The 59,524-nt window shown below is 43.0% G+C and overlaps 2 protein-coding genes and 1 non-coding gene across 4 annotated transcripts; all 3 read left to right on the top strand.

Moving 5' to 3' along the window:
• The first annotated feature begins 11,003 nt into the window (after nt 1-11,003).
• On the top strand, nt 11,004-38,350 carry UTP6 (UTP6 small subunit processome component). Its single transcript, XM_025281040.3, has 19 exons — nt 11,004-11,186; nt 12,531-12,615; nt 17,600-17,641; nt 17,865-17,957; nt 19,083-19,130; nt 19,581-19,644; nt 21,178-21,296; nt 21,903-21,980; nt 23,154-23,235; nt 23,677-23,758; nt 24,731-24,915; nt 27,724-27,803; nt 28,356-28,433; nt 30,827-31,006; nt 31,885-31,968; nt 32,151-32,260; nt 33,243-33,309; nt 35,475-35,547; nt 36,640-38,350. The coding sequence occupies exons 1-19, from the start codon at nt 11,095-11,097 to the stop codon at nt 36,795-36,797; spliced, it is 1,800 nt and encodes a 599-aa protein (XP_025136825.1). The 5' UTR covers nt 11,004-11,094; the 3' UTR covers nt 36,798-38,350.
• On the top strand, nt 22,059-22,181 carry LOC112584130. Its single transcript, XR_003108476.1, has one exon. It is a non-coding gene; the product is annotated as a small nucleolar RNA SNORA54 (small nucleolar RNA).
• A 6,512-nt stretch (nt 38,351-44,862) lies between the features above and the next one.
• On the top strand, nt 44,863-49,431 carry COPRS (coordinator of PRMT5 and differentiation stimulator). Of its 2 annotated transcripts, none has more exons than XM_006059392.4 (4): nt 44,863-45,025; nt 47,623-47,689; nt 48,072-48,293; nt 49,005-49,431. In XM_006059392.4, the coding sequence occupies exons 1-4, from the start codon at nt 44,927-44,929 to the stop codon at nt 49,172-49,174; spliced, it is 558 nt and encodes a 185-aa protein (XP_006059454.1). In that variant the 5' UTR covers nt 44,863-44,926; the 3' UTR covers nt 49,175-49,431. The 2 variants fall into 2 exon arrangements, with proteins under 2 accessions (XP_006059454.1, XP_025136824.2); XM_025281039.3 differs by lacking the exon at nt 44,863-45,025 and adding an exon at nt 45,271-45,348.
• The last annotated feature ends 10,093 nt before the right edge of the window (nt 49,432-59,524 follow it).

The raw sequence follows: 59,524 nt of genomic DNA, 5'->3' as shown, positions 1-59,524 counted from the left end.
CTTGTGGTTATGAACTATTGAAGAATATGGCCTTTGAATTTCTGGCAGTTTGTGACTTTTTGGATAAAATAAATAAATAAAAGATTGTTAAAAGTGACCACATAAGGACTTCCCTGGTGGTCCAGTGACTAAGACTTCGAGCTTCCAATGAGGCGGCCTGGGTTCTATCCCTGCTGGGGGAACTAGATCCCACATGCTGCAACTAAGAACTGACAAAGCCTAATACATAAATAAATATATTTTTAAAAAGACACATAATAATCTATTGCTGTATATCCAGAGTTTCAAATCTGTTTAAAGCAAGGTACATTCACATTGTGAGTGGATTCTAGCTGCCGTAGGAGTGTGGCGTTAAGGAAAACCAAATGGCTCTGAAGAGAACTTTCATCCCTGTTCTTCCCAATAAACATTCGAAGCTCAAAGGGCTAATTGCTTAAAGCTTTGAAGAACACCTCAAGTGTACCATTTGGTAAAAAATATGAAAACATAATACCCTCAGTCTTTGACAGGTGACAGCAACTGTATGAACCAAGAATGGTATTTTGGTTAGGTTGGGCGTTGTCAGTTACAGAGACAATCTCTTAAGGCACCTCAAGCAAATGGACATTCTTATAAGTGACACAGAGAGCAAGAAAGGGCACAGAGATTCAGAGCAGCATAAAGTGGGACTTCAGTTGCAGGAGTCTATGGTCCTCACTCCAGGGCACTCTTATTCATGTGATTCAGTGACTCCATGCTCTCTTAGGCACTTAGGCACATGTTCCTTCCCCCATCCACTTTTACCCTGCATAATTTTCTATATTTCATAATTTCTACTTACCTAGTTTCTGCTTCCTGACAACTTTTTGCCTTTCTACACTTCAAGCTCTTATCTCTAATCCATGGGGTCTCTTTGGTTTTTAACTCATATGTTCCCATCATGTACTTCTCTTTTTACTTCTTAATCCAGAGTCCAAAAAGGGAGGGTTAAGTTAGTTCAGTTCATCTTTTCATGCCAGGGATCATTATAGGTTTTTGGCCAGCCAGCGGATGGGTTGTCTTTGAGTCAGGAGCTTACCTGTGGTCTGATCAGTAGTAGCAAGTCACCCAGGGTCAGGTGGAAAGAAAAAAAGTAGCCGTGAGTAGATCAGTTTCCTTCAGGAAGGGTTTTGGGTATATTAAACTCTGTGAGTAACTCATGACAGTGTGTGTAATGTAGAGCTGTTACTTTTCAGTAATGTTTATTTAGTACCTAATGTTTTCCAGTATTAGGTTTTATGAACTTCAAAGATAAATAAAATATTTGTTCTCTCTGTCACAGAAGTCACAGTATTATAAAGGATAGACGTAGATTAAAGAAGAAAGTTATAGTACAAGCTAAGTAGTGTGTGCATGTGTGCTCAGTCGCTTCAGTCGTGTCCAGTTCTTTGTAACCCTATGGACTGCAGCCTGCCAGGCTCCTCAGTCCAAGGGATTCTCCTGGCAAGAATACTGGAATGGGTTGCTATGCCCTCCTTGATGGGATCTTCCGGACCCAGGGACTGAACTTGCATCTCCTGTGTCTCCTGTACTGCAAGCAGATTCTTTATCCACTGAGCCACCTGGGAAGCCCAAGCTAAGTGGGGCAACTACACAGATATCCATTCCTTTATTCAAGAAACAGGTAATGAGCACTTATCATGTGCCTAACTGCAGATTGAGCAGCGATCGATGTCAGCTCCAAGGAACTTCTGTTTCAGCATAAGCTTGAGGAGAGAGACAAATAATAGACACTCCTGTAATATGTTGAATGGTGGTGATATGGAAGGGAAAAAAGCAAGAATGCAGAATAAGGATTGTTGAGGGTAGGAGGTGTCATTTTAAACAGGAAAAATCTCTTTGAGAGAGGAAGTGAGGGAATGAGCTAAGAACTTATTCAGGAAAGACAATTTGAGGCAGAGAAAACAGCCTGTGAAAAGGCCCTGCATTGCTGTAGGGAGGGATACGGAGGAGGCTGTGTTTCTGGAGTGTAGAAAACTAGTCAGGGGTGGGAAATAAGGGCAGAGTAGAAAGGGAGGGCCAGGGCAGCAGACCCAAGGAGATTTGTAGGCATGTGAAAACGGCTTTAGTTTTCACTCTGTCCAGAAGCCACTGCAGGGCTTTGAGCATAGGAATGATGTGGTCTGACATGTTTTAACAAAATGCCATTGGCTGCCTTTTATTTATTAATTTTTTTTTTTTTTTGCCACCCTGCATGGCATGCAGAATCTTAGTTCCCAGACCAGGGATCAAACCCATGTCCCCTTTATTGTAAGAGCAGAGCCTTAACCACTAGACCACCAAGCAAGTCCAACATTGGTTGCTCTTAAGAATAGACTTCTGTTAAGAACAGACTCAAGAGGGCCAAAGACAAAGCAAGGAGAGGAGTTGGAAGCTTCAGCAATAATCCAGGTGAGGACTGTGGGCTAGGATGCTTGCACTAGCAATGATGGGCTAGATCATATTCTGGCTATATTTTGTAGAACAGAAAGGATGGCTGACAAATTAGATTTGGAATCAGGGACAAGGTTCTTAGCCTGAGAAATTAGAAGAGTGGAATTGCCATTCAACCAAGATGGAGAAGATTATGGCAAGAGCAGATTTGGGGCGAGAATATCAGCAGCATCGGTTTGGATATACTAATTTTGAAATACTTATAAGATCTCCAAGTGGAGATATAGAGTAGGCACTTGGGTATACCGGCATGAGTCTGGACTTCAGGGAAGGCATCAGTTATGCATCGGTACTATAAATATGATGTCACCTAGATCTACATTGTCCAACATGACAGCCAGTAGCTACATGTGACAATTTAAATTTCGATTAATTCAATGACATTAGGAATTCACTTTTGTAATTGCTCTAGCCACATTTCAAGTACCCAATAGCCACATGAGACTTGTGGCTGTTGTAGTGGACAGCACAGATACAGAACATTTCCATCATCACTGAAGTGTTATTGGACAGTACTAATAGAAGGCACTCAATGTTACAGGCCTGAATGATTTTCTTCTTTCATGGGCCTAGAGAAGTAGTGAGAAGGGAATAAAAGAGATTCAAAAACTGAGCCCTTTAGGGGAATTCCGTGGAGGTCCAGTAGTGACGATTTGACACTTTCACTGCCAGCACCCCGGTTCCATCCCTGATCAGGGAACTAAGATCCTGTAAGCCACATGGTACGGCCAAGGCTGAGCTCTTTGTATAAATGTATGTAAGTAAGTACACAAATTGCTGTTGATGGTGGGATGGTGGGGCATTAAGGGCTGGCTTCCTTTTTTACCCACCATGATCAATGTTTGCCAAGTAAATAAGGGGACAAAAGACATGCCAGGCACATGGAACAGGAGCGTCGACAGAAGTACAAAATAGCATGGTGTGGTTGGGGAGCTGTAAGAAAGCTGGCATTTTTGGAGCAAGGCCATATTATTTTAATATAGTTAAAACACACACACACATAACACAACTCTAAGCTTCTTCCTTGCTTAAACAATATGGGACTGAGCACGTGATGCTGAAGCTAATCAGTCCAGGTCTAATTGGAGGGCAGAACGAGAAGGGGAAAAAGAATTTCCCTTGTTATTTGTAAACTGGGAGTGAATGTAAGAATTCAATTTAGAGAAATGGATACTACCTTACAATCGATACTACCTGTTTCAGCAATAAAAATCAAATGATCACAGTAATTTCCCACTTTTTGAAGATTTGTTCCATAAAGACCTGAAAGTTACTTAGCAGGGCATGGGTTTCTATCTGGATTGAAATGAAGTTGATGTAGCTAATTAGCTATGGCTTTGATGAAAAGTATTCATACACAAACAATTGCACCCCATCCTGGAAGCCAGTCGTTTCAGAACATGTTTTTTCAAGATGTCAGTTTGTTTTAATAGTAGGTTGTTATCTCCGAGCTACTATATTCTTGGTTTTCTTTCTTTCTTTCTTTCTTTTTTCCCTGAATTTGCAAAAAGCAATAACATAAAAAAACACAAAAGTACTTTTCACCAATTAAAAGAAACTCTTTCCATTTATGTGGGTTTTGAACTAGAATAACCTAAAAAATTTTAAAAAGATTTCATTGGAATAAAAAAAACTTTGAAAAGTGTAATCTATTGGAACCTCACGTTGTCATTCCATGCTCCTACAGTTAAAGACCATGTCATTATTTCCATTATACTTACCTCCTAATTTTCAGGGCTTATTAGCCTAGCTGTAAAAACTTGCTCCAGTTGAAATTTGGCAAGCTGACAAGGCTGTGTGCCAGAAGTAATTTACTATCCAGTGTGGTTTGCAAAGTAAAAGAAGCTATATATAATAGAAAAAGAAATGAAAAGTTCTTGGTTCCAAATATTTTAATGTGTGTAATGCGTGTCACCTCAAACTTTTCAGCTTTTGTTGTTAGCAACGTGAAATAACATGAAAGGATTGAAAAGTACAGATGCTTTGCATCCGCATCAAACTGAGGGATCTGATGTTCTTAGGCATCAAAGACCAGACTGTGTCTATCACTTCTGCTGTGACTTTGAAGTCTACCAGGGCTCTCTGTGTGGGAGAAGCAGGCAAGGGACTTTGAACAAGATAGGGGGATGGGATTCCAGGTGTCTCTCCTCTCATTAGCACTGAAATTAGGTACATCTCTTTACCTAATAATAAAAATGGAAAAAAGAGAGGAGTGTTTCTTTTTCTGCTGGCATTTTTTGAACCAGGCCCCAGTAGTGAAAGTGTAAAAGTGTAGAGGCCTAACCAGTAGACTGCCAAGGAATTCCCTTTACTGTTGTTTTCAACCACTGAGCTATCTGTGAACTTAATCTTCAGATGTGACAATGAATATTCTAGGGAAAAGTTAAAGTTTACTTTGAAATTAACATTTAAGTACTTTGAAGGCCATAATAGAAATTTTAACTTGATTTGCAAACATCTGGGGCTTCCCAGGTGGTGCTAGTGGTAAAGAACCCACCTGCCAATGCAGGAGATGTGGGTTCGATCCCTGAGTTGGGAAGATCCCCTGCGGGAGGAAATGGCAACCCACTCCAGTATTCTTGCCTGGAAAGTCCCATGGACCAAGAAGCCTGGCGGGTTACAGTCCATGGAGTCACAAAATGTCGAACACATGCGCTCACACACTCAAACGTATAACTAATGTTCATCCATCAGACTTCTTGAAAGATTGTCTTGGGACCCCAAGTGAGACCCATCTTTACTGTTCTCCAAACTGTCTCCTGAGCATTGCAATGGGACCAAGTGTTGTTCTACACCGGGTGAGCAGGGTACAACTTTCTGGGAGTAATCTTACTTGACAAGCTTGGGGGAAAACCACGATAATTTATATTCAAACAAACACTAATCTACTGTGGGCCAGAAAGCAAAATTAGAATGAACTCGTTCAGAGAGGAAGAAGGCTTTGGTCTTTTGTGTGTCAATATTTTGACCCTGCCACACACATAAAAATTATAGTCGAAGCTCTCTGAGAGAAAGATATACTCAAAGAGAAGAAATGGTCATTAGTGTTTTTCTTTTAAAGTATAACTTTCATAAAGTGCACGAATCTTAAGTGTATCCCTCAGTGGATGGAATTTTATAATTTACCAGGGAATCCCATTTATAATTTATACATTCATATAAAGCCCATCTAGATAAAATACAGAAGTTTCCAGCACCCAGTAGGTTCCCTTGTGCCCCCTTCCTAGTCAGTGAAAGTGTGAAAAGTGTTCATTGCTTAGTTGTGTTCGACTCTTTGCGACCCTATGGGCTGTAGCCCACCAGGCTCTTCTGGCCATGGGATTCTCCTGGCAAGAATATTGGAATGGTAGCCATTCCCTTCTCCAGGGGATCTTCCTGACCCAAGGATTGAACCTGGGTCTCCTGCATTGCAGGCAGGTTTTTTACATCTGGATCTGCTTAATAATCTGATATCTATGGTTATTTTAAAGGTCAAATAAAGGACGAATAGATATGTCAAATTTTCTGAGGTATACCTTAGACTCATGAGCACTTTTTCTTGGGCCCTTGGTTTCTTAATTAGAAGGTGAGCTCAAGAACTTACCTTGCAGTCCAGTGATTAGACTCTTGAGCTTCCAATAAAGGGGGCACAGGTAATCCCTGGTCAGGGAACTAAGATCCCACACATCCTGAGTGGCATGGCTAAAAAACAAAACAAATGAAAAGGAAGCTGTGCTGAGCTAAGGATTCTGAGACCCAGTGGGTATTATGCAGTTTCTTCTGCTGTACTGGACTTTCTTTAATAGTGCTTTTTATCTCTTCAAGAGCTCCTTCTGGGGTTGATATTTTAAAATGTCTGTGATGAATAGAAGAGTTAATATATAAAAAACTTAGTGCACATAGGTGCTGGGCACACAGTATTGTTAAGTCCTAGATAAGTGATAACTATGATTATGAGATGCAGAAGAGACAAAAGAAGGTTTGTCCTTATCATTATAACAATTCCTAGAGCAGGATAAGGGGCTTCTCAAGTAGTGCTGCTACTAAGTCACTTCAGTCACATCCAACTCTGTGAGACCCCATAGACGGCAGCCCACCAGGCTCCCCCGTCCCTGGGATTCTTCAGGCAAGAACACTGGAGTGGGTTGCCATTTCCTTCTCCATGTATGAAAGTGAAAAGTGAAAGTGAAGTCGCTCAGTCGTGTCCGACCCTCAGCGACCCCATGGACTGCAGGCTCCTCCGTCCATGGGACTTTCCAGGCAAGAGTACTGGAGTGGAGTGCCAGTGGTAAAGAATCTGCCTGTCAATGAAGGAGACAAAGCAGACACAAGAGATGCGGATTTGCTCCCTGGGTGGGGAAGATCCCCTGGAGGAGGAAACAGCAACCTGCTCCAGTATTTTTGCCTGGGAAATCCCATGGATAGATGAGCTGTCGGGCTATAGTCCATGGGGTTGCAAAGAGTCAGACATGACTAATCACGCAGAGCAAGATAAATGTGGAAGCTAAATTTGAAAATAAGAGAACAAAGTATTATAGTTGGGTTGATTTGATGTAGTTATCCATCAAATTTGCCTTGAAAGTTTACCAGAGCTTGCTGACTCCTTTGGACCTAAAGAACAGTTAGTACATTTTCTCATTCTGTCATGATTTTACTAATTGAGTGTTTGTTACATCTTAGGCACTGTTCTAACATCCCAGGTATCAAAGTACAGGAAACAAAAATCTGCCCATATGGACCTTACTCTCTAGGGGCATTTGTGCTCTTACTGTTAACACAGGCCCCAGAGATTTTCCTATTACCAAGAAATTCCATCTGTGTTTTACATCCATGATTTCCTTCCACATCCCTGACGTCTTACAGCTGAGGGAATCAAGAATCAAGCCACCCTTAGCCTAAGTTCTGAGACCAGAGGGGAAGAAAAAAGAAAGGGAAGGGTCAAGGGTAGAACATGGTTAGTTGCTAAGGCTATATTCCTCTTTAATAAGTCACATGGAGGATCAAGGTACTAACGCTAATGTTGAAATAAACAGGTCTAGCAAGAACTCCAGCTTTGGTTTTTTGAAATCATATTCCAGAACTTGAACTGAGCCACGTAGTTAATATTTTAGATTTAGTAATGACATCAACAATATGACTTTCAAGCTCGGTTGTCTGTCTCTTAGAAATGCTGACTTGCTTGGGCAGAGGTTAAAGGAGGGTATGTATCTTATTGACTCCCAAACTTTTCAATACTAAGATTCCCTCTTCTTAAAAAAAAAAAGTTTCTGATATCCACCCAGGGGCCGGCCATGTTTTGAAAGATATTGTCTGCAAAGACAGGATAGTTTTTTAAATAATAAAACTCTTTCCTCATTTAAAAATTAATCACTATAAAGTAGGAAGTCAAGAAACACCTGGAGTAACAGGCAAATTTGGCCTTGGAATATGGAATGAAGCAGGACAAAGACTAATAGAGTTTTGCCAAGAAAATGCACTGGTCATAACAAACACCCTCTTCCAACAACACAAGAGAAGACTCTATACATGGACATCACCAGATGGTCAACACCGAAATCAGATTGATTATATTCTTTGCAGCCAAAGATGGAGAAGCTCTATACAGTCAGCAAAAACAAGACCAGGAGCTGACTGTGGCTCAGACCATGAACTCCTTATTGCCAAATTCAGACTTAAATTGAAGAAAGTAGGGAAAACCACTAGACCATTCAGGTATGACCTAAATCAAATCCCTTATGATTATACAGTGGAAGTGAGAAATAGATTTAAGGGCCTAGATCTGATAGATAGAGTGCCTGATGAACTATGGAATGAGGTTCGTGACATTGTACAGGAGACAGGGATCAAGACCATCCCCATGGAAAAGAAATGCAAAAAAGCAAAATGGCTGTCTGGGGAGGCCTTACAAATAGCTGTGAAAAGAAGAGAAGCGAAAAGGGAAGGAGAAAGGGAAAGATATAAGCATCTGAATGCAGAGTTCCAAAGAATAGCAAGAAGAGATAAGAAAGCCTTTCTCAGCAATCAATGCAAAGAAATAGAGGAAAACAACAGAATGGGAAAGACTAGGAATCTCTTCAAGAAAATCAGAGATACCAAAGGAACATTTCATGCAAAGATGAGCTCGATAAAGGACAGAAATGGTATGGACCTAACAGAAGCAGAAGATATTAAGAAGAGATGGCAAGAATACATAGAAGAACTATACAAAAAAGATCTTCACGACCCAGATAATCACAATGGTGTGATCACTGACCTAGAGCCAGACATCCTGGAATGTGAAGTCAAGTGGGCCTTTGAAAGCATCACTACGAACAAAGCTAGTGGAGGTGATGGCATTCCAGTTGAGCTATTCCAAATCCTGAAAGATGATGCTGTGAAAGTGCTGCACTCAATATGCCAGCAAATTTGGAAAACTCAGCAGTGGCCACAGGACTGGAAAAGGTCAGTTTTCATTCCAATCCCAAAGAAAGGCAATGCCAAAGAATGCTCAAACCACCGCACAATTGCACTCATCTCACACGCTAGTAAAGTAATGCTCAAAATTCTCCAAGCCAGGCTTCAGCAATATGTGAACCGTGAACTTCCTGATGTTCAAGCTGGTTTTAGAAAAGGCAGAGGAACCAGAGATCAAATTGCCAACATCCGCTGGATCATGGAAAAAGCAAGAGAGTTCCAGAAAAACATCGATTTCTGCTTTATTGACTATGCCAAAGCCTTTGACTGTGTGGATCACAATGAACTGTGGAAAATTCTGAAAGAAATGGGAATACCAGACCACCTGATCTGCCTCTTGAGAAATTTGTATGCAGGTCAGGAAGCAACAGTTAGAACTGGACGTGGGACAACAGACTGGTTCCAAATAGGAAAAGGAGTTCGTCAAGGCTGTATATTGTCACCCTGTTTATTTAACTTATATGCAGAGTACATCATGAGAAATGCTGGACTGGAAGAAACACAAACTGGAATCAAGATTGCCAGGAGAAATATCAATAACCTCAGATATGCAGATGACACCACCCTTATGGCAGAAAGTGAAGAGGATCTCAAAAGCCTTTTGATGAAAGTGAAAGTGGAGAGTGAAAAAGTTGGCTTAAAGCTCAACATTCACAAAACGAAGATCATGGCATCCGGTCCCAACACTTCATGGGAAATAGATGGGGAAAGAGTGGAAACAGTGTCAGACTTTATTTTTCTAGGCTCCAAAATCACTGCAGATGGTGACTGCAGCCATGAAATTAAAAGACGCTTACTCCTTGGAAGGAAAGTTATGACCAACCTAGATAGCATATTCAAAAGCAGGGACATAACTTTGCCAACAAAGGTTCGTCTAATCAAGGCTATGGTTTTTCCTGTGGTCACGTATGGATGTGAGAGTTGGACTGTGAAGAAGGCTGAGCGCCGAAGAATTGATGCTTTTGAACTGTGGTGTTGGAGAAGACTCTTGAGAGTCCCTTGGACTGCAAGGAGATCCAACCAGTCCATTCTGAAGGAGATCAGCCCTGGGATTTCTTTGGAAGGAATGATGCTAAAGCTGAAACTCCAGTCCTTTGGCCACCTCATGCGAAGAGTTGACTCACTGGAAAAGACTCTGATGCTGGGAGGGATTGGGGGCAGGAGGAGAAGGGGACGACAGAGGATGAGATGGCTGGATGGCATCACTGACTCGATGGATGTGAGTCTGAGTGAACTCTGGGAGTTGGTGATGGACAGGGAGGCCTGGCGTGCTGTGATTCATGGGGTCGCGAAGAGTCGGACACGACTGAGCGACTGATCTGATCTGATCTAATTGGCACATGAAAAATCAGTGTTATCACACTGCTGCTGCTGCTGCTGCTAAGTCGCTTCAGTCGTGTCCGACTCTGTGGTACCCCATAGACGTCAGCCCAACAGGGTTCCCCTTCCCTGGGATTCTCCAGGCAAGAACACTGGAGTGGGTTGCCATTTCCTTCTCCAATGCATGAAAGTGAAAAGTGAAAGTGAAGTCGCTCAGTCATGTCCGACTCGAGCGACCCCATGGACTGCAGCCTACCAGGCTCCTCCGTCCATGGGATTTTCCAAGCAAAAGTACTGGAGTGGGGTGCCATACTAGTTTACCAAATCTCGTCGAATGCAAAGGCATAGTGTTTGGGAAAGCCTGAACCATTTTTAGCGCCCCCTACAATTTTCATCACTCCTCTTTGAAATGCTTACTACAATTTTACCATATTTTCTATCCTTCCCCCTTGCGGTGTTTGTATTTTGGTTCTTAGTGTTGGAAAGCAGAATAAAAGGAAACAGGATCTTGCAGAAAATGCATTTCAGATCCCTTTCAGGTAAATCCTCCAGACCGCGAGGTGCTTTTCCCGGTCCCAGCCCAGGTCTATCCGTGCGCGAACTTAGCGCCGCCCCCATCTTAGACCCGCGCCTCAACTCCAGACCTCGAGTACAAGAGTTGAGGAGGTATTCGCTGCAACCTCACAGTCAGCCACCAGGAGGCGACAGCGGCAGCAAGAGCCGGGAAGCCCTGTCCAATGGTGGAGGCGGCGGAAGCGGAAAAGGCGGGACTTAGGGCGCTCGTGACGTCAGCACGTGCGAACGTTCTGGCCGCTTCTCGGGAGACGGTGGCCATTTCCTTCGCGTGTCGTCGGTGAGAGGAGCTCTGGTGGGTTGTGGCGTTCGGCTATCATGGCGGAAGTAATTCAGGAACGTGTAGAGGATCGACTTCCCGAATTAGAACAGCTGGAGCGCACTGGACTCTTCAGTCATGCGGAGATTAAGTGAGAGAGCGGAGCAAAGAGGAAGGGCTGGGGCGGGCAGAGGGGAGGCGGGGGCGGATATAGGGGGCCGTTGGGTTGTTTTTTTTCTAATATGGCGGAAGGCCGTTTACAGATTTTGACGTTATCTAGAAGTAATTTCTTATTCATTGCTAGGGGATCCGTCTTTTTACCCTGCAAACAGTATGTTTTTTCGTAGACCCGAGTTTTGAGGTTATAAAGGTGATAAAACCAGGACCCCTACCGGTCAACAGCTAGCAGCATCCCTGACACAGTAGCGGGGAGCGGAGGGGGAGTCAGACAAGTGAGACCTTTTTTCCACGGTACAGTGTGCTGTGAGTTGGTTGTAGCCGAGTGTACGGCCTAGTGCTGTGTGCCCAGGGGTATGTGTGAGTGCTCCGTCGCGTCTCACTCTGCGTCCCGCTAGGTTCCTCAGTTCATGGAGTTTTACAGGCAAGAATACTGGAGTGGGTCGCCATTTCCTACTTCAAGGCATATTCCCGACCCAGGGCTTGAACCCCCGTCTCTTGGGTCTCTTTAACCACTGAACCGTGGGAGCCCACGAGTGATAATTTTTTCTAAGAAGACTGGACTTTGGGGATCATTTAATTCAGTTTCATGTTTTACCCTAGGGCTTAGCGAACCACGACCAGCATGTAGTTATTCACTAGTTTGTTAAAATTTAGTTTAATAGTTTTTAATAGCTTTCTGTGACTTTTTTCATTTTACAGTGACTGCAAATGTAGTACTGTGACTGTGGGAACCTTTAACATTTGTTAATGAAACACGACATATTGTTAATTCTTTAATAACTGTTTAGTAAATGTTATTGTTATCGTTAAATAGAGGCAATTTTTGGTCTTGCACATCTTGCCTTAAATTCTAATATACCCATGTTCATTTCTTAGTTAAATACAGCGAGTCTTCCTGAATAAGCCCTTTGTAGTTAAAACGGGTAGAGACAATCCAGGCTTTCTTTTTTTTAACTGCTTGTTTTGAATTCAGAAACAAGAGGAATTGAGGAAAGAAATTTATTATTTAAACTGAAGTGACCTGAATTTGGAGGAAAAGAAATCTTTGCTGGTGATTTTCAAGAAAGTTTTAAAATACATCTTCATGCTCTTGAGACTGCATAAGTCCTGAAACTAATAAATATTGTAAATCAACTATGCCTTAATAATGAAGAATACAGAAGTGATTGTATAAGAGAATGTTTGTTTAATGAAGGATAATTATTTGGGAATTATATGTTTTAAATATATTGAAAATAGACTTTGAAAATTCCAAAGTCTTTTATTTAATTTCTGCGTACGTCAAGTGTTACATTTTAAGTGGCTTTCTCCTCAGGGCAATCATTAGGAAGGCTTTAGAACTAGAATACAGAATACAGCGAAGAAGTCTTTTAAAGGATGACTTTATCAGATATGTTCAGGTGAGTAATTTTATTACTTCTGAATCCCCTCACAAATTTAAAATCAGTTATAGAATAGTTAGCTTGGTGTCAGTTTCCTTTGAACTTCTGGAACTGATGGTGAGTATAAAAGCAGTTTTTGAACAGGAATAGAGGTGATTTGGGAATAGCATTGCTCTGCTAAGGCTTTGGTCCTTGGAAAACAACTTTCTTTTATTCTGTAGGGTTAGTACATCAGAGACTCCAAAAAACCGGTGTGTTAGGATTTCAGCAAGAGATTTGATTGGTAATGTCTTATGGGGAAAAATAAAGGAGTGTGAGTTTGATGCTAGCAGGTGGTTAGAAAGTTAATATTAGGTACTCGTAGTGTGTTTATTTAGAAAGAGGTTAGGTTTGCTACAAGATTCTTCAGTCCTGAGAATGAATGGAAGAATTGAGTGAAGATAAAATGTATATGCTAGATCATTTTTCAGTTTGGCGAGAATAATCTGTTGGAGGACAAATTCAGGATTCAGAAAGAACCCAATAATGAGATGTTGTTAAGTCTTACATTTTAAAACATTATAAGAGTAAAGGGTCTAAAGCTTAGATTTAAAAAAAAAACAGTGAATGAATAATATATGACTAAGAATGATACCTGGCTAAGAATCTTGTATTTGAAAGTTCCTAAGGTTTAATAGAATTGGAAAAGACTCTGATGCTGGGAGGAGGGATTGGGGGCAGGAGGAGAAGGGGACGACAGAGGATGAGATGGCTGGATGGCATCACTGACTCGACGGACGTGAATCTGAGTGAACTCCGGGAGTTGGTGATGGACAGGGAGGCCTGGAGTGCTGCCATTCATGGGGTCACAAAGAGTCAGACACGACTGAGCGACAGAACTGAACTGAAGGTTTAATAGAATAGCAAGGAGAGATAAGAAAGCCTTCTTAAGTGATCAGTGCAAAGAAGTAGAGGAAAACAAGAGAATGGGAAAGACTAGGTATCTCTTCAAGAAAAATAGAGATACCAGGGGAACATTTCACGCAAAGATGGGCACAATAAAGGACAGAAATGGTATGGACCTAACAGAAGCAGAAGATATTAAGAAGAGGTGGCAAGAATACACAGAATTGTACAAAAAAGATTTTCATGACCCAGATGACCACGATGGTGTGATCACTCACCTAGAACCAGACATCCTATATATAGTGTGAAGTCAAGTGGGCCTTAGGAAGCATCACTACAAACAAAGCTAGTGGAGGTGATGGAATTCCAGCTAAGCTATTCCAAACCCCAAAAGATGGTGCTGTTACAGTGCTGCACTCAATATGCCAGCAAATTTGGAAAACTCGGCAGTGGCCACAAGACTGGAAAAGGTTAGTTTTCATTTTCAACCCAAAGAAAGGCAATGCCAAAGAATGCTCAAACTTAACGCACGGTTGCACTCATCTCACAAGCTAGCAAAGTAATGCTCAAAATCCTTCAAGCTAGGCTTTAGCAGTACATGAACCAAGAACTTCCAGATGTTCAAGCTGTATTTAGAAAAGGCAGAGGAACCAGAGATCAAATTGCCAACATCTGCTGGATGATAGAAAAAGCAAGGGAATTTCAGAAAGACATCTACCTCTGCTTCATTGACTATGCTAAAGCCTTTTTGTGGATCACAACATACTGGAAAATTCTGAAAGAGATAGGAATACCAGACCACCTTACCTGCCTCTTAAGAAACCTGTATGCAGGTCAAGAAGCAACAGAGCCAGACATGGAACAATGGACTGGTTCCAAATTGGGATAGGAGTTTGTCAAGGTTGTGTATTGTCATCCTGCTTATTTAATTTATATGCAGAGTAGATCATGCAAAATGCTGGGCTGGATTCAGCAGAAATTAGATCCCTTCCTGTTGAATTAAATAGCTAAATGTGCTGGGAAAACTAAATCATCTAAAAATAATGAATGACTTTAGGTTGGGAAGAGTTTCTTTTTTATTTTTGTTTTGGTAAAATTTTGTTTTTATTATTTCTTTTAAACACCAGAAACATCTTGTATTGCGGTATAGCCGATTAGCAGTGTTGTGATAATTTAAGGTGAACAGGGAAAGGACTCAGCCATACATATATATACATGTATTCATTCTCCCCCAGGCAGGCACATAACATTGAGCAGAGTTCCATTTGCTATACAATAGGTTTTTGTTGATCATCCATTTTAAATATAGTAGTGTGTACGTGACCTTCCCTCTGGCAACCATGAGTCTTCTGAGTCTCTGTTTGGTGAGTTCATTCATTTGTGTCTTTCCTTTTTTTAGATTCCACATATAAGGGATGTATGATATTTCTCCTTCTCAGGAAAGGTTTCTTATTTAAATTGAAGTGTAGTTGATTTACTATGCTAGGCTTCTTTCTGGTGGATAGCAAAGATATTTGGCTATTCATACATATTATGTGTGTGTGTATATACATATATAATCATTTTCATATTCTCTTCCATTATGGGTTATCGCATGATATTGATTATAGTTCCCTGTGCTATATATAGTAGGACCTTGTTGCTTATATATTTTATCTACAGTAGTGTGTATCTTCGGAGAAGGCAATGGCACCCCACTCCAGTACTCTTGCTTGGAAAATCCCATGGATGGAGGAGCCTGGAAGGCTGCAGTCCATGGGGTCGCTGAGGGTCGGACACGACTGAGCGACTTCACTTTCACGCATCGGAGAAGGAAATGGCAGCCCACTCCAATGTTCTTGCCTGGAGAATCCCAGGGACAGGGGAGCCTGGTAGGCTGCCGTCTAAGGGGTCGCACAGAGTAGGACACGACTGAAGTGAATTAGCAGTAACAGCAGTGTGTATCTTGGAGAAGGCAATGGCACCCCACTCCAGTACTCTTGCCTGGAACATCCCATGGATGGAGGAGCCTAGTAGGCTGTAGTCCATGGGGTCACTAAGAGTTGGACAGACTGGGCGACTTCACTTTCACTTTTCACTTTCATGCGTTGGAGAAGGACATGGCAACCCACTCCAGTGTTCTTGCCTGGAGAATCCCAGGGACGGGGGAGCCTGTTGGGCTGCCATCTATGGGGTCGCACAGCGTCAGACATGACTGAAGCGACTTAGCAGCAGCAGTGTGTATCTGCTAATCCCAAATTTCTAATTTATCCCTTCCCCACTCCATTTCCCCTTTGGTAAACTACATTTGTTTTCTAAGTCTCTGAGTCTGTTTTATTAATGAGTTCATTTGTGTCATATTTTAGAATCTATACATAAGTGATATCATATGGTGTTTGTTTTTCTGACTTACATCACTTATTATAATAGTCTCTAGGTCTGTCCATTTTGCTGCAAATGGCCTTCATTCTTTTTTTGTGAGTGAGTTGTGAGCACAAACCATGAAAGAGAAGACCAAAATTTGTTTATGTTAAAGGTAAAAATTTTTGTGCAAAAAGGGAAGGATAAATACTGTAAAAAGGCAAGCCACAAAATGAGGTAAATATTTGTAGTACATATAGTGAGAATCTAGAATAAGTAAAGAACTAAAAATCAAGAAGAAATGACTAGTGGAAAGAAAATGAAAACAGGAGAGCTAGGAACATGCAGTTCATAAAGGGGAAGCATCAGTCATTGGTAGATTTAGGAAAAGATGCTTGCCTTTTTAGTAGTCAGGTAAATATTGATTAAAATCAGGGGGCACTACTGCTTTACAGCATCATATTTACAGATATCTTAAAGGCTGACATTATTAGTATATAGTTTGTCCCACCACTTTGAAGAGCAATTTGGCACTATCTCATAAAGTCGGAGGTGTGTGTATTCAGTGACCCAGTGGTTTCATTCATTCATACAGTGTATATTGAGGGCTTGTTAAGTACATGGCACTTATCCAGTCCATTGGGGGTACAAAAATAAGTTAAGCAGACAAAAATCATTGCCTTTAGGAGCTTACATGTTAGTAGTAAAGTTCCTGGATGTATCTACAAGAAGACCTGTTCAAGAATATTAATCTCAACTTTTGTAATAGAAAAATTGGAAACAAATACTATCACAGACGAAAGGATAGGTAAATTGCTCACTCCTATAAAGAAATACTATACAGCAGTTAAAATGAATGGACATGAATTCCATGTGACAACAAGGATATATCTAAAGTCACAATGTTGAGTAAAATAATGGAGTGATGAGTTCAGTATGATACCATTTACATAAAGTTTAAAAGCATTTAAGACTGTAATACAATCAAGTTTGAAGTCATGCTTGTGAATGTAAAACAACTGAGTCAAGATAGTCATTTCCTCTGGTGAAGAAGAAGAGTAGAATCAGACATGGTTCTTAGGGGGCTTTGCCTTTATTCAAAATGTTTTATTTCTAAAAATATCTTGAAGCAAATAGAGTAAAATGTAGGCTTTGATGTAACTGTGTGGTAGCTATATGAGTGTTCTGTATGTTTGAAATATTTTTTTTTTTAATGAAGCATGAGATCTTGTAAGGTTCTATGCTTTCTCTTTCTAGTATTTCCTACCCCCTTACCCCCCAGTAGTTTTCAAGCTTAGAGAGGAATTATGCATTAGTGGTTTTTGGAGAGTCATAGAGGTTCTCAGGGGTCCATTAGAGGTAAGGGTAGGGAGAGCCAATTAGGGACTGTGTTTCAACTAGTACAACCCTGTTTATCTGCTTTATTTGCTTGTACATCGGCTAAAATATTTAAATGGTTGATTTACTGAAAGTTGGCACACACTTGTAGACTAGGTTAGATTGATAAAGTAAATCATAAGTCTTACAGCTTTAGTAATACGCGTTCTTTTATCTAAGATACTTGTATGCTTATGTATATGTGAGTTTTACAGATGTGAGGTGCATTTTCAGGGAATGCTAGATACTTACTGTAAATTAGGTTTCTTGATAGAAAGTTATCTTCTGTTTTATGCTCTTGATTTTTATTTACTTTATAGTTTTAATGAAGTGCATCGCCTCTAAATAAAAGGTTATAATATTTCTTGTTTTCTTTTTTATGTGTGTTTTTCTTTCACAGTATGAAATTAATCTTTTGGATCTGATTGAGAAAAGGAGAGCTGTAAGTAGATTTTCTGAAAGTTGGAAAAAATACAGTATTAATATGAGTCTAGAACTTGGGTTTGGGAAGCAATTGGCACTGATAATTGTGTGGTGGTGTGCTCATAATGATATTTTTTTAACTATTTGCTTTCTCTGTCAGCACCGTTTAAAGATCAAGTGGGAGTGCTAGTTTGGATAAGTGGGATTTAAGCTGAGGCTTTTTTTTTAATGTCCTTTTTCAGCGCGTTGGATATACATTTAAGAAGGATGAGATTGAGGATCCTATAATACATCGGATACAGAGTGTCTTCCGACGTGCATCAATTAAGTGGAAAGTAAGTGTTCAGTGTGTCCTTAACTGTAAGAGATGTGAGGATGTGTATTGTATGCATTATGACTTGGATGCTCAAATGTGCGGTTGTGGATTCTTATCATGGGTATCTTGATACTTGTGATAGGATCATTACATGAAACCATATAGCAACCGTTAAGAAAATTGATTGCATTACCTTAGAGTTATTTTTTGAGGATGATGCTGAAAACAGTGGATTTCATACCTATTTAAGGATCATAAAATTATCTGAGATATGTTTGGTTATGTCTCTTAAGTAAAATACTGTGAAGACTTGAGGTGGAAGAAAAGGTGAGAGTGTTGTTCAGTTGCTAAGTGGTGTCTGACTTTGCAACCCCACGCCAGGCTTCCCTCTCCTTCACTATCTCCCAGAGTTTGTCCATTGAGTCGATGATGCCATTGAACCATCTCATCCTGTTGCCCCCTTCTCCTCCTGCCCTCAGTCTTTGCCAGCATCAGGGTCTTTTCCAGTGAGTAAGCTCTTTGCATCATGTGGCCAAAGTATTGGAGTTTCAGCTTCAGCATCAGTCCTTCCAATGAATATTCAAGGTTGATTTCCTTTAGGATGGACTGGTTTGATCTTGAGAGTAGGGGCAGCAGCTCAGTAACTTGGTTTTTCTTCAAGTTTGGTTCTGGGACCAGGATATATTATCTGGGAAGTACTCTGGATTCTTGGGAATGACAAATTTTAGTTTGCGATCCCTGATTGAGGCCATTTCTGAAGTGCATTTAAAAAAAAATATTTTCTTGGCTGTGATGCATGGCATGTGGGAACTTAGTTCCCCAGCCCGCCATTAAACCTGTGCCCCTTGCATTGCAAGCATTCAGTCTTAACCACTGGAGTGCCAGGCAAATCCCTCAAAAGTGCATCAAACAAATTGGATAGATTTTTGTCTTAGAGCGTGGGAGGCGGGGGTAGGGGGAGACAGTTATGGTTAAGAGATCTAAAGCCTGGGTGTGTGACAGCCTAATAGGCTGAGGGATGTGGTATATAACACATTGGAGTTTCTGACATCTTCCTCTGTTGCAAACAAAATTAATGAATGCAAGGGTGTATTGTATATAAAATTTCAAATTCAGGTAGCTTACTACATTGCTTTTCTTGCAGGATGATGTTCGACTTTGGCTGTCTTTTATAGCCTTTTGTAGGAAGTGGGTGAGTATTGGGCAGTCCTGTCTCGCTCCCTTTTTCCTTTTGGTTAGCCTGCATGTTAAACCCCATACTTGACTGCTGAACTCTGTTTTCTCCAAAGACATAGGGAGGTTTAACAAACAGGAAGAGAACTCAAGAATGTGGAATTTCAGTGTAACATTTGCATGTCTGAATGACTATATAGATGGCTTCTATATCAGTTGAAAGGCAAATGACCTTTATGTATATTTGTTGATTAAAGTTGAGAACATTTTTTAGATAATGTAAAATGTTTGTCTGTAGTTGTTTAGGTAGAAGAAAGCTCTGAGTGAATCTTTGTTTATATCTCCCTAGCAATAACAGATCTTGCCTCATTGGATTTTACAGGGGATTACAGTACAGTACGGATCACTTAGAGGTTCATATCAATGCCTTTGCTGTGCAGGAAGTAGAATTTTTCTTTTTCTTTAATAGGCTTCCAACGTTCACCTTAGCAAGATATTTTCTTCCTTGTTGGCCTTTCATTCGAACAAGCCAGGTATGGCGATATCCTCCTTAGTTCTTTATCTACCTTTTTTTGTGGACTCAAGCCATTTTGGAATTTATTTTGCTTTATAAACCTGAAGGAATTATTTTCAGGACCTGAGCACAGGATCTTGGCCTCAGCAGTTTTTATTCGTGAATTAGCTGCCTTTTTAGTTCATCACTGCCTGCTGTATACTAGTAACCATGCTAGGTACTGTATCTGTGGGCAAGAAGGACTGCAGTTCTTTTTAACTGATGATGAACTCCTCATGCTTTGAGGGGTATTCTGTTTGGAGACACTCAAATCAGAGAATTTCAGAAACTTAAAGGGGAAAATATGAATACAGGTTTTTACTAGGGTTATTCCTGGATGGCTCAGTCGTAAAGAATCCACATGCCGAGCAGGTGATTTGGGTTTGATCCCTGGGTTGGGAAGATCCCCCCGGAGAAGAAAATGCAGCCCACTCCAGTATTCTTGTCTGGAAAATTCCATGGGCAGAGGAGCCTGGCAGGTTACAGTCCATGGGATTACGAGTTGGATATGACTTAGTGACTAAGCAGCAGCAGTGGCACCGGCACAGGGTAGGTATTCAAGAAGAAAACCTCTTGTGAACACTGGTGTTTTATAGTAGGTGCTTCAGTGTCTGTTCTCTAGTATTAGGTTTACACTACACAAGACTCAGAATTGCCTGCATTTGGCACCAGTTAATTCAGAAGGATCCAGCAGGAAGGCAGTAGTGCTCTCAGCAGCCTGGAGGTTTGTCTCAGATGTGAGGGCATGAGAGCACATGAGTGGGCAGAGGAGAGAAGACCCCTGGAGGCATGTAGCTTCCAGGTATTGTATATATGAATTGTGCTCAGTTTCAAGAGTCACATGCTCAAGAAAGTGCAAAGCAGTGGCTCTATACCATTCAGAGTTCTCCTAGTGCAGACACAGTTACCAACCATGGGCCATTTTTACCAAAAGCAGTCTTCTCTGGTAATAGCTGATTCTATGAAGTCTCTAGGAGAGAGCTAGAATGTTAAGGTTAATTTCTCATGTAGAAGGGCAAAGGTTTTTTTCTTTTAAAGCCTTTATTCCCAGTAGGGACAGTAGAAAAAATTTTAAATTGTGAGTCATTTGAAAGAAATCATTAATATTTAAATTTTTTCTTTAAATGAAAAATCATTTAAATAGACAAAAGAGCAAAATAATTTATTTCATTGACTCTAAGATGTACAATTTTTCCCAGCCTTTTTAACACTTTTAAAATTTGTATGTGACTTAAAAATGAGATGATTGACCTTGGATCTGATGAAATAAAGTAATGGGCACGTTACTAAGCACCTACAGATGTTAACATTTACCACTTTGGTTCAGAACACTTTTTTGTTTTAGATAAAGCAGCAGTACTTTATAGATAACTGTTAGAAACGCCCTATCTCAATCCCCTTCTTCTTGATTGTCAAGGTTTAAAAGAGTTGGGTATCAAAACGGGAGCCTTGGTCTTTTCATACCTGACTTGATTACTTTATTGAAATGAAGTTGGATGTCTTCCACTTACAGGTTTGTGGATTTTGGCGGCCAAATGGGAACTGGAAGACCGCATTTCTTCAGAAAGTGCAAGACAGTTATTTCTTCGGGCTCTGCGCTTTCACCCACGTTGCCCGAAACTTTATGAAGAAGTGAGTGCGTGTGCACATAAGATGAGAGTAATGGCTCTCTTAGGTCCTCTGGAGAAAACATGTATGCTTCATTAAGTTAAGGCTTTGATTTATGGAGGCTCGGGATAAGTAGGGGAGCTGCTGGGGAAAAGGGGCCAGAAGAGTATTTCTTGGCCAGCAATAGGTGTTTACCTTGTTCCTCTTCCAGATCTTCAGTGAGAGATGGAGACTCCTACCTTCCCATTATGGTGGGAGGGATAGGGAGCTGAACCTTCCTTTTCTTTAGTTGAGGCTTAAGGTTCATTTTTATACTTTTGTACATGTGTATATATGCATTCGTTCATTGACTCTCCCCTCCCATTGTCTCCTCCACTCCACTTCTTCCTCCCCTCCTCGCCCTTCCTGCTTCTTTTGCTCTTTTTTCTGTAAAACCTGGCATGGCCAAAACCAAAAGAACAAAAAACCATACCTTGTCAATGTCAGCTAGTTTTAGAACAAGATAAAATGTAATAGTCTCTCAACACTTCCTCAGATCTGATACTTACGAGTAAGAAGTGTCATTTTATATATTTCTAACTAAAAAATTATCTCCAAAGATTATTAGTTTGTTATTTCCCTTTTGTGCAGTACTTTAGGATGGAGCTGATGCATGCTGAAAAATTGAGGAAGGAAAAGCAAGAGTTTGAAAAAGCCAACATGGATGTGGTAAGATCCTAATATACTGTAACTTGTTAATAAGATAGAGTGTTTTGAGCCTGCCTAGGAGTAAAAGAAAGTCTTTGGGAGCACTGTTCGTGACCTGCTGGTCTGCCTGTGGCTGGCGGGTTCCATTCCGGTGCCATAGCAGCTCCAGCACCATGTGACTGACTGCCTGGAGGCTCTCGGTTTAAGGTCTTGGAGACAAAGTGAGATAAAAAGAAAATCTTCAGAGGTTTTTTTTTTTTTTTTTTTCTTTTTTAAAATTTATTTATTGGCTGCACTGGGCCTTTGTTGCTTCGTGGGGGCTTTCTCTGGTTGTGGTGAGCGGGAGCTACTCTAGTTGTATATGCGTCCTAGAGTGTACAGGCTTTAGTAGTTGTAGCACGTGGGTTCAGTTCTCCAAGGCATGTGAAATCTCTCTGGACCAGGAATCGAACCCATGCCCTCTGCATTGGCATGCGGATTCTTAATCACTGGACTATCCAGGAAGTCCTAGAATGTATTTTTCATTCCAGCTTAATATTTGGAAACTTTTAATGTCTTGCATTGACTTAAAAGTGGAATTTTGTGCTTTTAAAACAAACATTTGGACTCATTGGCATGGCCCTTGAAATTACTACTGATGGAATGGCCAAAAACTATTCTTTATGATCTCATTCAATGATATGTTAATGGTTCTAAGGTGCTCAAGAAAGGTGGTGAAATGTATGATCCCTAGCTTTCTTTCTTTTCCTATTCATGTAATTTTTTACCTGACAGAGTGAGTTTAAAGAAATAAGTTTGAGAATGTTTGAGCTGAAAAAGGAACTTTGCTATCATCTGTTACGGTGGTTTCCAGCTCTGAACTTTTTTTAACTAGCTAAAATTTTACACAGAAGAGGCAACAAAGCATGTAAAACCTGACCTATTCAGGGCTAGATGGAGACCTAGGGCCTTAAGCCGTGTGATCTTGCCACCACTCCAGGAGCCTGGGGACACAGTTGTAAGATCAAAGATCTTGTTCATGCTGTACATTTGACAACTGGCCTAGAGAGAGGTGTGATTTGCCAGAGGGTGTGATTTGTGTCATGTGTGATTGCTGTCATGTGGCACAGTTAGTCTAGATTGTTAATTTTCACCCTAGTGCTTTTTCTACTTGCCAGCACCATCTGTTCAATTGTTTAACATCCCACTCTTTAGGGGAGTCTCGAGCATGCTGAAGAAATCCTTACGGGCGAGTTGGCACGGATCATCTATAAGAATTCTACAAGTGTAATTAAAAGTAGGTATCTTTTGAAAACTTATTTATGGTGGGAAAATGAACCATTCTATTTATAATGAGGAAGACCTTTAGCCTGTTCTGAAAATTTCTGTTGGAATGTGTAAAACTCATGGTTGTGGGAAATAGTGTCCTATTTCTTTAAGAAAATGCAGATTTCCCCTTGGATTATAACCATGTCTAAGTTTTTGAGTACCTAAATCATGTGGGGAGTTGAAAAGAAGTAGATGATTTAATTAAGTTCCTTTCTGCCCTAAGACACTTAGAATAAAAGTTAAAAGTACTTACTGAATACTCACATTAACAAAGACTATGTGTAGTGGGACTGTTACTTTCTTCCCTGTTTTCTCTTACTTCTCATTTTATAATACAAAACTAACGCTAGTACTTCGAGAAAGTGCTCCTTTAGAGTCTGACTCTACTCCCCTGCTTTTAAAATTTTAGGTGCAAAATTTCATGTGTCACTGCTTTCAATTGCACGGCTGTTTGACTTTGCCAAAGATCTGCAAAGAGAAATTTACAATGAGTAAGTAAAGTAGTGGAAAGGTGAATATGTCTGTTTTGATCTTGGGGTAACGATTTAAGTTGGGTATTTAGAGAAGGGGAAGGAAGATAGCATATACAATCCTTGGGGAGAAAGCTGTTTCTGGACTATTACATCACAGTACATAAATGTATTTTTAAAAAATATTTATTTGGCTGTACCAGGCCTTAGTTGTGGCATGTGGGATCTAGTTCCCTGACCAAAGATTGAACCCAGACCTCCTGCATTTGGAGCATGGAGTCTTAACCACTGGACTGCCAGGGTAGTCCCTGAAAAATGTATGCTTGGAGAAGTTGTTTTGACTCACTTACTGGCTTTCTGTTCAGTAAGAAATCTATCCTACAGCTTATGTAAAAATCTGTATTCCTGCCTTCCTGACCTGTTTTTTGTCCTTAAGATGAGAGTGAGTGAATGTTTATAGTTCAGTGCTACAGGTAATCAGACATTATTGTTTTAATGTCTGGTTGAAGAATTATTTGCAGCCTACCTTGTTGGTCCTTCATCCTTGGAAAGACTCTTAATCTTAAATTCATAGGAGATAAGATAGAACTTGGATCTGTTTGCTCTGTGGATACCTTTAGGTTTTTGGTAGAGGATTAGACTCCTATTAGAGAAAACCCAGAGCCTGGTTATGAGAAGGTTGTCCTGGGTTCGAGAACCAGGCATCCTGTCACACATATCTGCCTTTGACATCTAATTTGTAAGTTAATATTTGTGAATGAGACAGTCTGCAGTTAACAAGTGTGGATGCTTGTTAATGTATGGACCGTTCTCATCCATTGATATTTACATAGTGAGGGTGAAGACATCTGGAGAGCCTGTTGGAAAAGGACTCCTGTGATGCGGGAATTGATAAAGGAGTGTTCTCAGTACATTTTCAGAGCATTGGGACTCTCTCTGTTCTGATAGTCTGAATCAGTTACATGTCCTAGGTTAATAATCAGTATTTTTTAGCCTTAAGGCTCTGCACGCAGATGACCCCGTCACTTGGAACTATGTGGCCCGGCAAGAATTAGTGATTGAATCACAGCCAGTAGAAGAGCTGCCTACAACCAAACAAGCCAAAGCGAAGGAGATGGGCCGCCGGGAGGAGAGGTGCTGTGCTGTGTATGAGGAGGCGGTAAAAACTGTGCCCACAGGTGAGCTTCCCTAGGCCCTGTGCGTCGAGGAGCGATGGTGTTCCTGAGTGGGAACCTGGAGCTTCATTCTCAGGAGCAGAATCAGTTCTGGAACCTCTGTGTGGTAGCTTACAGTGTGCCTGGCTGGTTTTCCACTTCTTTCTTTTTTATGACCTTCCCCGAGAGCTGTGGCATTTGTTCATTTATTTGGGGAAATTATACTTCAGTCGGTCTGCCATGTCCGACTCTCTGCGACCCCATGGACTGCAGCACGCCAGGCTTCCTTGTCCATCACCAACTCCTGGAGCTTGCTTAAACTCATGTCTATCGACTCGGTGATGGCATCCAACCATCTCATCCTCTGTTGTCCCCGTCTCCTCCCGCCTTCAATCTTTTCCAGCATCAGGGTCTTTTCCAGTGAGTCGGTTCTTCACATCAGGTGGCCAAAGCATTGGATTTTCAGCTTCAGCATGAGTCCTTCCAGTGAATATTGAGGACTGATTTCCTTTAGGATGGACTGGTTGGATCTCCTAGCTGTCCAAGAGACGCTGAAGAGTCTTCTCCAACACCACAGTTCAGAAGCATCACTTCGGTGCTCAGCTTTCTTTATAGTCTAACTCTCATATCTGCATGACTGCTGGAAAAACCATAGCTTTGACTAGCAAAGTAATATCTCTGCTTCTTAATATCCTGTCTAGGTTGGTTATAGCTTTTCTTCCAAGGAGCATGTGTCTTTTAATTTCATGGCCTCAGTCACCATCTGCAGTGATTTTGGAGCTCCAGAAAATAGTCTTGTCACTGTTTTCATTGTTTCCCCATCTATTTGCCATGAAGTGATGGGACCAGATGCCATGTTCTTAAGTTTTCTGAATGTTGAGTTTTAAGTCAGCTTTTTCACTTTCCTCTTTAACTTTCATCAAGAGGCTCTTGAGTTGTTCTTCACTCCTAACGTAAGTGTGGTATCATCTGCATACCTGCGGTTATTGATATTTCTCCTGGCAGTCTTGATTCCAGCTTGTGCTTCATCCAGCCCAGCATGATGTACTCTGCATATAAGTTAAATAAGCAGGGTGACATATACAACCTTGATGTACGCCTTTCACCACTTTGAACAAGTCTGTTGTTCCATGTCTGGTTCTAACTGTTGCTTGACCTGCATACAGATTTCTTAGGAGGCTGGTCAGGTGGTCTGGTAGTCCCATCTCTTGAAGAATTTTCCACAGTTTGTTGTGATCCACAGTCAAAAGCTTTGGCATATTAAATAAAGCAGAAGTAGATGTTTTTCTCAGACTCGCTTGCTTTTTGGTGAGCAAGTTGGCAATTTGATCTCTGGTTTCTCTGCCTTTTCTAAATCCAGCTTGAACATCTGGAAGTTCATGGTTCACATACTGCTGAAGCTTGGCTTATAGAATTCTGAGCATTACTTTGCTAGCGTGTGAGATGAGTGCAGTTGTGCGGTAGTTTGAGCATTCTTTGGCATTGCGTTTCTTTGGGATTGAAATGAAAACTAACCTTTTCCAGTTCTGTGGCCACTGCTGAGTTTTCCAAATTTGCTGGCATATTGAGTGCAGCACTTGCACAGCATCCTCTTTTAGGATTTGAAGTAGCTCAACTGGAATTCCATCACCTCCACTAGCTTTGTTCATAGTGATGCTTTCTAAGGCCCACTTGACTTTGTATTCCAGGATGTCTGGTTCTAAGTGAGTGATTACACCATCGTGGTTATCTGGGTCCTGAAGGTCTTTTTTTGTATAGTTTTTCAGTGTATTCCATTGCCACCTCTTCTTAATATCTTCTGCTTCTGTTAGGTCCATACCATTTCTGTCCTTTATTGTGCTCATCTTTGCATGAAATGTTCCCTTGGTATCTCTGATTTTCTTGAAGAGATCTCTAGTCGTTGGCATTCTGTTGTTTTCCTCTGTTTATCTGAGGTTGTAGATATTTCTCCCTGCAATCTTGAGTCTAGCTTGTGCTTCATCCAGCCGGACATTTCGCATGATACACTCTGCATATAAGTTAAATAAGCAGCGTGACAGTATACAGCCTTGATGTACTTCCTATTTGGAACTATATTGTTCCATGTCCAGTTCTAACTTGCTTCTTGACCTGCATACAGATTTCTCAGGAGGCAGGTCAGGTGGTCTGGTATTCCCATCTCTTGAAGAATTTTCCACAGTTCATTGTGGTCCACATGGTCAAAGGCTTTAGCGACCCCATGGACTATATAGTCCGTGGAATTTTCCAGGCCAGAATACTGGAGTGGATATTTGTTCTCTTCTCCAGGGGATCTTCCCAATCCAGGGATCGAACTCAGGTCTCCCGCATTGCAGGTGGATTCTTTACCAGCTGAGCCACAAGGGAAGCCCAAGAAAAGTGGAGTGGGTACCCTATCCCTTTTCCAGCGAATTTTCCCGACCCAGGAATCGAACCAGGATCTCCTGCATTGTAGGCAGATTCTTTACCAACTGAGCTATCAGGGAAACCCAAATTATACTGAGGAAATGATATTTTAGAAGATTGCTTAATCATCATTCCTTGATTATTTCCTGTTACAGATTTACTTCACAATTTTGTAATATTGGGAAAAGTAGCAGGTACCTGACATGGATAGGCTTTTGTTTTTTTTTTTAAGGCTTTTAATGTTTATATTTTTGTCACTTCTCAGTTGTTTTGCTCTCAATATTTGAGATATTTGATAGACTAATCACAATAATTTCTTTTTTTTACACTTCAAACTCTTCCTCAGGAATTTTTCCTGAGATGATGTGAGGACTGTTAAACTGAAAAAAGTGCTGGTGGTCTGATTAACATAAGCTTTGACTTTTTCAGAGGCTATGTGGAAGTGTTACATGAACTTCTGCATGGAGAGGTTTACTAAGAAGACAAGCAGTCGCCTCCTCAGAAAGAAGGTATTGACTTTTAAGTGGTTAAAGTGGCTGACTAGACAATGTCTTCTTTTTTTCATACATATATACATATATATATATACACACACACACACACATTTTTTTTTTTTTTTTTTTGGTGGGGCGTGAAGGGCTGCATGGCACGTGGGGATCTTAGTTCCCCAACTAGGGATCTTACCCATGCCTCCTGCATTGGAAGCATAGAGTCTTAACCATTGGACCACCAGGGAAGTTCCAGAAAGTGTTTTCTGAAAGAAGAACATGGGCACAGCTTCTTGGGGTCTGGGAGTTTCTAAGAAGGTCATGCATTAAGCACCTTTTCCTGACTTGAAAGGTCTGAGTCAGCTGCTTTGCTCTAGTTCTGGCCACCATATTAGGGGGCGCGCTCTCACTGGGCTGTGCTTGGTGCAGCTGCCCAAATCCTTTAATCGTAAGTGAAACCACCTTAGCCCCTTCTCTGAATTCTCAGAAGTAAAACTGCTTCTGTTCCTGCCAGAGGCCAAAGGCCCCTGCTAGGATCTTTGTAATGAACTGAAAAGATTTTTTTGATTTCAGAGGCTGGAAAGAACCATGGTTGCATTCTGGAAGGCACATGAGCTCAAACTTTTACCAGAATTCCAGTACAGGCAGTTGGTAAGGACACATTCATGCTGATTACATGTACTTCATTCTGGTTGGTTCATGCTCGTATAGTGTATTTTAATATATATGGTTTTATAACTAAGCACATTTGGAAGATTGGCATGGTAGATGTAGAGAGTTCATTATTTGGTTTTCAGTATTTGGTGTGGGCCAGAAATGAAATCTGTACCAGAAAAAGGAGGAATGTTTTTTAGTACATAGTGGAAAACACTCAAGAGTCATGCTTGGGTGTATTTTGTCTGTCTGTCTGTTCATGTTTTCCTGAACCTATGCTTGGCTCAGAGTAACCGTTGGTACAGTAAAGACAGATGTGTCCCAGTGTTTTAAAGTTGACATTTTAGTAAGAAGCACATTAACCCATCCTTATGTTCTGAAGTGGGTAAAGATTATATAGAGACCAGAATAATAGTGGGATTATTACTAACAGTAGTGTGGGAATACACAGGTCTAGTCTGGATTTTGCCACGAAATAGGCAGACTGCTTAACCCTTCTGAGACTGTTGACTTGATTTTAGAGTGATAGTGATCCTTGTTCTTGCCACCTCATAAAACTGTTGGGAGCATTACATGAGACTGTGAATGTTAATGTATTTAAATACTTTTGTAGGGGAAGAAAGGACAAAAATCTGTATTTATTGAATACCATTTATTTGTACAATTCTTTTTTTTGTTTCTTTTTTTTTTTTTAATTTTATTTTTAAACTACAATATTGTGTTAGTTTTGCCAAATATCGAAATGAATCCGTCACAGGTATACATGTACAATTCTTTTTATACAGTGTACGTAGTTTTTATATAACTGCCATTAATGTTTTGCTATTTTGTGTTCTGCTGTTTTCACGTTAATATTTCTTCTGTACTTTTTACATGGATCTACATAAGCAACATGTTAGTAGTGTTTCATGTTATACCACGACCGGGGTGCCCTTCGTCCATTAGAGCATCTTAGCTGTGAAAAGTCCCCTATCTGGATGAGTTCAGATGCCATGTTTGAGCTGTTATTGAATACTGGCGAGACAGTCCCACTCTGTGTGTTTGTTCAGTTGGATGCGTTTTGGAGTGCCTAGGTAGTCCTGTAGTTTTGGCTGCACTGTGTTTCATGTGGGATCTTACTTTTCCATCCAGGGATTGACCCTGCATCCCCCCTGCATTGGGTCATGGAGTCTTAACCACTGGACCACCAGGGCAGGCCTGCTCTGGTCATTTCAGACATCTTCTCTTCTTTACATTTCTGGCAGTAACCCTTCCAAGCCTCCCTGCTTGTCACTGATTTGGTGACCTTGCCTTTTGTGGGAGTCCTTCACTGCACTACCTCTTAACTTCAAATGCTTCGTTGATTCTGCACCCATCCTTTCTCCAGATTATTCTCCACAGAATGATCTTTTAAAATTGATTATCAGGTTATTCTGTGGCTTCCCATTGTCCTTTGGATAAAGCTGCTCAGTCTCCTTAATTTGGCCCCCGAGGAATTTCCAGTCTCTCTAGTTTACATCCCAGCCCTCCAGTCATTCTGTGCTTCGATTTCCTTTTGGATCCAAAGTTTCTGTCATCTTTAGCCTCTTGCCCATGTCGGTGGGAGAGTCTTCTCTTTTCTTGGTGAACTCTGCTTACACCTGAATAATGCCTGATCTTCCTGAAGTCTTGGCACAGATGGGGCTTCCATTTGGGGAGCCCTTTCTGATCACTGCCAAAGACAGTGCTTTGTACTCCTATAGCATATGATTCTTTTCCTGTGATCATACATATCACATTGTCTCTGGTGCTAGACTGGAGGCACTGTGGGTGTGTGGGAACACACCTGACCTCATTATTGAAGATTCCGTAATAATAATACACAGTGTGCAGTTAACATGCTTGTTGAATGAATGGATTACATATGGCCATTTACTTACTACCTCACAATTTTATAATAGTGGATTGGTTTTAGATTTTTCTGTCCCTGTTACAGTAGCGTGGACACAAGCATTTTTGAACAGATAAGATTTCCTCCTGTTTGTGTATTTCTTGGGCCATACTTGTTAAAGTAAAACTCCCCAAGTTTATGCATAAACACGCTTATGACTCTTCAGAGAAACGGTACCAGTTTATAGTATGCCAGGCTCTTGTTTGATTGAATGAGTTTGTTTCTTTACCACCACACAGATAGTAGTTTTATCTTTACTGATTTTTATATTCTGTTCGGTGGGTGTGGGTTTTGTTGCAGTGAACTATGTTATTAAATTAACAATTTAGCTTTCAATCTAAATTATTTAGGCCCTTTGCTTTTTGGCTCTTTCCTGTTTTTACGATAGTCTTTGGGAATAGGAACAGGAGTGGAGGCGAAATTCCAATTAGATAACATAGATCTCAGCAGTGACTCTTGGATGACCCTTTGTCTTCTGCAGAGCAAGTTGTTGCTGCATCGCCAGTTGTTAAAGGAATCCCTGGAGGTGGCAGATGCTGGGGTGAAATTGTTCAAAAAATCAGTGGAGATGTGGCAGGTGAAGCTGGAGGCCCTGATTACGTCAGAGAGCCACGAGATGTCCAAGGGTTTTGAGCAAGCCTTTGAGTACCTGAAACCTCAGGTCTGTGAGTTGGGTCTTGTGCATTTTGTTCTATTTGGGACCTTTTAAGATTTCAGCCAAAGTGTGTTTGGAGTAGACTTGTCAGAGAAGAGCTGGCCTCAAAGTGCATTCATGGTGATGGTTGAATCAGGATCACAGGTGGAAGAATAACTTGCATTTACTAGTATGTTTCTACATCTTTATTTGAAAATAGACTAAATTATGTAAACTTTTCTACTTCTATTAATATATCTGATAAGTGAAAAATATTAATAGAATATTATTTTCATGTGCTTCCAAAGCTGACCTTAAGTCTCATTTTAAACACGTATATTTCTAAACTCTAAAGTTTATTTTAAAATTGAAAAAAATTTTTTAAAGAATAAGCGTTAAAGCTTCATGGTGAATCTTTTATACTAGTAGGAAAAAAGCATTCTAGGGGTTAAAGTTGGGAGAAATCATAATTATTTTATTGCTTATCTGTGTGAGCTGCTGAGACATGAGTGACGTCCAGGCGGTTTAGCCTAGATGAATTAGCACTTGTGTTGTAATCCTGCACAGCAGACTCCAGATCGTATATAGTGACCTTACGGATAGCTTGGGTGTAATTGTGGGCTGTTCAGTGCTTAACTAACAGATGATTAATAATAATAACTTTAGGCAGTAGTCCCCAGGAGAGGGGAAGTAGAACTAACAGAATAGTGTTACTTTGGGTGACTGAGTCCAAAGGCTCTCTCTGTTGTGGTGTACCATTCCTGCCAGGCACCAAGAATTCCATGAGGACAGACTGGGAATGACTGCATATTTCACATTTTATTTCAAGGGGAACATATTTTTATAGTGACTGGTTTTCAGAGCTTGGCACTAAGCTGTCATTTTCTAACTTTTATTGTGAGCAGATTTGCCTTCTTCCATTGTGGCTTACTTGGGCCCAGTGGAGTGAAGATGCCGGAAAGCAAGAAGAAACTGAAGCAATCTATAAGGTACAGGCCCCGTGTCATAAGTCTCATGTGTGGATAATGCAAATAATTCTAGTTGGCTAGCTTTCAAAGGGTTTTTTCCTAAAACACTGTTCATTCAGTGTGCTGGGATGGTTTTGGGAAATTTGTCTTGATACCTAGATATCTCCTTATGTAGCTTGTTTCTTTTTTCTTTTAAATTTTAGAGAGCTATCTTTGATCTCCGAGGAGCTGACTCAGTCCCTGTGAAGGAAATGTACCTGAATTGGGCTTATCGAAGTGGTGGTTACAAAAAGGCCAGAGATGTGTTTAAAAGGTACTTACAGACATGCTCAGCTGTTACTTGTCTCTCCACCCCATACTCAGCCCCTTGCAACCAGATTATACGTGAGGAATAAATCCAAGAGCCTTTTGGTTCATGCCCACTGTGACAAATTTTTTTAAAAAGGAAGAAGTAGGGTAGGTAGCAAATAATTCTTGATAATCCCATCATTAAGAGAAAAAACATCTTGAATCTTTTTAAAATTTGTCTTTCACCCCAATAAAAATTAAAGGGACTTCTCTCGTAGTCCCTTGCAATGTAGGGAATATGGGTTCGATCCCTGGTTGGGGAAAAACATGCAGAGCAGCTAAGCCTGCCCACTGCAGCTGCCGAGCCCTTGCGCCACAGCTAGAGTCCACGTGCACAATGAAAGACCCCCCATGATGCAACTAAGGCCTGGTGCGGCCAAATAAATATTACAAAAAAATTCTTCTTTTAAATCTGTTTTTCACATATCTGAGATTATACTATAATCACATTTGGTGTACCACTTTTTATTGATCAACCTTAGACTGGCCTTTTTCCTATCAGTAATAATTCTTTAACATTTATTAAAAATAACTTGCGGATATGCCATAATTTATTTGGCCACAGTAACTGCTTTGATGAACCCTGCTGCATAAATATTCTTTGTCCATATTGGAAATTACTTTCTCAGAATATATTCTTAGAAATGGGCTTACTGGTTTCCTTCAAAAAGACCTTGAGATGAAGGAGAGGGAACTTAAAACCCTAAAAGTGAGAAAGAAGAGAACAGAAAGAAAACTGGGTAGGCGTTTGGCGGTGGTGAAGAGTTTCAGGCATTGGAGACTGGAAATGATGAGTGGTTGGTGGTCAGGTCCAGTCCCCGCACTGAATCGCAGCCAGAACTTTATCAGACCACGTGTGGCAGGGCTCTGGCACAGTATTTATATTCACGGTTTGTAAGAGGCTTTCTGTCTCTGTGTAAGATAACAGATCTCCCCTTCCTCTTTAGTTTACAGGAAAACCGTCCATTTTCAGTTAATTTTTTCAGGAAGATGATCCAGTTTGAGAAGGAACAAGTAAGTGTCCTGTCTGTGCATTTCTCATTGGGAAAATGGATTAGCACGTACTCATCTATGGCAGCATTTTGTTGTTTAAGAAGCTCTCATCATAATACAGTATAATTTCTGGTCCTTTTCTTTCAGCCCCTTTTCCATAGATGTGATTTTAGGAATGGTAGTCAAGCAAAGAAGAAAAGAAACCTGTCTTGAAACTAGACAACTCAGACGTCAGCTCATGTAGGAAGCCACCCCCTGCCTCCACAGTGCCCTGGTTGTCTCTTGTTTTGGGCTGTGAGGTAGAGAGAAGGCACACATAACTGTGTCTGGTGTTTTTAACCGAACTTGTGAATGAGGAAAAACACAGGAAAATGTCAGTTAAAAAACACAACGTAAAAGTCCAAATATATCTGTAATCCCATCACCAGTGATACAACCAGCCGTATTTAGTTTTATTTTTGTTGTTTTTTTAATCCTTTATTTACCTATGCAGTTTTGTACTGTTTTATTTCTGACGTGATATATATGGAGTGTTTCTTTTTTTCCTTAACATTATTTTGTAAACATATTCTGTGTTTTCATGTGGTATCGTTTTGAATGGTTGTCTTACTAAACCTTTACGTTTTCTTAACCGTACCATTATGTATAGGATATTTCCAGAATTTTGGTATTGAAAACAGTGGTGCAGCATTTTATTTGTATAGAGTTTTTTTCCCCCATTTGAATTACTTTCTTGAGATAAATTTCTAGGATTGGAGAATACTGGGTTTTTTAATGGTTTTTTACATATTGCCAGATAGTTTTCTAAAAGTTATACTTAACGGTGATAATCGCTGCATATATACATATATCATTATACCTGTTTTCTCCATCTCTTCTCCATGTGTTCAATTTTGTTTTCTCTTCTTTGGCATTTTGATTTGTGTTTATTGTTTTTCTTTGAATTTTGAAAAATTGATAATGAGGTTAAATTCTTATTTTCAAGGTTTTGACCCCTGTGTGGGTCAGTGATTTGTTTTTGTTGTATAGGAGATAATCTAACATCATAATTCATAGCCTGACTTTGGATTAATAACACAGTGGTCATGTATCTTGGACAAGTCACTTAATTTTAACCTTTGACATACTCACCTGTAAAGGAGGTCATAATACCTGTTTTGGGGGATATACAAGGCCAGATGGAAGACTGGATGGAAAGGACTTCGCATAGTTACACATCTACTATGAGCCCTTCGTAAAGTGTGATTCTGTCTTTCATACGTGTGTAAGACACGAAGTAAACTGGCTTTCTGTAAGATAGTACAGTCTCAGCAAAGAGAAGTTGGAATGAGGACATTGTTATTTGACTACATAAAAAGATTTTTAAACTGAAGATGTTTATCTGCTTTGAAAACAAAACAAAGAGAAAATATTAAAGTAGAGGTGAAGAATTAACACTTGTTGTAAAGGTAGTACTGGCAGGGAGTTCCCTGCTGGTCTAGTGTTTGGAACTCGGCTTTTAATGCTGTGGCTCAGGTTCAGTCCCTGGTCAGGGAATGGTCAGGGAACTGAAATCCCATAAGCTGAGTGGTGCTGCGCTGCCCGCCCCGCACCCCCACAAGGTAGTGGCTACTCTGCTTGGTGAATAATTCATCAGTATTTTAATTGAATCCTTACAACTGCTCTAAGAGATAATGTTACTGTTATCCTCATTTTTTGGATGAGGAAACTTGAAGGTCAGTGGGTTCAAAAAACTTGCTAAAGTTCATGTAACTAGTATTTATATAGTGCCTTGATATAAACAATTTTTTAAGGTGAGTATGGCTAGTATGTGCTAGAGCCCATATATTCAAGGAAGAAATCCCTCACCATAGGGAGTAGAACCTTCCCCATTTATTTATTTAAGTCCTGCAGGGTTTCACATATACTCTCCTGTGGAGCTGCCCTTGTTCCCTCAAGTGAAAATTGATTTGGCTCTTTGCAAGCCACCAGAGCAAAGTGCTCTTGTCACTGTTTGACATTTACTTCACTCTGGCACATAGTGCATTTGACTTTTCTCTGGATAAGTTCAGAGTCAGACTGTGTTCATTTAAACCCAGCTTTCCTCTCCTTCAAATACCTAATAGACAATAGTAGCAATATGTGTGGAATGAATTTGTGACATTACAAATTAGACTTTTGAGGCAAGATTGTCTGATTATTTATAGGAATCCTGTAAGATGGAGAACTTAAGAGAGTATTATGAGAGGGCTTTGAGAGAATTTGGAACAAAAGATTCTGGTAAGTAAACTTCAGTTATTGACACACAAGCCTGTTTGCGTGTGTGGTCTGTAACCTATCATTATGCTTAGAATCATATTTCTTAACTATTTTTGGGTCATGGCCCTCCTTGAGAATAAAACTTAGCATCCTTCCTTTGCCTCCTCCCTTACTTTGTATGTAAATAGTTGCAGACATAATTTTACTGCTGATTTCAAGTTTACAAGCCCAAAACGAAGCCCATGGGTCTTCTACTAAGAACTCTGGATTAGAGGGAGATTTGGTTGGTTTGGTTCTTTTAAAAAATGTGATATTTGTAAGGAAAAGATGAAGGTAGTTCAGAACAAAATGGAGTGGGTATTATGTCAGAGGAGTGGTGATACTGATTGACAAAGGTTGTCATGGGCTATTGCCACTTAAAGGACATGTAAAACATACTTCTGGGTATAGGTATGTCATGTAAAGTCTGTTGACTTAGGAACTCAAAAAATTACACTTAACAGATGTTAAACTCAGATTTTAAATCATACATTAGGTTTTACAAGGTTTCAGCATGCTTTCCTGGTGAAATGAATGAGAACAGCATTTTTACTAACATTAAGCAAGTTTTATTAAGCATGTTGACAAGGTTTTAATAAACACATTGAGGTAAGTTTCACGTTGAAAGAGACTCGGCAAAATCCTCCCTCAAAAATATATTTAGCATTTTTGAGTTTACGAGATAAATAGACTGTCATGATTAAAGTGAAGTTTTCTACTTAAAAACAAAAGGTTTTGATGTATCAAACTAAAGAAGCTGAAAGTGAAAGTTGCTCAGTCGTGTCCTACTCCTTTCGATCCCATGGAATAATAGTCTATGGGATTTTCCAGGCCAGGATGCTGGAGTGGGTAGGCGTTCCCTTCCAAAGAAAGAAGGGAGAGAGGTATTATTTTACCTAGAAGCCACTCCCTTCTAAAGTAAGAAGCTGAGGTATTATTTCACATAGTTTTCTAGGAAAATAACTGCACAGAGTTGTTTCTTAGAAATCTTGCCTTGAATTGATATTAAATAATTAAGTTGACCTAATAAAGCCTTGTCAGTTATCTCATTGTATGTTTGGATTCCCTTTAAAGATCTCTGGATGGATTACATCAAAGAAGAATTGAACCACCCGCTTGGTAGACCTGAGAACTGCGGACAGATCTATTGGCGAGCCATGAAAATGCTGCAGGGAGAGTCAGTAGAGCAGTTTATGACTCAACATGCTTTGTATCAAGCCGGCCGTTTGTGAAAAGAGGAAGAGCACAGTCACCTTTGTGAAATAGTGCTATAAGCCCTCCGGGCAGATTTGTTTTATGCAGTCATCTGCAGTTTGCTGAGAGAGTGTCTGGTTTTGAGGCCTGGTTTAATTTTGTTGACGTGTTAATCTTGAATTCCAGAAAAGAGAGCTGCTGTTTAATGGCCAGAAGCCAGTTGTTGAGGCCAGACCTATGGAGATCCCCAAATGTTTTTCGGAATACATGGAAACGATGTAACTGATCTTGTTTTACTACACCTTGTCAGGCTTGAGTAGCTCTAATCTAGACCTCAGGTTCAGTTAAAATGGAGAGGAAAATACAGTTCTGTTTATTTTCTCCTTATAAAAGTATATGTGGTGTGCATTTAGTGTAAAAGTATGGAGGGGACAGTAATGTTGCAGTCTTGTCATCTGGACTTAAACTCACTGGTATGATTTCCTTTGTTAGAATTGGATTTATACTGTTAGATCATTTATTCATTCGTTCATTGAGTCCCTGTCGTGGGCAAGAAAGAAGACAAGCTTTTGGGATGAAAGTGGGGGTTAAAGGAATAGAGCTGATGTCCTGAGTTGGTTGAAGCAGCAGAATAGGATGCTAGGTATTGGGGAAAGTTGTCCTTTAAGAAGATTATAAGAAATTACAAAAGTGTTTTTGTCTCTGGGACTGATCCCAGAGACAAATTTTGTTGACATGTTAATCTTGAATTCCAGAAAAGAGAGATGCTGTTTAATGGCCAGAAGCCAGTTGTTGAGGCCAGACCTATGGAGATCCCCAAATGTTTTTCAGAATACATGGAAACGATGTAACTGATCTTGTTTTACTACACCTTGTCAGGCTTGAGTAGCTCTAATCTAGACCTCAGGTTCAGTTAAAATGGAGAGGAAAATACAGTTCTGTTTATTTTCTCCTTATAAAAGTATATGTGGTGTGCATTTAGTGTAAAAGTATGGAGGGGACAGTAATGTTGCAGTCTTGTCATCTGGACTTAAACTCACTGGTATGATTTCCTTTGTTAGAATTGGATTTATATTGTTAGATCATTTATTCATTCGTTCATTGAGTCCCTGTCATGGGCAAGAAAGAAGACAAGCTTTTGGGATGGAAGTGGGGGTTAAAGGAATAGAGCTGATGTCCTGAGTTGGTTGAAGCAGCAGAATAGGATGCTAGGTATTAGGGGGAAAGTTGTCCTTTAAGAAGATTATAAGAAATTACAAAAGTGTTTTTGTCTCTGGGACTGATCTGGAGAGAAATGTTTGCACTGCAGAGACCCAGTAACAAGGAAAGGCAGGGGTAGGGAGGAGCTTAGAAAGAGAAGGGCTTCAGAGGCAAGGATAGAGGGTAGCTTACAGCAGAGATGGGCATTTTTGGAGCAAAAGAAGCGGTTGTTTGAGTTGTATATCCTTCAACGTAACATGATGTTACTGGGAGAAGCATTCAGTACAGTTTTACTTACAATGTTTCACTTAATATTATGTTGTTTTCCATGTTATTTCCATGTTATAAATAGCCTTGAAAATGTGAAATAAATCCATAGCATTCCATTGAATAGATGAGTCATGACTTATTTTTTATGAATTGCTTGTGGTTGGACTGTGCCATTTTTTCTTATAAGTGCTGTTGGTGAAGATTCTTAAAAATCTTGTTCACATCCCTGGTTATCTTTGGAAGACTGACATCTGACGGTAGAATTTCTCTGTTAAAGGATATAATTATTTTAAAGAGTATTGATAAGTATTGCCAATTTGCAATGTTTGAAAATACTTTCAAGCATTATGGGTATTTTATATATTTTTTACCATTTTAATAGGTGAAAAGTGATATATCCTTGTTTTAATGTGCATTTCTTTGATGTTACTCTATGTTAATGTGTTATACTGTGTTTTTCCTAGTTCTCTTTTCACGTTTGACTCTTTTTTTTAACTTTTTTTTTTTTAACTAATTTGTAAGTTTCTTATGTACCAAGAATAGTAATCTTTAGTTTGTGTTTTCTAACAGATAATTTGCTCCCAGCTTTTTGTGTGTGTGTGTGTGTAGTGTGTTTTGGTGTTCAGAGGTTTTGTATGTGTGCGTGTATGATTTCTTTTGTTGAAAACCCCATCTCCTGCTCAGGACAACTCTGTTTACGCCACGCAGTTAACTAAATTTTCCACAACACCATTTGTGGCCATTTTTCTTAATGCTGATTTTAATTTTGCCTTTATTATATATTTCTATGAATATTAGTCTATTTTAGGACACCTTTATTATGAGCTTTTGTACCATAAATGGTTGGTTGGTTGTCATTTATTCTAAAATAAGAAACATCTCTGTCTTCTCCACTAAGTCTTGGGAAGTTCAACATTTAAATCCTTAATGGGCTTTTTTTTATTTTAGGAGAGAACACATAAGAGATGAGAGTAAAAAGGATGGTGGTTGTCCTTCCAGCATGGCTATGAAGATGGGTCACTCTGGGGTCATCACATCCTGTACCTGGTTCTCACCATTGCAGATAATGAAAATACATGTAGCCAGTTCACCCTGAGCTCTGCTGATATGGTGGCTTCCAGCCACGTGTGGGGACTTAAATGTATTGAAATTAGATAATTCAGTTTTCCATTTACACTGGACACTATTTTCTTTTTGGTTTTTTTTTTTTGATGATTTTATTTATGGTTATGCAGGGTCTTTATGCTGCGTGGGCTTTTCTCTAGCTGTGGCGAGCAGGGGCTGCTCTCTAGTCGGGGAGCGTGGGCTTCTCACCGTGGTGGCTCCTCTTGTTGCGGAGCACGGGCTCTGGCGCCCACAGACCTCAGTACTGCAGCTCCCGGGTTTGAGAGCCCCGGCCCAGTGGCTGTGATGCATGGGCTCAGCTGCTCTGCCACGTGCGGTCTTCTCAGACCAGGGGTGGAACTCGCGTCCCCTGCTTTGGCAGGGGGACGATTCTCTACCACTGAGCCGCCAGGAATGCCCTAAGGTGTATTTTTGACTAGTTTTCCGCACTTCTATCTGGTAAGAGAGGCCTGGGAGCCGGGAGTCCTCAGCCACAGTGCTGGCTCTGCCATCAAAAGCTCTGGGGCCTCTAGCGAGCGCCTGCCCCTTCCTCAGTCGTGTCTGACTCTGCCCACCAGGCTCTTCTGTCCATGGGATTTCCCAGGCAAGATTACTGGAGTGGGTTGCCATTTCCTTCTCCTGGACAAATTTTCAAGTGCTCAGCCAGCCCCTTGGTTTCCTGAACAGCACAGATAACAAACTTTTTATTTCCACCCATCAAATAAGGTTCTGCTAGACACTTGACCTGGATCCAGTTAGATCTGGGGAAACTGACTCATGCGTCAGAACAGAAGACAAATGGTCACACTCTTGTACGAAAGCCTGCATAGAGAAAACGATGTTACCTATCAACTGTGTTAGGCTAAATATTTTTCAAATGGCTTATGTAATGTATAAACAACATTCTTTGAGAGATTTGAAGGAATAGTGTAATCTCAGATTGTCATAAAATGGCCTGATGAACAAAGAATCCCAGCTTCCAGCTTTTCTGCTACTTACAGGTTAAGGTGATAATCACACTTGAGCAGATTTGTTACAGAGGTTCAGGCAGTGCAGGGAAGGAAAGGCAGCAAGGGCTGTCTTTAGAATTTGGTGTTGCCCAGCTCAGGTGCTGCCTAACTTCTGCCCTCGGCTGTAGAGGGCCAGACTTGGAGCACTGCAAGATGGGCCCTAGGTGAGACTACGGGCACAGTGCAGGATGTTCAGGGTTACTGTGACCGAGTGTCATAGTCTATAGTTTAGTCACTCTGTCGTGTCCGACTCTCTGCGACCCCATGAATTGGAGCAGGCCAGGCCTCCCTGTCCATCACCAACTCCCGGAGTTCACTCAAACTCACGTCCATCGAGTTGGTGATGCCATCCAGCCATCTCATCCTCTGTCATCCCCTTTTCCTCCTGCCCCCAATCCTTCCTAGCAGAGTCTTTTCCAATGAGTCAACTCTCCGCATGAGGTGGCCAAAGTACTGGAGTTTCAGCTTTAGCATCATTCCTTCCAAAGAACACCCAGGGCTGATCTCCTTTAGAATGGACTGGTTGGATCTCCTTGCAGTCCAAGGGACTCTCAAGAGTCTTCTCCAACACCACAGTTCAAAAGCATCAATTCTTTGCCGCTCAGCTTTCTTCACAGTCCAACTCTCACATCCATACCTGACCACTGTAAAAACCATAGCCTTGACTAGATGGACCTTTGTTGACGAAGTAATGTCTCTGCTTTTTAATATGCTGTCTATGTTGGTCATAACTTTCCTTCCAAGGAGCAAGCATCTTTTAATTTCATGGCTGCAGTCACCATCTGCAGTGATTTTGGAGCCCAAAAAAATAAAGTCTGACACTGTTTCTCCATCTATTTCCCATGAAGTGATGGGACCAGATGCCATGATCTTCGTTTTCTGAATGTTGAGCTTTAAGCCAACTTTTTCACTCTCCTCTTGCACTTTCATTAAGAGGCTTTTTAGTTCCTCATCACTTTCTGCCATAAGGGTGGTGTCATCTGCCTATCTGAGGTTATTGATATTTCTCCCGGCAGTCTTGATGCCAGCTTGTGCTTCTTCCAGCCCAGCGTTTCTCCTGATGTACTCTGCATAGAAGTTAAATAAGCAGGGTGACAATATACAGCCTTGACGAACACCTTTTCCTATTTGGAACCAGTCTGTTCCATGTCCAGTTCTAAACTTGCTTCTTGACCTGCACATAGGTTTCTCAGGCAGGTCAGGTGGTCTGGTATTCCATCTCTTTCAGAATTTTCCACAGTTTATTGTGATCCACACAGTCAAAGGCTTTGGCATAGTTAAGAAAGAAGAAATAGATGTTTTTCTGGAACTCTCTTGCTTTTTCGATGATCCAGCAGATGTTGGCAATTTGAACTCTGGTTCCTCTCCCTTTTCTAAAACCAGCATCAACATTTGGAAGTTCATGGTTCATGTATTGCTGAAGCCTGGCTTGGAGAATTTTGAGCATTAGTAGTGTGTGAGATGAGTACAATTGTACAGTAGTTTGAGCATTCTTTGGGATTGGAATGAAAACTGACCTTTTCCAGTCCTGTGGCCTCTGCTGAGTTTTCCAAATTTGCTGGCATATTGAGTGTAGCACTTTCACAGCATCATCTTGCAGGATTTGAAAATACCTCAACTGGAATTCCATCACCTCCACTAGCTTTGTTCGTAGTGAGACTTTCTAAGGCCCACTTGACTTCTCATTCCAGGATGTCTGGCTCTAGGTGAGTGATCATACCATTGTGATTATCTGGGTCATGAAGATCTTTTTTGTACAGTTCTGTGTATTCTTGCCACCTCTTAATATCTTTTCTGCTTCTGTTAGGTCCATACCATTTCTGTCCTTTATCGAGCTCATCTTTGCGTGAAATGTTCCCTTGGTATCTCTAATTTTCTTGAAGAGATCTCTAGTCTTTCCCATTCTGTTGTTTTCCTCTATTTCTTTGCATTGATTGCTGAGGAAGGCTTTCTTATCTCTCCTTGCTATTCTTTGGAACTCTGCTTTCAGATGCTTATATCTTTCCTTTTCTTCTTTGCTTTTCGCTTCTCTTTTCACAGCTATTTGTAAGGCCTCCCCAGACAGCCATTTTGGTTTTTTGCATTTCTTTTCCATGGGGATGGTCTTGGTCCCTGTCTCCTGTACAATGTCACGAACCTCCGTCCATAATTCATCAGGCACTCTATCAGATCTAGTCCCTTAAATCTGTTTCTCACTTCTACTGTATAATCATAAGGGATTTGATTTAGGTCATACCTGAATGGTCTAGTGGTTTTCCCTACTTTGTTCAATTTAAGTCTGAATTTGGCAATAAGGAGTTCATGATTTGAGCCACAGTCAGCTCCCGGTCTTGTTTTTGTTGACTGTATAGAGCTTCTCCATCTTTGGCTGCAAAGAATATAATCAATCTGATTTCGGTGTTGACCATCTGGTGATGTCCATGTGTAGAGTCTTCTCTTGTGTTGTTGGGAGAGGGTGTTTGCTATGACCAGTGCGTTATCTTGGCAAAACTCTGTTAGCCTTTGCCCTGCTTCATTCCGTACTCCAAGGCCAAGTTTGCCTGTTACTCCAGGTGTTTCCTGACTTCCTACTTTTGCATTCCAGTCCCCTGTAATGAAAAGGACATCTTTTTTGGGTGTTAGTTCTAAAATGTCTTGTAGGTCTTCATAGAACCGTTCAACTTCAGCTTCTTCAGCATTACTGGTTGGGGTCTATAAGGGTGTATGAAATGTTAGAGTTTTGATCAATCTGGCTTGGTTTCTAATGGGTTAACACTAAGACCTGGTTAACTCAGGGTGAGTGTCACTGGGCTCCTGAGTTGTCTCATCCATTTGTGGGAGAGTTGTAGCCTGATTCCAGCCCAAGTTCTAGAGAAACCTGTTTACAGAGAAAAGAGTATAATGGGATTAAAGCTACAATTGCATAAAAAGTTTTTAAGCTCTTATGCACTGTTTTATGCACTATTATGTAGATGCGGGTGGACTATTGTAACAGGTTTTGGCCACCTCATGCGAAGAGTTGACTCATTGGAAAAGACTCTGATGCTGGGAGGGATTGGGGGCAGGAGGAGAAGGGGACGACAGAGGATGAGATGGCTGGATGGCATCACTGACTCGATGGACGTGAGTCTTAGTGAACGGGAGTTGGTGATGGCCAGGGAGGCCTGGCGTGCTGCAATTCATGGGGTCACAAAGAGTTGGACATGACTGAGCGACTGAACTGAACTGAACAGGTTTTGACTTCCAATAAACTGTGGAAAATTCTGAAAGAGATGGGAATACCAGACCACCTGACCTGCCTCTTGAGAAACCTGTATGCAGGTCAAGAAGCAACAGTTTAGAACTGGACATGGAACAACAGACTGGTTCCAAATAGGAAAAGGAGTACGTGAAGGCTGTATATTGTCACCCTGCTTATTTAACTTCTATGCAGAGTACATCATGAGAAACGCTGGGCTGGAAGAAGCACAAGCTGGCATCAAGATTGCCGGGAGAAATATCAATAACCTCAGATAGGCAGATGACACCACCCTTATGGCAGAAAGTGACGAGGAACTAAAAAGCCTCTTAATGAAAGTGCAAGAGGAGAGTGAAAAAGTTGGCTTAAAGCTCAACATTCAGAAAACGAAGATCATGGCATCTGGTCCCATCACTTCATGGTAAATAGATGGAGAAACAGTGTCAGACTATTTTTTTGGGCTCCAAAATCACTGCAGATGGTGACTGCACCCATGAAATTAAAAAATGCTTACTCCTTGGAAGGAAAGTTATGAGCAACCTAGATAGCATATTCAAAAACAGAGACATTACTTTGCCAACAAAGGTCTGTCTAGTCAAGGCTATGGTTTTTCCAGTAGTCATGTATGGATGTGAGAGTTGGACTGTGAAGAAAGCTGAGCGCCCAAGAATTGACATTTGAACTGTGGTGTTGGAGAAGACTCTTGAGAGTCCCCTGGACTGCAAGGAGATCCAACCAGTCCATTGTAAAGGAGATCAGTCCTGGGTGTTCTTTGGAAGGACTGATGCTAAACCTGAAACTCCAATACTTTGGCCACCTCATGCGAAGAGTTGACTCACTGGAAAAGTCTCTGATGCTAGGAAGGATTGGGGGCAGGAGGAGAAGGGGACAACAGAGGATGAGATGGCTGGAAGACATCACCGACTCGATGGACATGAGTTTGAGTGAACTCCGGGAGTTGGTGATGGACAGGGAGGCCTGGCCTACTGCAATTCAGGGGGTTTCAAAGAGTCGGACACGACTGAGCGACTGAACTGAACTGAATAGGTTTTGAAAGCAAGCATGTCCATTGTGATTGGGACCCAGCTAGTCGTCTAGCCCTGGGACCTTCATCGCCAGTGGCTACAAAAATTAGATTTCGGAACGGTTGGGTAGACCGGGCTTTCGGAGGCGGGCACTCCCCGCCCCTTACTCCGCCCCGTCCGTTGCCCCGCCTCTGGCTCCCTCTTGACCCCCGCGCCCCGCCCTCCAGCCGAGAGCACCCCAGGCTGATTGGCTCTCAACGGCGTATCCTCGGGCCGGCAGCCAGGCTGGCGCGTCACGTGGCCGAGCGGCGACCTGGGCGCCGAGCCGCGGGCAGACACGGATGGACTCTCCGACCGCCGCGGCCCAGGCGTTGGGGGCCGCCGAGCAGCCGCGGGGCCTGCAGCTGCCGAGCGGGCGGGAGGTGCCCCCGAGTCCGGGGGTGAGCGCGGCGCGGGGCCTGGGCGCGTCCACCACCTGCGGTCGGGGGCGGGAAGTTGCGGGGGCTCGCGGGGCGTGGGCCACGGAACCGGGGAAGCGCTCCCGGCCCGCTTCGAGCAGCCCGGCCGTTTGGGCGCGCGCCCGAGCTAGAAACAGCCGGGCCGCGGAACTGTGGGGCGGGGCAACCTCGAGGACGTGGGTGGGCGCGCCGGGCTGGGAGTGCTGGCTGTTGGCTCCAGGGCGCTTTTGCGTCCTTGCTAAATGGGAGGTGATGCTGCTGACCGAGAGCTGGGGCTGCTGCTGGGGGGCCTGAGCTGGGGCCAGGTGAGGGCGGCGAGGAGAGCGACTTTCCCTGAAGGATCCGTGTCCCATGGTGGGGATGCTCAGCTAAGCCAGAGCACCGGATGATGGCTCCTGCGCGCTCTCCTTTTCACTGAAACCAAAAGGCCGCGTTTGACGCAGGCTTTCTAGAAACTTGTTTTCTTTTGCGCGCCAGACGGCTCCCGGTTTCTCAAAGACTGCTATTACAGTCATGTCCTGCCCTTGTTCAGTAATCCCTTTTAGACGGTGAGCTCCTTGAGGGTAGGAACGCTCTGTTTAGTGCTGTAAACCCGGTGCGTAGCGTAGTGCCTGGCACTTGACACACGCATATTTATTAATTGGATGGAAGAGGAATGCTTGTCGAAGCATCAGAGACATCCTAACCAAAATAAGATAGGAAAAATGTAGTGGTAGGCTTATAAAGAAAATTACTTTAGCGGGCAGGTAGGATGAGACTGATTTTGTCAGGCCACATCAGGAAGGTTCCTGCACTTCCTCTCCAAGATGAGAGGATAGTGGTCGTGGCAGAGGCGTGGAGATGAGGATGTGCAGGGCAAATGGTTGGGAGCTTGGAGAGAGAACTGTGCAGCACAAGTTGACGGAGCCTGAAGGGGCAATGTGGATGCCATGACGAATTTTGTACTCTAGCAGTGGAGACCTATTGAGGTTTCTGGGCAGAGTGGTGATTTCCAGTGTGAGGCCGCGGCCAGATGGGTGAGTGTGGGCTCCTGGTGGTCCAGTGGCTAAGACTCTGTGTTCCCAGTTCAGGGGACCCTGGTGGGGGCTCCCATATGCTGTAACTAATACCTGGTGCAGCCAAATTAAGAAAAAAAAAAGTGGGTGAGTGGGAAGGCGGTTAGGGAGCTCTTGCAATAGAAGAGGTGAGAAGTCCCACTACTGGTCAGCAGGAGTGACCGGAAGTTGTCACCGACTACTGGAGATGGAATTAGCTCATTAAATCCAGGTAGGACTAGGTCGTGAGCTAACTGGGGCAGGTGCCAAGTGCAGTTTAAGTGTAGGGGCAAAGAAGGTGGGTTTCAGCTCAGTAAATGTTATATTCCTGCTGTGTGCTAGGTGTCTTCATCAGTGTTATCTCATTATAAACCTCCTGCCAGGTTAGAACAATTGTTCCCAATGTCCAGAGACGGAAACCCTGGCATGGTGGCTGAAGTGGTGTGTCCCAGGTATAGTCTGAGTGATAGGGATTGAAGTAAGGTCTTCTCATGCAGGCTGTGAACATTTCTCGCCTCACTTAGAAAGACATCTTCACAGGTGATAGGATTTCAGGAACTCTCTCCCTTTTTTTGTTTTTGGCCATACTGCCCAGATACGGAATCTTAGTTCCCCGACCAGGGATTGAACCCATGCCCCCTGCATTGGAAGTGTGGAGTCTTAGCCACTGGATTGCCAGGGAAGTCCCAGGATTTCAGAACTTATGAGTGATGGGAGCAGAGAAACCTAGCGATGGCTATGAAGGAAGATGATTTCCTGGCAGCAACTGCCGATTTCCCTTGAGCAGCTAAAGCTCTTTTGTCCTCATCTGTCGGTCAGGAGATGAAATTTGATAAAAGAGCTATTAGCTAGATAAAAAGTTAAGGTAAAAATGAACACGGAGGTATCCACTGCGGGGAAACAGCAGCCGGCCCCAGGGCTGAGGGAACAAAGGGGTGAGATTGGAATGACTAAAATGTCCAAGCTCAGGGGAGAATTTCAGGGAGCTGAAATTCCAGCCTCTGGGGACGGGGTCCTGTCCTGGCTAGTTTGGAGTCTCTGAGCTTGGAGGAGGAGTCCTAAGGGCCCAGACTGATCAAGAGAGGGCCTGGTGAGGGACTTCCTTGGTGGTCCAGTGGCTAAGACTCCACGCTTCAGTGCAGGCAGCCTGGGTTCGATCCCTGGTCAGGGAACTAGATCCCACATGCCAAAATTAAAGATCTCGAGTCCTGCAGCTTAAGAGGTGGTGCAGCCAAATAAATATTAAAAAAAAAAAAAAAAAAAAAAAAGGTAGGGCCCAGCGAGGAGACTGGCTCTGTATGTGCTGGCAGCCTGTACACTGGGTTCAGTAGGCACTCTGTGAAGGCAGGTGATCCTGCCGGCAGGGGTGATGCCCGCAGGAATGGGAAGCAGCAAGTCCCAACGTAACAGGGCACAATAGAAATGTGGGTTGCAGGGTCCCGCCCCAGCCTCGCAAAGGAGGGTCTGAAAGGGTGGATCTGGGGCTAAAATGCTGGCCATTCCCGAGATATCCAAGTCCTGGGTCCTTGTTTCTTCTTCCCGCAGGCTGCTTTTGCCCCAGCTGACCACTCCAGTCAGGAGAGAGCAACCGAGAACGCCACAGATCGACTAGGCAAGTAGGCGATAGAGGCTGGGGGGGCTCTTGGGATAGACCAAGGAAGTCTGTACTGTGAAAGGTTATCATTGCCAGAAGCCCTTTCTCTCCGTGTCATTTAAACCACCTGAAAATACACACTGCCCGATTTGCTCATGTGAGTGAAAAGACCTGGTAACGAATGGCCTCGTTTAAGACAGAACATCTTATTGAAAATAAATGATCAACCCTACTTCTAAAACTGGGAACAGAACAACAGTTTTTAAATAAGTGCTCTGGTGGCTAAGGGGCTCCGCACGCTTGTTACTGTTGCCCTCTCGGTAAGTTTGCCGAACATCTTCCTAGCCGAACACCATCAGGTTGTTGTTTTAAGATGTTCTTCCTTTTGTCGATTTCTTAGCCAATGGAGCACAGAGCATCCCTCACGATAGCCCTGCCCATGGTGACGGCACCCATTGTGAAGAGGAAGGCTTTGCTGAAGATGACGAGGATTCTGATGGGGAACCGAGTCCCTGGGAGCTGTCAGAAGGAATGTCTGGCTGTCTACCCAAGGAACAGGCTGGTGATCTTTTTCACGAGGACTGGGACCTAGAGTTGAAAGCAGATCAGGGGAATCCATATGGTAGGTGCGGGGTTTCTGGGGTCCTAGGCCAGGCTCTAGTGCAGTCAGAAAGAATCTGCCTGCCAGTGCAGGAAACGCAAGAGATGAGGGTTTGATCCCTGGGTTGGGAAGATCCCCTGGAATAGGAAATGGCAGCCTACTCCAGTGTTCTTGCCAGGAAAGTCCCATGGACAGAGGATCCTGGCAGGCTACATATAGTCCATGGGGTCACACAGGCCAGGCTCCTGAGACCCTCCTACCAGATTAACCCGTAACAGTTTGGAAGAGGGAGCCACGTCTATTAGCTTTGCCTGATAGCTCTTGCAGGTCTGAAATTTCTGTGACGGCTCCTCTTTCATATTGGAGGTGGGGGTTGGTGGGGGGAAGTGCCAGTTTTACATTTTATTTTATAATAGTGTGGGTCTGTTGAATGTTGAAACAACATTACTCTCTCCAAATATCTTTGTATGAATGGATCAGCCGCAGACAGAAGTGCTCTCAGTTGCTTTCTCTGCACTGCTAAAAACCTGTGTCAGAGAAGCGGGACTGTGGGTGGCCTCAGAATGAAGGTGCTCGGGATTCTCCAGCAATGGAAGAACTGTGCATGCGTGTGTGCCCGCGTGTGCATATGTTTAAGCAAAGATGTGCAAGTGTCTGTCCCCTAGGTATTTTGGGGTCTGTCTTATCACACTCCCTCCTTCCTTTTAATCTGTCTTTTAAAACTGCCTGCAGATGCTGACGACATCCAAGGTTGCCTTTCTCAAGAGGTCAGACCCTGGGTGTGCTGTGCCCCACAAGGAGACATGATCTATGACCCCAGTTGGCACCATCCGCCTCCACTGATACCCCATTATTCCAAGATGGTCTTTGAAACGGGACAGTTTGATGATGCAGAAGACTGAGGGTGTCACTTTGGCCTGGTGGGTGGGTAGATGGGCCGCTGAGGTCAAGGTCTCCTTTCTTTGAGGTGTGAGAGGTCACATCTAGGGAAACATTCCCAGTGATCCCCCAGTTGGGCAAACGGACTGGTGTTAAGTAAGGTCCTGAGTGCCCTGGCTCTGTTGTTGTTGTTTTTATAAGCTCCTCCTTGGAACGTGTGTTTATGTCTGTGTTGGGGGGAGGAACCGTGTTCTTTATAAATAAAAGAAGAAAAAAGTCAGTGTGCTTTTGCCTACTTCCTCCCCCTTTTTCATTAGATAATTCTGAGAAAAGCTTCCTCTCATTTAAAGCCCTTCAGTCCATTTTCAGGATTGATGTATTTTGAGATGAAAGATTAAATGACTCTGTGAAAGAAAACAATATTTTAGTTTGGCCTCTGTGGATCTGGTCCTACTGACCAGAAACTGAGACGCTGGTGACTTCACGGCTGACTTCTATTCCCGTTGTGGAAAATTGACCATTTACTTAGTTAACAAGGACTTTCTGCAGGCTGGAAAATGAAATGGCAAATTAATTAAAGCAGCAATTGTATAACCCTCAATTGGCCTGAAAGGATTTTACACTCTGTTTTCCATTTAATCTTCTAATCCTTACAATTACTTACATAAGTCACTTAAAAAAATTTTTTTTAACCTCATTTTATTATTACTATTTATTTATTTATTTTTTAACCTCATTTTAGAGAAGAGGAAAATAAGGCTCAAAATGTTTTGACCTCTCCCAGATCACATGGCTGGGAGACAGCAGAACTGTGACTTGATCCCACACACGACTCTGAAGTCTTCCATGGTTGCCCTCGTGTGTGCGTGTACGTGCGTGTGTGAGTCTGGAGGAGGGACCTGGGGGGCCACACCTCGGCAGGTTTGTGATGCCCCAGACCGAGTCAGTCACACTTGCCCCTTTGGCAGGCTGAGGAATTGCGTCTTACCTCCCTGCCCCCTTAATGAAACTGAATCAAGAAAAAGTTTCAGACTTGAAACCTGAGTCCACTTCACAGCAGTTACATGAACAGTGAACCATTTAAGCAATTTTTTGGAGGCCCATAAAAAGTGTGCTGGGCTTCCCAGGTGGTGCTAGTGGTAAAGAACCTGCCTGCCAATGTAGGTTAGATGAAAGAGAAGTGGGTTTGATCCATGGGTTGGGAAGATCCCGTGGAGGAGGGCATGGCAACCCACTCCAGTATTCTTGCCTGGAATCCCATGGACAGAAGAGCCTGGCAGGCTACAGTCCATGGGGTCACAAAGAGTCGGACACGACTGAGCAACGAAGGACGCATGCATAATGTGTGAATAAGGCAGCACCATATGAGGGAGGGCAGTGGCTTTGGCTGTGAGGAGCCCTCATGGCCATGGCTGTCCTAGGGAGAAAAAACGGTCCCTTCCGCTGTCCTTCCTGGAGAGACAGTGGTAGACCACAGTCCCACACCACTCTTGCTGTACTCCTCCCAGTGTCATGAGTATGTCTGATGTTAAAAAAGGACCTTGAGAAATTGAGCCAAGAAACACTGAGGGCTGGGGGACCATGGCAGAATTGCCAAAAAGAAAACTGGTGGTATGGCAGGTTATGTGGGTGTGTGCAGTTATGAGGCAGCTGGAACTTGAGTAGAAGCAGAAGTCATGAGGTGGGGAGAGTCCGTGTATGTCGGAGGGAAGGAAGAAAAGAAGCACGTGTGCATGAGTAACTGAGCAAAGAAAATTGACAAGCTGCCTGGTCCATGGAAGGGTGGTGCATGTGGATTCTTGTTGCTTTTAAAAAGTTACTCTTTGCCATTCTTCTTGGGTCTTCCCAGCAATATTCTTTTAAGGACGTTAGAATGGTTTTTACAATTGAAAGTTGGGTATGTCAGGAGAACAGGAAAAGAAGGGAGGGGCTAGTCCATTGTTCTGCTTTAGGTCTCATTCTGATGCCCTCTTCTAGGGTGGATCAAACACAGAAGGATATCGACAGGTGGGTGACTCCCCAGGCTGTGAACCCTGGTTATCTCAAGGGGGTGAAGCGCGAGTTAAAAAAAAAGAAGTAGGGACTTGGAAAAATACTAATGATATAATAAGTGAAAATATAGACTCTAGAACCATTCTGATATTATTGGAAACCTGAAAAAATGGCATATGTATGGGATAAGGATTAACATGGACAAATGGAAACAATTTGATCAGACAGTGGAGGTGTTGGCAATTTGCTTTTGTATTTTTGTTTATTCAATATAGATTTTGCAGTGAGGTATTTAAAGACATGTTGTTTTCCTAAAACAAGATGCCTCTGCCTTGTCATCCCCATTCTCTCTGACAAGTGTCACGGCACCTGCCCCCCTCGGCTACAGTCGCTGGCATTTGGGTCCACCTCCTTCCTCAGAGTGAGAGCTCTCTGAAGGCAGGACCATGTCTGACTCCTCAGCTTCCCTGTTTCTTTAAGACAGCGTATAGCAATAGGACAGAGAGAACCGTCTGGAAGTGGTCAGATTTGCAACCATCCTTTACTCTGAAAGCCTTCAGTCAATGACCATGTAAACTTTGTTCTCCAAACACTATACAGTGTGTGTATGACAAATGAGTTTGTAATACAGATTATCAGATAAACGACAAATCATCATATGAGAAATAATTGAATAAAAAGGAAATGTCACAGTGACTTCTAACCAGCATCCTATAGTGAAGAACTTCCATTTTTGGTACTAAAAAAATACAAACCAAAAAACCCAAAGCCAAAAAGCTACTATATATCTGAATCTCTGATTTCTGAACTGAGACTTACAATCTCAGATTAGGGAGAGAACATGGATGTTGCTTAGTTTGGCCTGCTCGTGTGTGTAAGAATCATCTCTGCTCACTTCCGGCCACGGGGAGCTCATTACCTCAGAAGGAGCCCACCCATTGCTGGTCAGTGCTACTTGCTGGAAAATTCTCTCTGGTATGGAGTTGGAATCTAGCCACCTGGTGGTCCTGGTCTGCACTGTGGTCCTGATATTTTTTCCATTGTAGGAAATGAGCACTCGTACCCTCTCTCCCATCACTTCATGGCAAATAGATAGGAAACAGTGGAAAGTGTCAGACTTATTTTTTGGGGCTCCACAATCACAGCAGATGGTGATTGCACCCATGAAATTAAAAGATGCTTACTCTTTGGAAGAAAAGTTATGAGCAACCTAGATAGCATATTGAAAAGCAGAGACATTACTTTGCCAACAAAGGTCCGTCTAGTCAAGGCTATGGTTTTTCCTGTGGTCATGTACGCATGTGAGAGTTGGACTGTGAAGAAAGCTGAGCACCGAAGAATTGATGCTTTTGAACTGTGGTGTTGGAGAAGACTCTTGAGAGTCCTTTGGACTGCAAGGAGATCCAACCAGTCCATTCTAAAGGAGATCAGCCCTGGGATTTCTTTGGAAGGAATGATGCTAAAGCTGAAACTCCAGTACTTTGGCCACCTCATGCGGAGAGTTGACTCATTGGAAAAGACCCTGATGCTGGGAGGGATTGGGGGCATGAGGAGAAGGGGACAACAGAGGATGAGATGGCTGGATGGCATCACTGACTCGATGGATGTGAGTCTGAGTGAGCTCCGGGAATTGGTGATGGACAGGGAGGCCTGGCGTGCTGCAATTCATGGGGTTTCAAAGAGTTGGACACGACTGAACGACTGAACTGAACCCTCTCTCCAGCTTTTCCTTTTCTAGGGACTTGCAAACATGTGTCTGAAATCGAGAGATTGGGGGAGAAGAAGGTAGAGGGGGGAAGGGAGGAGGGGGTGGAGAGGGGAAGTGGGGAAGGGAATGTTTTGTGGGTTTGGCAGGCATTGCAGCGTTGAGAGAGGTTGAACTTGTTCAATGCATGTGGAATAGAAGAGGACCAAGGACAGAACCCTGGGGAGCATTTGTGATTACCGGGTAGACAGAAAGATCGGATCCTGAGGGCAGGCTGTGACCCAGGAGGAGGAAAACCCAGGTGTGGGCGCCCCTCAAGTGATATCTAAGGAGGAGAGACTTTTAAGGAAGAGGGAGTGGCCATCTCTTCTGGAGGCCAGGTAAGATGCAGGGCACTCAGAAAGTGCTCTGAGAACGTATTGACTTGGGGTCAGTGCAGGGGTGGGGATGGGGCATCACAGGCTGACACATTTTGAGGGATGATGCGGCATCACAGGCTGACACATTTTGAGGGATGCACCCGGACTTTTGGTGCTGCTGTTTCTCTTGGGCTGGACGGGGGGCAGTGGTGATTTCCGGCCAGCTTCTCTCAGAATGTGCAACCAGGCCAGGAAGAGGCAGTGATGGGAAAGCAAAGGAGTGACCAGCGAGAGGGGCAGACATGGGAAGAGGCTGCTGGAGAAATAGAGGCAGGAAGGGACTGTTAGCGGAGACAGAAGAGAAACTCTTATTCTGGCGTTTCTTTCAAATAATCACATTAACCAGGAAAGAAACCACAGCTGACCCCTTTAAAAACTTGGGTGATGGAAAGGAGAGGAAAAATGTGTTTCTTGTGTGTCTGGGTGACATTTCTGATGCGCCCTGTTTTCTCTCCTGTCCTGTCTCCATGCAAGCAGGCTTCTTGCCTTCATGTAGGCACATGATGGAGTCGAAAACAGCCAAGACATTTTTTGTTTTTTTTAGCTTCGGTTTTACAGAAAGGGATTTTTAAATTAAAAAAGAAATGTGTATATATTTGGTAAGCAGGCAAAGGAGTTTGAGGCCAACAAACTATGAATCTTGTAGAAATTTGGGAAGAAAGAATTTTCCCCAGGCCAAAAAAAAAAAAAAAAAAAAGTCCCCTAGTCTATGAGAAGGAAGATGGAGAGAACAAAGAGAGCACTCTGGAGACGCTAAGATCAGATGGAATTATGAACCCTACTTCTCAGTGTGTCCCTGGGGGGTTAGGTCTCCAGAATGATAGATGTTGGTGCTCCTAGGCAGTCAGGACCATCTCCCCAAAGATGCCCAGGTCTTGAGCAGGCAGAGGACTGGAGGGACCCAGAGGGGCCATGGGACAGAAAAGACCTGTGAAGATGGATATCGGATGGTGTCTTGCACTGCTTGAGGTGCTTGAGAAAGTGTGAACCCCAAAAGGTACACATGGAAGCTCAGGGTCGGAAACTGGGATGGTCAAAGAGACGATCGTTTTGCTTCTTGAACCCCTGAAACGTAGAATTAACAGAAGCCAAGATGAGAATGAATTACTGCTGGGGGCAGGGGGCCAGATCATCAGGTAGGTATGATGGTGTATTGAAAGTATCATCATGGGCTGATTCATATCAGAGTGCTGATAATTTTTGCTTCGTTTTTATTTTCTATCTGGATGAAAAACTCCCCGTTTTTGTATTGTGGCAGAACAAACAGAATTGTGCCATTCACAATTTGTGTAAATCGTGCTGTGTATTTTTGTATGGCTCTGGCATGTTTCTGTCTGTTACGGCTTTCTTTCCTTTTGAAAGGTCTGGAGGAATGTACTCTTTCACCTCACCCCTAAATTAGTTTGGTGCAGTGTTTATTTTTAAAAAGTCTTTATTGAATTATTTATAATATTCAAATTTACAACATTTACACTATTGCTTCTGCTTTTTGGGTTTTATGTACATTTACAATATTTACACATTTACAATATTGATTCTGCTTTTTTATGTTTTGGTTTGGTTTTCTGGCTCGGAGGCACGTGGTATCTTAGCTCCCCAACTGGGGGTTGAACCCGCAGCCCCTGCATTGGAAGGCAAAGGGAAGTCCCTGGTGCTGTTTCTAGTGGGGACAGCATGGTCATCATGAGACCCTGGGGGGATGGGGGATGGTGCCTCCTGTAGCTCTCTCTCAGGTGCTTGGTGCTTGGTGGGTTGACTGTGAAGGCTGCAAAGACCACACCGTCTTTATGTATAGGAGCAACTGGCTGGACTCTGCAAGGCTGCAGTGCCCTGAGGAAACCCGAGACCGCCTTCCAGGGAGAAGGAAGATGCTCATTGGCTTAATAAATACCCTGGCATTGCACTGCCCCTGGTTTTCCGGAGTCCGCATTCCTGGACCCAACTTTCCCAGGATGGTTGGAATATGGAGAAAGAGAAAAAACAAAACAACCCACAACAGCCCAGTACCCTGGCTGTAGCCCATGTGGATTCTGCCTGCCAGTTCTCCCAGAGCAGATTCCCCACCCAAATAACAGACTGCTGGATCTGGAGGACTCCGTGTGTGTGTGTGCACACATGTGTGTGAGCGTGGCAGGCCCAGGAGAAGTGGGAGGGTGTAACAGGAAGGCAAGCTGCACGGCTGGCTCCCGCTGTGTTGACTTAGCAAGTCTGGCTGCAAAGCCAAGGCCTTTGGAAAAGCATGGCCTCCCAGTTTCTGGCAGTTTCTGTGGAGCTGGTTCCAGGACTCAGATCTTGCAGGTGTTGATGGGCAGGAGGAGAGTTCAACTGGGTCCCAGGGCACCAAGGTTGAGAGGGTCCCACCAGGATGTGTCCTCACTCAGGGCCTGGGGAGTAAAACACAGCCACAGTTTCAGGAGAGGGCATTTCTCTCCATCTTAACAGGGTTCTCCGGTCCTCCCGCTTTGAGTCAGAGAGAGGTTTCCCCAGGAGGCATGCTCCCACTTTCTGCCATTGCAAGGTACAATTGGCTTTCCTTTTCTTCTCCCCCCCACACCTTTTCTGGTGAGGTGATTGTGATTTCAAAAGCCATTTCCTCTGACAGATTCTTGTGAGCTGTTGAACAAATGTGGCAGTTAGACCTTAGAGCCATGTGTTTGGCAACTCAAGGCAGGCGCCTCAATCTCTGCTGGCTGCCATCTGTAGCCTTACCCCGTTCCTCCAGCAGGTGGCAGTACAGACCCACCCACGCGCTGTGTGCCGTGTGAGCCGCGGGGAGGGCGAGGGGCCGTGGAGGAGCCGCTCAGCAGGCTCAGAGTTACCTTACTGTTAGTGGGCTTCCTGCTGATTAGCAGTCTCACCTGTGAGTTCACAGGCAGGATTTACTCCTGATTTGATAGAGGAGTTTTCTCAGAAAAGATTATTGTGAAATTTAGGGTAAGAGTCATCATCACCCACCCAGGCCCCCCCACACCAACACCCACCCCAGAGCCTGGCACACAGTAAGCGCTTAATATATGTTTGCTGACTTCAACCAAAGTGTGCATATGCACGCAGGAAAGTCAAATGCATCGTGCTACATCCCTCTGCCAGATGACACCTTTGGTGGTTTTTCTTAACAAAGCTTATAATTCTCATTTTACGGAAAGAGACACTGAGGCTCAGGGAGGTAAGAGAACTGGCCAAAATTCACAAAGAGGAGAGATCGTGACGCAAGTCATCTGACTCCCAAGTTTTCAGGCTTGAATGCTTGCTCTGCTGGGATGAGAAACATCTAGATTTAGCAACAGCTTAGGCTTCTCAGGTGAAGCAATGGCACCCCACTCCAGTACTCTTGCCTGGAAAATCCCATGGATGGAGGAGCCTGGTGAGCTGCAGTCCATGGGGTCGCTAAGAGTCAGACATGACTGAGCGACTTCACTTTCACTTTTCACTTTCATGCATTGGAGAAGGAAATGGAAACCCACTCTAGTGTTCTTGCCTGGAGAATCCCAGGGATGAGGGAGCCTGGTGGGCTGCCGTCTATGGGGTCACACAGAGTCGGACACGACTGAAGCGACTTAGCAGCAGGCTTCTCAGGTGGTGCTAGTGGTAAAGAATCCGCCTGCCAATGCAGGAGAACTGGGTTCAATTCCTGGGTTGGGAAGATTCCCTGGGAGAAGGGAAAGGCTACCCACTCCAGTATTCTTGCCTGGGGAATCCCATGGACCCAGGAGCCTGGCAGACTATAGTCCATAGTTTGCAAAGAACTGGACACGACTGAATCGACTTAGCATGCAGGATGAATTTTGTTTGAGAAAAATCAGGAGAATCCCAAGTAGACTCTATCTTTATTCATCAATTTATTCCTGAACACCTGCTACATACTGTCTACTCAGGATGGAATGGTTCCTGCTATTAGGAAGCCCGGCACAAACATGGACCCTGCTGTCACCACGGGAGAACTACGTAGGCCCAGGGTATGGTGGGAACCCTGAAGAAGGAGTGACAGGTCAAGGAGACCCCTAAAAGGAGACAACCTAGAAGCTGAGTGCTAGAGGGCTTGGCCTTCGTGAAGTGGGTGGAGGATCAGCCAGGCAGCTGTGTGTAGAGAAGCCTCCAGGTGTGAGAAGGTCTCATGTATTTGGGGACATGGGGAGGGATGAAGTCAGGTTAAGCAGGAGTCCTTGAAAAATAGGCCAAGAAGCTTGAAGGGTGCTTAGCAGGAATGTGTGGTGGGCAGATTTTCGTTTTCAAAAGAACCTCCTAGTTCTTGGTGGGAGGAGGCTGAGACCCAAGCCAGGGAGGCCAGTCTTGGGGCTGTAATCTAGTAAGAGAGGATGGGGACCTAAACTAGGGTGATGGCTCTAGAGATGGATGGGGAGGAACAGATAGGGACTATGTATTTAAGGGGGACAGATCACCTATAAGGGTTCAGTGAGGGAAAGGAGAGTCTGGGCTGATCTCGAGGGCCATCCTGGTTTGGGGAACCGGATGGATGGAATGGTCTCTAAAGAGTGAATGACCTCTAGATTCATAAGACCTTTCACATCCACTATTTCAAGAGGAAGGTGCTCCTTGTTCCAGATGTTCAACTTTGCTCTCAGGGTTTGGAGGACTCCCCGGGGAGGGGGGGCTGTGTAGCCCTCCACCTTGAACTTCGCCTGTGAAGATCACACATCAAGGGCACCCTCTGTCCTTCCTGTGCTCAGAGAGCAGATGTTCAGAGATGGCCCCGTTCTTGCACGTGGTGTGTGGGGTGGACACTCTGGATGCCTTGCTTAACATCTGTGGCCCTCTTCTTGATGACCACACCTTTCTTAGGGGTGGGGATCATGCCTAAGTTGATCTGTGTTTCCTGTCTTCTGTATTCGTCTCCTAGGCCTGCTTAACAAATAACCATGACCTTGGTGGTGTAAGGCAACAGAAATGAATTTTCTTGTAGTTTTGGAGTCCAGAAGTTCAAAATCAAGTTATTGGCAGGGCTGGAGCCCCCCCAGAGGCTCTAGCAGGGACGCTGTTTCTTGACTCCTTCACCTTGCGCTGGCGGCCGGCATCCTCAGCTTGTAGCTACTCACCCCGAGCACTGCCTTACTTCTCCATCCGTGCCTGTCTTCTCCTCTTCTGTCTCTCATAAGGGTACTTATCATCAGATTTAGGGCCCACTTGGGTTATCCAGGATGACCTCATCACAAGATCCTTAATTGCATCTACAAACACCCTTTTCCCAAATAAGGTCACTTTCCCAGGTCCAGGGGTTAGGACGGAGACATATCTTTTGGGAGACTGCCATTTAACCCACCACAGCCTCCGTGGGTGGCCAGACAATGAAATTGGGACCAAGGTGACATCATCGAGCCCCTGTGGACCAATCTGGAAGCCTGCCTGCTTCACGACTTCCGGTTATGTAATTCAATAAGTCCTCCTTACTGCTTTCAGCCAACATGACATGACTCCCGCTGCCTCTTGCTGCTCAAAGTGCCCTGGCTGACACATGTGTCCATTTGGAGTCCTGCATGTGGGCAGTGGGATGTAGGGGAGAGATTGCAGCGGTTGGAATTCTCCTCTGGGCTCTATTGTTGACACTGTGTGTGACCTTGGGCAGACCACAGGCTTGCTGACCACGGGCTTGAATGCATAAATGGGGCCCTTGTCCCTGTAAAAAGCTCTTCAAAATGGAAGCCACTGTGGTTTCTGTTGTTATGCCCTCTGCATTCCAAGAAAGACGTAACAGAACTGGAAAAAGGCCAGACAATGGAGTGATGCATGGCTTTTACCATTAGGGCAAGCTCCACAGTTAGACTTCTCCTGCCAGGAAAGATGGAGGCTGAGGAGGAGATGGAACTACAGTCTTTTGTATATAAGGCATAGCCACAAGGTAGAACAGATTTATTCCTCAAATCCTGGAGTCCTTGGAAGCCTAGGGTGCTCTTTCTGAAAGTTTGGGAAGTTGTTTCAGAGCAAACCACAGAAAGCAGCTGCTTTCCATGGTGGAGAGATGGACTGGAGGCCCGTGGGCATCGCGGTGCCCTGCACGTGGCGTCAGGGAGCCCTACCTTCCACTCCTGGCCCCAGCGGTGTGATGGTGAGCCATCTTCTCTGTTCCCTGTGTCTCAGTTTATTCACCAGAAACCTGGTAATAAGCTAGGAGTGAACTTCCACAGACTCACCATTGACCTCCCTGCCTCCCCCGCCCCCTCAACCCAGCGCTGAAAGTCCTGTGATCAGCTTCCGGCTTCTTACAAGTTCCTGTCATGGGCTTGCGGCGGAACTCACTGTGC

Source organism: Bubalus bubalis, chromosome 3 (genome assembly GCF_019923935.1).
Source record: "Bubalus bubalis isolate 160015118507 breed Murrah chromosome 3, NDDB_SH_1, whole genome shotgun sequence".
NCBI classification, from domain to species: domain Eukaryota; kingdom Metazoa; phylum Chordata; class Mammalia; order Artiodactyla; family Bovidae; genus Bubalus; species Bubalus bubalis.
Note: the sequence above shows the minus strand (reverse complement) of the source record. Positions and strands in the feature narration are given on the sequence as shown.

Excerpts from the sequence above, each read along its gene's own strand:
- COPRS (XM_006059392.4), top strand. The coding sequence starts at position 44,927 with ATGGACTCTCCGACCGCCGCGGCCCAGGCGTTGGGGGCCGCCGAGCAG. Across the intron at positions 47,690-48,071 it reads GAACGCCACAGATCGACTAG|CCAATGGAGCACAGAGCATC; the intron begins GCAAGTAGGCGA and ends TCGATTTCTTAG. Across the intron at positions 48,294-49,004 it reads AGATCAGGGGAATCCATATG|ATGCTGACGACATCCAAGGT; the intron begins GTAGGTGCGGGG and ends AACTGCCTGCAG.
- UTP6 (XM_025281040.3), top strand. The coding sequence starts at position 11,095 with ATGGCGGAAGTAATTCAGGAACGTGTAGAGGATCGACTTCCCGAATTA. Across the intron at positions 19,645-21,177 it reads CTTTCATTCGAACAAGCCAG|GTTTGTGGATTTTGGCGGCC; the intron begins GTATGGCGATAT and ends TTCCACTTACAG. Across the intron at positions 28,434-30,826 it reads AATTCCAGTACAGGCAGTTG|AGCAAGTTGTTGCTGCATCG; the intron begins GTAAGGACACAT and ends TGTCTTCTGCAG.